This window comes from Teleopsis dalmanni, chromosome 2 (genome assembly GCF_002237135.1).
Source record: "Teleopsis dalmanni isolate 2A chromosome 2, ASM223713v2, whole genome shotgun sequence".
Lineage (NCBI taxonomy): Eukaryota > Metazoa > Arthropoda > Insecta > Diptera > Diopsidae > Teleopsis > Teleopsis dalmanni.
The window spans coordinates 40,929,596-40,990,997 of record NC_051847.1 but is presented as its reverse complement, the minus strand read 5'-3'; the positions used below and the strand labels follow the sequence as shown (position 1 = coordinate 40,990,997).

The following is a 61,402-nucleotide window of genomic DNA, read 5'->3' as shown; positions in this document are numbered from 1 at the left end:
CTTCTCGTCTATGTTTGACGTTTTTCTAATTATTACAATCAATTTATTCTAGACCTGCATTTTTCATATCATATTTTCCTGCTTTCCATTATATTTTCTGTCAAAAATTTTATTGTGTCATCTGGGTTTATCTATGGGCATCCTTTAAGCTTGAGATACTATGTTTATATGTTATAATAATCAATTCCTTCAAGACCTACCTTTTTTCATATCATATACGTTTTTGTTCAAAATTTTATTACGACGTCTGGTCTTATACATGGTATCCTAACAGCTTGAGATAGATTTAGTTATACTATGTTATTGTATGATAATAAGATGATACGTCTAACTCAATGTGATATCTTATTCTATGTATGTCAACAATCTTTTTCACTGAATAAGGTTGCCACTACACTTATTTCAATATGGTATATCGAATATACTGCATTGATGGCAATAACACGAAGTGTGAATTATGGAGTTAATATATACTAGATCTTTTACTCCCTCATCTAAAAGAACTGTGTTTGTAAGTTTCACTGATATACCGCACATATATTTCAGTTTTGTTATTGTGTAAAAGAAAGAAAATCTGCACTCTGTTGGTGAGATTCGCCTTAGTAAGGTTTCATCTAGTACTATCTCCATTATTCCTCTTCCTACAAGTATCCAGATTCCTGATATACTGTTGTGTTTTAAGTAATCTGAATGTTTGTAAATTAAACACTTGGATATATTATGTATAAAGATTCACACAATCATCAGTTTAGTGGGAAATATCAAATTTTTTCATAATGCTAATAACAAATCTATATATCTATATCCATATAGAAGACCTATGTAGTTTATAGGTCTATCCTATGTTGTCACATACATGCACAAAATAGTTGTGGGTCAACTATTTGGAAAGTGAAAGAATGAAAATTTTATATGAAAAGTTGAAGAACATTTTAGGAATAGCTAATAAAGCTATTCGTAAATTCATAAATAACATCGACTGTCTACATGTTACTTTTTACAAATTCGTATATTTACAACACCATAGACGATTTATATATTGCTTGCGGCCAGCTAGTCTAACTATACCTTACGTATTAGCTTAATGAAAGTTTTCTATTAAAGGTTAGGTTAGGTTGGAATGGCAACCTTGTGCCAAAAGCCCACTTGAGCTTAAATAATGGCGCGTTGTAGACCACAGAATTAGCGTTTCTTTATACGTAGACTAGAGGTCAGTATAAGAGCAACGCCCATATCAGATATAACTGCATAAATTTATAACCCTATCATAACTTCCTCCGAAGCCACCAAGGAGGAAATTATGCCCAAACACATAACTTCGACTTATACCGGCGAAATTCTTCGGAGTTCAAATGGGGCGTTCATCGGCGCAATATACCGAAGCATGTGTAAAGAATACCGTAGTGTTAAGCTTTCATGAAAGGTATTCACGTAAACTTCTAGATCTTCATCAGGTAAAGATGAACCAACCTGACCATTCTATGAACTTAACTAATTCTCTAATTTTACAAAATGACAGCTTTATCGGGTGAGTAAGAAAAGAAACCCCGAAGATTTCAGATCTTCTCTTGACGATAAAAATCATTATAGGGCAAACTATGCAGTGACCCGTAACCACTAATACCGTAGTGCTATAAGTTACACCTTTGCTGAAGTAGCTCAGTGTTACTTTTTTTGCCCAGTTTAGACCAAGCAAATATAGAGATCTAACAGCCCAATTTTGCTTGGTTAAAAAAAAAGAAAAAAATTATTTTAAATATATTAATTAGTAAAATTTCAACTCAGTCATCTTCTTCCCACTAATCCTAATCGCCAACATATATTCGTAGCGCATTATATTAGTTGAATATGCAGTAAGCGAAGGTATTTCATTGCAACATATCTGGAGCAATTGTTGCTTGTTGCAAAGTGTATGACTCTGCACCTACAAAAATTAAGTAAACACACAGTGGGGAATCTCGAAATGTTGTTTATTAAAATGTTTGTCTAAAACTGAAAACAGTCGCAAGTAGATACTTTTAGTAGGCAGGCAGAGAGGCGATAGTAGCCATGGCAAATAGAGGGCTGCTGGGCTACTGATTTAGGTGAGATTAACGAAATGATGCATTAGGTTTCTTGCAAGCACACCGTGAGCAACATCTTGATAACATTGAAGTTTTGGGTACACAACAATATTAAAAAATCGCAATATCCCAAATAGAAAGCAACAACAAAATGAAGCTATTTACGTATTTATATAGTCGTTATATGGTACAATGATTACTTGCACTTATGTGGAACTCACTTAAACGGAATGTGAAGGACTTCGTTTAAAAAGCTGCACTTGCATTTGCACATATAAACAAGGCTGTTTTACTGATAAAAATGTTGTTATTGTATTTGTACTGGCAATTGTTGTGCTGGGAGTATTCAAAAGTAAAAACTCATAAAGAAATAAAGGGGAAAAAAGTAAAAATTTGTGAATAAAAAGTGAAATAGAAAATAAATAATAAATACGAGAACGAGTACGAGCACGAGTTTTAAATCCGGTGTTAAAGCATGCTCGGTTGCTGGCACATCCTCACATCCAGATATACTCGCATCCATGTCCAGGCTACAAGTGCATTTTGCTCGCATTTATGATTTAAATGCAAACTAAGTCCTCATGTTGCATCATTACATTGTAAATGTTGCCAATCTCAGCACTTTATCTCGTTTGCACTGCACAATTGTGCGTTATTTTTCATTTGTTTGTGTTTTTGCTACGAGTATTACACGTATTTTTTGCTTTATGATTATTTGCCGTCAATTTGTGTTTTAGTCTAAAACTAGGTGGACGGACTAGTGGACCCGATATGCACTAAGCAGTATGCACTATGCAGTATATACAATATACAATATGCAATATGCGATATGCGATTTATAAATATGCATACTCAGCAATCAGCATTCAACAATTGCAACTACCAACTACTGCGGCAGCTCTAGCCCCGGCACCAGCACCAGCACCAGCTTTAGCTTCAGCTTCAGATTTAGCTTCAGCTTCAGCAGCGGCAGCAGTTTTTGTTTAATAGATTGCAGTGATAAGCATTTAAATGAGACTTACATTTTTTTGTTGGACTCGGAATTTTTATTATTATTATTCAACTGTAATAGTTGTTGCTATTTATTCATATTCAACAGTTGTACTACTTCGCCGTAATATGCATATTTGTGTAACTAGGATAAAAACCATGGTCAATTAAAATATAGGTTGATCGTACAGTGGAAAAAGAAACAAAGAAATATTCAGAAATCAATAATTCATTAAATTTGCGAATGGATTTGTAACCGGATTTGTTCTTTGTAAAGATTTGTATATGATATCACTGCATAGGAAATATGTTAAGCTTTAAAAGTAGACCAATTGAAATTCTTAGACAGACTTTATAACCTTTTTCATTTTTACAGCTTGCTTGTATTTATTTCATTAATTATTGGTCGGTTGGTTGCACTGGTAGGTCAATAGATATTCTTCCACTTTCCATAACTAGGAACAATTCCAAATTTTACAATTCTACATTCTTTCTTACGATGAATGTGTTAGGTTTTTGCAAAATCTTTATTTTACGATATAAAAAATGTATATCTTCTGTCGAATTTATGTAATTTAAGAGATATTTCGAGTCTACCGTTAAATAAACCGATAAACTCTCAAATAACGGACTCCCAAAAATCTGTTTCTTCTGAAATTCAAAGCAAGGCAGCCAAAGTGCTTGTTTGTTTTTATCACTCTTCACATAACATAACTTCTGTAATCAACGTTAAAATGAATGTGCAAAAACCTCGTGGATTCTGTTCATCTCCTCTGTCTTTCTTCACTCTCCACAGCTTCTGAAAAGAGTCTCAAAATGATTACACAAAATCTCATCGATTCTGTGCTTCTCCTTTGTCTTTCTTCACTTTCAACAACTTTTATAATGAGCGCTAAAATTAATATGCAAAAATCTCGTGGATTCTCTCCTCCTCAGCTCTCTTTCCACACTTTCGACAACTTCTAGAATGAGTGTTAAAATTAATATGCAAAAATCTCGTGGATTCTCTCCTCCTCAGCTCTCTTTCCACACTTTCGACAACTTCTAGAATGAGTGTTAAAATGAATGCGCAAAAATCTCATGCATTTCTTTATACTAACGCTAATAGAGAACAGTAGTTAGTTCTGCAGTAATTATGCGATTCCTATTGATAAGTCTCTAGAATATGGTGTTTTCATGCAAAGTCCAAAAAATACATATGAAGTAATTGCCTTCCACTTACTATTTGATAGCTAGTGATGTGAAAATGTTTAGTTGTTTTTATTTCTCATTTTCACAAGTTCGGTAATGAATGGTAAAAGGAGTAAACACTGGCTCTCATGGATTCCAATACACCCCATGGCCAGAAATAATAATAGTAAGCTTTGTAGTATTCATGCAGTTCCTGTTAGCGAGTCTTCGGGATATGATGTTATTATGAAAAGCCAAATCGACTAGGAAATTACACATAATGTGAATGTTTTCTATTTATTATTAGCCAGCTGAAGAAAGTTGAAATTAAAGAAAGAAAAAAGTAAGAGAAAGACAATAAGAGAAATGAGAATGAGAAATATAAAGAATGAGAAGGAAAAAAGTTAAGTGAAAGAAAAATAGAGGACGAGAAAAAATTAGAGGAAAAAAGAGAAAGAGAAGGAGAAAAAAAGGGGAAAAAGAAAGAAAAAAATGAAAAAGAAAGAGAAAGAGATAGAAGGATAGAAGATATAGACCGCTAGCCTCAGGTAACAACAAAAGAAAATTATTACAAGGGATTATTAAATTTCTTTCTATACGAAACCTCTACATTACAAGCTTCTATTAAATCATTTTAAGCGGTCATTTCTGTTTAAATGGCTTATAGATAAATAGAATTATCACTTTTATAGTGCATATAACCCATATTCTAATAATGGAAAAAGTGTTTCTGAACCTAAAATGTACTATGGACTTGAAAAACATCTAATATGTTTTACCAGAATCGGTAACAATACTTTTACAAAACAAAATATCGTTAGAGGCGAAAATATAATCTTTGCAGATCAGTAGTGCACAAATGCCACAGACTGTTTGACACCCACGAATCGGCGTTTGAAAATCTTGGGTTGAGTAGTTGGGTCATATTTTTTTGGAAATACAACAATAGTGCAGTAAACGTCTATAAATTTAATTTTTATGATATGTTTTAATCGGTTGTGATTTGGATGATACATTCATTATACATGGTTAACATGGCATATATCTAACAATGCACTGAATATATTGAGAAGAAAGGTAAAGTCATTTTACCTACAAATTCAAAGTCAACTATAAAGTCATTTTTGATCTACATTTGTAAATAACATGTCTCTTCGACTAATTCCAAGCATTCAGATTAAATTCTTACAGCTGATTTTAAATAAATTAAGGCTATATATGACGGTACCATCAAAGTCATATGAGTATTTGTTCAGTAATATATGCCGATCCTGTTATTTATATCTTAAATTCTTTTAAATTTGCGTTAAATATATATATTTTCTACATCAATTAGAAAGGTATAGTGCTTACATTAAAATACCCACTAAAGCAACGGAAATTTTCTAAAATTTATTTTTATATCCATATATATCATAGGACTTATATTTTCATAATATTACAGTGTATTATAATTACGAGAATTATTTTTTGTATTTTTTTTTCTAGAACTTTATGGTAGATTTCCACTCTCTCATACTATATACTACAACACAAATAATATTTTTATTAGTCAAAATTAAATTAAAAAAGTGTTTTATCTCATGCGACTACTTACAGCCACTGTACCTATTATCTAGTAGAGCGGATGCACTTTCCATCCGTTTGGCATAATAATTTAACATGGATCAAGAGTAGAAGAAAAATGGAAGCACACAACATGCGATATGCGGCTACTTCACTGCAGTACAAGTTAAATTTAGTGCATTTGAATGCACTTTTACTATTAATATTGTTGTTTATTGTTTAATATTTATAATTTATAATGTTTTTGTTTTTGTTTTTGTACGGAGAAACAATAAACGCAGCAGAAATGATAAATCTGTGGCAAGTTCTTTTCAACGCTCTTAAGTAAATGTGTGAGTACACATGGGCGCACATATGTATATAAGTCCACATTGGATTGGTTATGTGCACTTTGAAGGAGCTTTGAAAGTAAAAATGGAAAAACTAAGTCGGAAAAAAAAAACTTTTAAATAGCCCAAGGTGTGCAGATGCATACCAACTGATAAAGATTCGTTTCATATTCTGTTTCCAGAGCAAAATCATACCAACTGAGCCGCGCTCGCAATAACAACAACAACAGTAATAAACACAACAAGAACGACTTGGTAACTGGTCAGTATAGTTAATAATAATATAAGTGAGCCCTAAATGTGGTACAAGTACTACCACAAAACCAACCAGATACAGTGCAGATGGACTGACTGCAATATGGAAGTCGCAAGTTGTAAGCCGTCGTTGACGCCTGTTATTGCGCCCGTTTTGCCTTCGAACATGAAATGTGCGCCTTATCTTAGCGCGACCGCATAAATAATGTGGCTTAAAGAGCAGGTTGACGCCTACAAATATTAAATATTGGTACTGTCAATTTGCAGTTCGCATTCGATGTGGATTTTATTGCATTTTATGTTGGACATCTTGCCCAGAATTCCTTCAGATCGTATTTTGTGCATTTAAAATTGCCTCAAATTAGTTGAGCTTTGATGTTAGCATTGGGCAGAGGAGTAAACAGTGTATTTGGAAAAGTACAGAGTGTTAATCTGCAATTAAAAAAATTTTTTATTTATTGTTGGAAAATAATGAAGACTTAAATTTATATTTTTTTCCATTTAAAAGGGTTGATGTGCACAGAATTCCAATAGCAATTATAGTTAGAACAGAATAATCCATTGTTATATTGCTATATTCTTTTAGATAAAATTATTAACTGACTTTTTTTATTAAAATTCTTTAATTTATGGAATATATTATAAAAATAAAGATTTAGTGTTGTTACTTAAATACATACATTTGATTAAAAATTGAAAGACTATTATTTGATTGGATAGAGAAACGCGAGATAGGTCCATAACCAACTGATCTATTAGAAGTAGTGATAATAAGTGTATGCAATCAGACTTAACAAGGTAGGAGGTAGGAGATAAGAGAGTTTATGCTCTTCTCTCTTAGTCACTTACTATTGATTGGAAGAACTCAACTGTTGCTTTTTTGAATCTCGAATCGCGCTGATTGTGTTATTGGAAAGTTTGTTGCAAATCTGCAGATTTGAGTTCTTATTAGAAAATTCTTTTAAAACTCTCACTTAATTTAGTTGTGATATCATTGTTGAGCAAATTGTGTCATAATTTACGTCCATCCATTATCTATTTGTTAAAAAATATAATGGTTTCCCAGTCCAAAGAAAAAAAAATCTGAATAATTATCTTTCCGTCTGCTTGTTTTATGTTGAGAATTTTCCGAGTTAGTGCAACTGGTGACTTTTACTCCTTCTTAGCTGGGGGGTTTCTGTAATGTCACTCCCTTATCTTTGACTAATTTATGTATTCCTCACAAGCTTTACTGACTATTCGATGCCTGATCTAAGATCTGCGTACCGCCTCTAACGATTTGTGACTTCTCTAAGATTAGATAGTGCTATGTAGAATAGCCTGTCAGTTTTCGCTGGATCCTGTGGTCTTATAGCGTGTCATTCGTGCGGATGTACCATGGCACTTTAAAGAGTCTTCGGATTATCTGAATTTGAACAACTTATAGCTTCTGGATGTAAGAGTTGGCAGCTTTGCTATATGCGACACACTCGTAGAGAAATGCCGGTCCTATGTGCCTTACGCATTCTTTGGATAAAATTAATCATATGGACTGCCAGTGATTATAATTAGTAATTACTACCAATCTGTATACCTAACTATTTTCACACCAAAACCTTCCAGTTACTTTTATATAATTGGATATACAAAGAGCTGCTAAATAAGACCATATATTAGATAAAAGTTCTAACAAACAATTTCTTTTGTACAATTAATCTAGATTAAAAATCTCTCCGAATCTATGAAGTCAAAGTAAGGTATTCTCTTCGTCTATCTTTCTTCGCTCTTACACAATTTCATTTACTTTTATTTCATTCAATTATTTTATATTGTTTCTCAGACGTGTTTTAAGGAACTCATTCCGAGCTATCGTTTAAAATGTAAATTGTTTATGCACAAAAATTTTTATTCGGTGTTGTAAAGATTAAATGCATAAATATTTTGCACAAAATTGGCAATAAAATTATAGCCGCAAGGTTTTCAACATGAATGAGCATCTTCATTATAATTTGGTTTCGAGTTTCGAAACAGCTTTTTTGTTATTTTTGATAGCGACGTACTTTAGTACAGCATCTCACTAACATCCTCACTAACAGTTCAGATCTGATACCCTCCATTAAACAAACTGCTATGGATGTTAAGAGTATAGCCAAACCAAAATAATTTTCGGCAATTAAAAATGAACATATAAGGAAGTTTTGAAAGATGCTTAAACAGGTTGGCCTGACTACTGGTGTTTTTAGTGCTTCGTCTACCAAAAGAAAAAAAAAAATTGCTTGATTCTGATTGTAAAATAAATCAACATTAACTTAGCATGTTTAACTAATCTAATTTAATAATGGAAAAATTTACTTATACTAAAATGAAAACTTTTTTAATGGTAATAATAAACTTCCATAGCTTCACTCTTGTTGAGTCTCTCAAGAACTCATAACACAATCGACCATTATTCCTTGCTAGTCCGCATTCCTTCAGACTCCTTTTCAGTTTCGTCTGTTGGAGTATATTTTTCCTTTTGCTGATGCACTTGCTTTAGCAAACAAAATTGGCATTTGCTGCCTGGGGAAAACCTATAAAAACAATTCACTTGTTGTTTAATAAAAAAATGCTAAGTTGTAAATTGCAATTATAAAAATTGTTATTTTCCAATAATTATCGTGTAAATTATTGTTCCGTGTTTTAAGGCTACTATTAACACTTGAGTAATAACTTAACTTGGCAATTCAAAACTTATTAAACAATGCTTCTTAGTTCCACTTATTGACTACTTAAATGTTTTCCATAATTGAATATGAGATTGTCTTCGATCAAGAAGAAAATGTGGAAATTATTACATATAAAAAAAATTAAAATAATAATAAGCCTAAGATTCTTTTTTTCCTCTATGTTAAGAAATTAATGCAATTAATGTCTAATAAGAAAACTATTAAATAATTCAATTAAAAGTGATTTCAAACGCGCTCTATGGATTAAAGTAATCCATAGATTTTTCAATATAAAATTACTTAATTACTCAATCAGTTGTCTTATAAAATATTTTTCAATATATACACTCAGAAAAATATGCTCTAACTACATACTAATTCAATTGACCTGATCATTTTATTAGAAAAATTTCAGCTCATGTGGTAAAGAAGATATTAAAACTAATATATGATATGGTTGAACCAGCATGATGCATCGAGAAAGAATATTTGCCAGAGATTTAGTTAAAATCTAGGTAAATCAACCAAATTATTTTTCTGCGTGTACATATACGTATAATAATTGGTTTTTAGTCTTAGAAAAGCCCTTTTGCAATTCAAAATTTGGACGCTCAGCGGAGACAGTTTATCATTTAAGTAGAGGTTTTATACTGCTAGCCTATAGTAATTGATTAGAATACACTTAACTCTTCAAATAAAAGTCAGTAGATACTTTTTTAGGATATCTTAATATCAAACAAATATAGCAACTACTGGTTTAATAATCAAATCCAAACAGTCGTAAAAAATATGACTATGGCTTACTGTCGATGGATTTTTTTATAAAGGTTCAAAAGAAAAAAGTTTGATATCGGCATACAATGCAAGAGCTCACTCTATGGCAGACATAATGGTTAAAAGTATCTAAGTGCGTTTTGATTTAATTGCCCATTGACATTATACATCGTATCTGATACTCACTGATTATTTTCTATTTGAATTGATTACGTTAAAGTGCAAGAATTTTAATCAAGTATAAAGATAATGACCTCCAGAAATGAATATTTTAAAGATTTTAAAGGGTTAAAGAAGTTTGAGACGGATTTAAGGTGACATAATGGTTGCAAAACTCTTTCAAGATCCTTTACGTATAACCATACAAATACTTTATTAAGAGATAATTGAATAGTTATTATTGAACTGAGTTCAACTATTCCGAGAGTGTATATTAAAAGAAGAGAGATATAATATATTTTTATCGTTAAGGAAAAATCGTTGTTGTTTAAGTTTATGGCATTTACCGATGAGTAAATACAATATTAACTATCTATCTATTATTATCTACTTATCTATTAATAATATGAGTTTAATAAAATAATAAGTAAGTGGGAGCGAAATAAAAAAAATTGCTTTCTTGCTTTAAAACATAATCTTTTATAAACTAATTGAATAAAAAGCATTCGAGTGATTTATTTAAAGTGAAGAGCAGGGTTCGTAATCAATCAAAAGCTACAAGACATTGATTGATTCGAGATTTTTTGCTTGAAAGTCTTTATACCAAGTTTAAGTTAGGAATATTATCTAAGAGTATTGCAAGAGACCTAGCATATACTAACTAGATTAATATCATTTAATTAATCTGTGTGAATCAGTAATTATTATTAAAGCCCTTGAAGTTCGATATATTTTTATTATATATAAATTAATGTATATCATTATTCTATTTAAGAAAAATACCTTAAGAGGAACAATTTCTATTAAGGTATATCTACACCTTAATAGGAACTTCCTCTTTTAAAAATTATTATTAAAAAAATCAGCTACATAACTTATTACAAACGAAGGGTGCATTTGCATAAAGCAATTTAAGTAAGTAATTGCTAATAAAATATCGATAGGTAAATTAATTGTTAAAAAAAGAGTGATTAAATATGTTTTTAGTAACTTCAAAAGACAGCAGCAAGGAATTACATATGTCATATTTTATATTTTTAAGCCACAGTCACAGAATCGAAAACCGGCATTATTAAGTGAAGTTTAAAAGAGAACAAGTAAGAATCTATTAATTCCTTGATTAAACCACATACTTCCTGTTATTATAATTATGCTTTACTACATGTGTTTAAAACACTTTTCATACTCGAATTGCTGACTTTCAGTGCACAAGGAACCAACGATGAGAACTACTAATGCAGAAGATCAGCTTTGGAATGGGCATTTTGAGGCAAGTTTCAACAGCGCCATTTGCTATCGCCACACATCACTTGCCTCATTATCATTACTGTAATCGTTTGGCGGTAAATCTTGATAGTGATCTTGGCAAAGAGCCACGCCTATTGAAATGTGGTTTCCAACAAATGCAAAACAACAACCAACAACGTCAATATGAACAACAGGCACTGCAACATGTTGCATGCAAAACTCAACGACTTTTAACAACCTCGCCGTATGCGTCTGTATTTGTCTGTTTAACTGATCTTCAAACTGATCCGTCCTGATAAGAACACGCGCGCTTTAATGGCGTCAAGCTATAACGCAGAGTTTATTAATTTAAATATAAATTGCTTAAAAAATAATTATTATATCTTGTAAGAGTGAAAAATTAAAACAAAAAGAACGCTCATAATGTGTGATTATTAACGCTTATTAATACATGGAAAAAATCTCAGCTATTTTCTGAAACACGAAAGTACAACATTTTCTCATTAGGCAACACAAATAATTGAACTATTAACGCACGCTAAAGACGCGGCTTTCTACGAGTTAATTACTACCTTTTAATGATGGATTTATTTGTATAGTACACAGTTCCACATCCAAAACAATGTTGCTTCATATAATAAATAACATTTTTTATTCTCTTACTTAACAAAAGTACACTACGAAAATAGAAAACTTTAAAGGGGTCCTAATATTACCATATAAAGCAAAAAGATATTGAAATTCTTTACTTCTTATATGATGTATAATCCGAAATAGTTGGAACTTCATTAATTAATCATTAATTTGAGTTAAACTAAAACGTCCTAGAGTTTTAGTTCTAGATGATCATATTTGTAATATTCTTATTACAACTCCTGCTTTTATTATAATTTTTTCTATAGTTATACCTATTCTTAAATGTCTGATGTTCTAGATATAGCTTTTTTACAAATAAATATTGTACGATTCTGATTACTATTTCATTCATTTACACTTGTTCTTACAAAAACAATAGTGGAAAATAGAGCTGAAACAGAATGAAGTATATATTTTTTTTATATTCTATTATTTCTTCTACCCTAAGAATCATCACGGGATTATTGGCCACTGGTCACTGTAGGTTGAATAATCACCCAACGAAGCTAGGAATGCAATCCAACTCAGACTGTAGATACTGTAGAGAAGAGAGAGAAACTGCATGTGCTTGGGGAGTATCCGACACTGATGGACAAGCAGAAGAATCAGCTCGGAGGGTATTTCATGGAATATAGGGAATTAAGACTGTTACAGATAGACCGTGTACTATATTTTATTAAAGAAATCGAACTTGGAGTAACACTCTAATCCGAGTAAGGGGCGCTCTATCTTTTAAGTCGCACTACATTTCCCCTTTCCAAGTAATAATAATCATTGCATCTGTTCAGCTTCTGTTCTGAAAGAGGAAGAGGAAGCATGGAAGAAAGAGCTTCTGTTGATTAAGCTTTTTTCTCCATTCAGTTGGATTTCTTCCATTTTACAAGTTATAAGTTCATCATCTATATATGCTATAGAATATACTAGAATATATTATCTAGATGTAAGCGATCGTCTAGAACATACTTTTTACCGAATACCTTTATTTGTTTGATTGGCAGTAATTATTGCATTGTTGCTTTCTTTTATTATTACCAATTCCAGCAGGAGAGTCTACTATATTATTAACTGATCAAAATATAAATACTTCATTTTGGAACTTACCCGCTAATGAACTATCTTCATAAGCTGAATATTCCTACCCAAAGTTATTAAAATTTAATTAATTAAACAAATCAAAACAAAAAATACATATACTGTCAATTAAGATAATTAGCCACAGACGCTATGACTTTCGAGTCACAATGGAATGTTCCAAATGGCTTTAAAAATTGCTAAAAAAAGGGAGCATTCTTGTAGGCCGGAAACCATTTAGGAGCAAGAGAGATAGAAAGTTAAAAAGAATAATAAAATATTAATACTGTGAATCCCTTGCTACCATAGTTACTATATATACTAGTTGATACGAGTATGTCATCATCAATGGTTACACATATGTCAACTTCATCTTTAAATAATCTTTTTTATTCGTTATTGTTTTGATATGATTTATCTAGAGCACAAATACTTATTCCATAAAAGTGTATATAGTCCTTCGATGCAGAGGGACAAAGTCCTTATATCACATCGAATTATTATTTATATTCTATATGAAGCAAATGTACATTATTTATTTAATTTACTGGGATTTGGACTTTATATTTATATTTATTTTATTTTAAAAATCCTTAACAAACAAATAACTTTTAAGATTGTTATTCCGGATGAAGCATGTCTTTACATCGAGTCGCTCCATTGCAATTTTTATTAAAATTCTCTTACTTGTCCAGATAAATATAAATCCAATTAACATTTTTGTTTTAGTTAAATGAGATTTTAACTTCATAGACTTATTATAATGAAATTGTTGTCTTTTAAAATCCTCAACAAGCCAATAAATTTTAAAGTTGTTATTCGTTTCCAGCTACTTTTTGTCTGCTGGTATTAGATTTAGTCCAATGTCAAAACTTGTTGAATTTTCTGACAGTTTTTTTTTGTTTGTTGAATAAGTAAACTGCCTAAAAAATATATTTTCCTTAACACCACAAAATCGGATACCGCAAGAAGATTTAATATCGGCCACAAGTTTTCAGCTTCAACTCCACAGCCCAACTTGCTCAGCTGTCGACAAAAGCTGCAATTGTTAAAGTCGCTGCTGATTTTCACTCATGTAAAATGCTGTACCGCAAATACCGCAAATAGTGCTGCCAGCTTTTCGGTTTTTCTATGATTGCGTACTTTCTAATTTTCACTCCCTTAAGCGTTTAATAATTCGCATTTACTATACGCATTATTCACAAACTGCAGTTGGAGCATGTGCGGCTTGCGCTGGTGGGTGGCAATTGCATTTTATTCGTATTAAATTATTTCCTAAGGTGTTGGCTTGTACTGATTTCAGTACAGAGAATAATGCAAAGAAATAAAATATAAGTCTAAACAACTATTAAATATAAATCTGGAAAACACATTACTGGGTTAACTCTTGCGCTGTTTTATGCTGCCCATATATCTTCCGCAGCAGTTCGCTTCGCGCTTAATGTGTTGCGTATCATCCAGTTTCGCAGTGCTCAGCTAGTCTGACTGAAACCTGCGGTTATATCTGTTGCAGGTCTTTCTACTATTTTAACTGCGTTAACCTCGTTACAATGGATTTTTGGTGTTATACAAATAAAACTACTAAAACTCACCGCAGAGAAATTGCATTCTTCTATTCGTTTTGCTTTCAGTATTAATTTTGTCAAAGATATAAATTAAAACTGCACTCGGAGCAATTTTCCAATTTAATTAGTTGCATGTTCTCTAAGACTAACAATTACTCTTTGCGAAGCCAGAGGCATTTTTATTTATTTATATTAAATCTCTTAAAATATTTATGATTTTTTCCCCAAGATATATGCTAATGGCGGTATTTTCATTCAAGCAAATTGTCATTCAATTTTCTGAAATTTCTAAAACACAAGTACTTCTTGATCAAACAGCACAATAAAAACCACAGAAAAAAAAGAAAAGTAGTTGCAGATTTTAAATACATTTCTCAAAAAAATTTTCTTTTTAAGAAACTTATTTCAATTAAGTATATCTATTGGCTTTAATTATTTATGACCTCTTCTCATTTTTTGGGCGAAAACTAAATCAAGTACTTTTTAATGGCTAATCCATCAGAAGATATTTTACCATACAGCGAATATTTGCAAAAACCGGTCAGATTGTACTCCCCATCGAAAAGGATTAGAATATTCACAAGACAAGACATGCCTACCGTAAGAGATGAAATAAATTCAATAGACACTATCCGTTACTGTTGGGAGTGTAATTTGTAATCACTACACTTGCGGCACCTAACCGGAGGTGTAGATCTGGTACCATGAGGTTCAGAGCACACATCTTTAGTTATCCTGATTGAGGTTGACCTTTAAATGGAGGCATCGAAATGGTTTAGGTTAAAATTGAATCATAGTTGGGTAAAATGACTGAATACATTACTTTTGCTTGTTGTGAAATTGCATTTTCCAACCAGTTGCTACAATATAAAGAATAGCAGACGTGTTAGATAGGCTTCGCTCTATCTAAAGAAAGCACCTATATCCAAATATATTTTCATATTCAAACAAAAAGCTTCAATTGCTGTAGGCGGAATTCTTCGGAACTTCAATAGGGCGTATACTGATATATATATGTATTAAGAGCACAATCACCTTAAAAAATAATGGATTCTGTCGTTAGACAGGCGCGTAAAAACTTTCAAAACAAATTTTAGCAATTTGTTTCGAGTTCTTAAAGATGGATATGACCTGGCATTCTCTTCATAAAATACAACTTCTTTTCAGTAGACCAATTCTGGTCCCCTTTTTCCATTTCTACTATAGTGTAACGACACTTTTTCGTCGCTCTGTTTGCCGGGGTAATACTCAGGGGTTGGTCCTGGGTCGTTACAATAAATTTGTATTCACAAGAACAAGACTTCTCAAATAAAAGATTGTGTGTTAAATTTCAATATTTATTTATTATTAAGTTGTCTTAAAACTAACAATGTTTATTCATTTATATTTGATATGTATAAAAATTATTATACCTGTTGTGGAAGAAAAGTTTATGGGTTATAGATGTTATTATCTATAGACGTGTTCACGCCTATATATATATATATGGCTTAGTAAGTAGGAAAGGATCTAAAACGTGTTCACGCTTTATATTAGGTTTTAATAGCAGGATATGAACGTGTTCACGCTTATATTTGCTACTGGAAAGGATATAAACGTGTTCACGCTTATGTACGGTGGCTATAGGAGGAATAAAACGTGTTCACGCTTTATATTAGGTTTTCATAGCAGGATATGAACGTGTTCACGCTTATATTTGCTACTGGGAAAGGATATAAACGTGTTCACGCTTATATACGGTGGCTGTAGGAGGGATATACAAATCAAAGGAAAATTTGTTATGTAAATCTTTGTTTATACTTAGCTCTGCGACCGACTTTGTATGTTGTGTTTGACTGTCCAAGTCCCTGGTACGTTCTCTTGTCTTCGAAAGTTGATAACGAGCCTCTGTCTGCTTCTGAACACTTTGCGTGTTGATCACTGACTCCCCTTCTCAAGCAAATGTATCCTCTTATATACCCATCAGACCAAACTGTAGTGTAGCGCATTTGTTTGTTTTACGGCTGGTTTGAATTTAGATGTCAATGTATGCGTGTAAATTCTTATTCTATTGTTCAATATTTTGTTTACAGCTGTCTTGAATTCGCCGTGGTGCATTTTACCTGCGCGCGCATTGTCTTCTCTTCTTTTAGCCGCTGCACATATTGTTTACATTTGACGTTTGTTAGAACGCGTGTTTATGTTTGCTAAATTTTAATTCGTAAATTAAAGAGAAAACTATAATAAATAAGCAAAAGTAATATTCATATTCATTAAATGAAAGTAATATACATATTCAAAGTATTTGTTTATTTCTGTAAATTTCCATAATACAATTTCAAATTCATATTGTGTTCGCAGCAGTCGCAGTCGCAGTCGCCGGTTCGGACTCGTGTTAATTTTTATGTGGGGTGGAATTTTTAATGTAAAAATTCCGTCCTTACAATAGTTAACAACAGAGTTGTAAAATGTTGAGAACCGAATTAAGCTTTTCACAAGGCTGGATCAACTTGTATTGAACAATTTCCTTCTTATTCTTATCCAGGCTTTGCATGAAGTAGCTCTGTTAGCTAGTCCGTTCAGTGATTTATACTCGCCAGTTGGTAGTTTCGATTGCCCTCATATCGTTAGTCACCTGGTCCATTCAGGTATATATGTTATATATACATAGGGTCATCAAGCATTTTATACATAAATATATGAAATTCGTTTAAATAATTTCCTATAATCATATGACTGTATATATACATAAGACTGTGTGCTACTTTAGGTGTTTAGATATTTGAGTTTACCTTACAATCCACAAGCATTGATTGCAAGGCTTACTATATATGCAGTGACGATATTTATAAGGTGAAATGAGTTGATTAACAAGATCATGAATGTTTGAAAATAAAGAGAATTCTAAATAATTTTTTCGTATATAGACAATAAATACATTTTAGAGACAATTTTTGAGTTTTTCCTTATTAACAAGATTTTGTTGATTCTAATTAATTTATATATAAAGAGGCAGATAGTAAATGCGGAATGCGGAGAAAAGGCAGGAGATTTGAACGCAGATCGAAAATCAAACGCGCATGACTTGAAATGCGAAGAGACCCTTTTCGAATACGATAGCGGTATAGAGGAGGCGTATGTATGTGTAAAATTTCATTCACCTATTAAAAATTGACCAGCTAATTCGCAATGAAATAAACAATCTTTGATATAAAACTATGTTAGTTATTTATATGAAAGAGTTTTATTTAATATAATTATAGAGGATAGATTCTCTCTTTAATATACATATATGCACATCTAATTTATGTCTAAGCTAATAGTTTTAAAAACTAAAAGACTTATTTTAAACAATAAATTTATTAAAATAAATCACTGTCGTGATGATAATGTATTTATTTTCTTATAGAACAAGATTTCATAATGAAAAAAGTTTTAATTGGTATAACATAACCATATTTGAAACTGCCCCGAAGCTAGCTTTTGAAATTATTTTTTATTTTATTGAGTATATTTCAATAGCTACTAAGAGACATGGCTCTGTTAACCCACAATTTAGTGTTCTTCGATAAGATGGTAGAATGGAAATACAATAATATAACTATTATACTAGATCCGTACTTTCAGAATACCTGTCTTCACATTCGCATTTTATTGCTACATAAAATTTCATATTTAAATTATTACTTACAGAAATATCCATTTTGTGTAATTACATTTTTAATTTCCTAATGGCAATACAAATGACTTCATACATAAAATTCCTTTTCTAAATATTATTTTTAATGCGCTTCCACTAATTTACTTCCTGCATGCGACTTGCAGCGCAAAGCTGCTCTAATGAAACGCCATAGAAGATATTTTTTATTTATAAGTGCACAATTTAGCATTTCCCTTGTAGCGCCACTGGCCAAAAATGTGTTAGAAATGAAAAATATATAGCAAAGCCTTTCAATAGCGCGGTAGTCGTCCGCTCAGCAGTGTCTACCCATTCCAGGCAGTTATGCACATCATTTATGCGCGCCGAACCACTCAACTCGGAACAGAAATGTACGAGAAGAGTCCATAAAATATCATAGAAACGAAATTTAGTGGCTAAGTTGTAAAATTTTCTGTGGCTAAAATAACAGAATAACGAAATATGAAGAATTCAAGTATGTGCAAACTTCATTAATTTGTGCATAAATGCAACAACGGAGCAACGTAGCAACGGAGCTCCCCTCCACCATATATAACTCTTCCAAGTTAAGTATTAATTAAGTCATAAAAAGCAAACAAAAACAAATAATAGAATTGCGTAGAATTGTGCCTCAACTGTGGCGAAGTGCAGTCACAGGCATAGACACAGACACAGCCACAGCCCGGGTCTAAGCAATGTGGCGTGCTACTATCTCCGCAAATGCGTTGTCTTCTATGCGATATGAATAACATCGGCCATTGGAGCATAAATTTCGAAGACACTGTTTATGTCTGTTGTGACTTTAATTGCTCCGCGCAACCGCAACAAACTCGAACACAAAATGTTGTCTGCACTGCGAACGTTGCTGCTCAGGCCTTCCATGCACTGCATTTGAGTTCGGCACTTGTTGCTTCCCTTAACCCAGGTTCCGCATACGATTGGGCAAGGTAATTGAATAATATCGGCGCTGGTACATATTTTGAGCATATGTAAATATTTTGGCATACCTTTAACGTTGAAACACCGAAGACGCCTACGTGGATCGTTTCGAATATTTAAATCCAAGAAGAATTATTACATGTAAACATTGAAGTACCGCTTGGTATGTATTTAATTACGATGAACTTCAGCATAAATAAAAAATTGCTATATATATTTCCTGCAAATAGCATTGCGTACTTGTATAGCAATAAGAATACAGGTTAACTTTTTTTGTACATATCTCTTAAATCGTCTCAAAGATCTGGTAAACAGAAAATATATTATTAATATATTTCTCTCCACTACTTCAGATTTTTGACATTGAAAATTTCTTAGGTGGATTTATATAAAAAATTTCTCTTATTTATTTACTTGTATTTTAAAAAAAAATTAGCATTAACATGATATATTAAAATAATATTTGACTTTACTATAAATAAATAGATTACGCTTCGAGAACTTAAATCTGCGTTCAATCTCAATTTTCCCTAGTTCTGCGGATGCATAGTTTTATAGTTTTACTCTCTTCAAATAAAGAGCATATGCAGACAAAAATTGATGACCTTTCAACTACAGCCGCAAGACGAAATGTGCCTTTGCAAGTCTCCGTAACATCTGAATCTGGAGCAATAGAAGACCCGGGCGGTCTCGTACCACCTGGAGAAGAATAGTCCGGCATGAAAGTAGTAAGTCATACAACGAATTAAGATATTTAGCATTAAACAGAAATACCTGGCAATTCTATGTAAATACTTTATGTTCCTGATGGAATACGGCTTTTTATATATTATATATTAGGTATAAATACCTACATACTACAGATGCGCCTTGGTATGCAACAAATGATAAACTACACAAAGACAGAGTTTGCTTGGATAAAAAAAATGTTAAGTTGCAGGTACATCCACAGATTTGAAGTTCGCTCAAATTTTCTTGCATTGCATAAAGACCTTAGCCTGACCCGTAACCCATTACCATGTAATAAACTATATTTTGTCCAACGTATTGTCTAAATATTTAATGCTATACTTCTAGTTTATTACCATATCTTCCACTCTCACTCTCGGTGAGTTCTACCACCACTTACACGTAATAAACAGAGCCTTAGTTTTTTCATTATTGATTTTTATTTTCCATTTCTAAAAATACTCCAGAATGAGGTTTATATGTTCATGAAGTGTGTTGGTTATGTTGAGAGCACATTTATCCGAGTATAGCATACACGTATCGACAGCATACAATGCCAGTGTCGAGGGACCTAACATGGGTATATCATACTTATAAATGTTGTAAATTGTGTGGAAGAGTGGTAATCCCTAAGGAACCGCTGCTTCTAAAGAAAATTTATTTATTTTTTTAAACTATAAACTCTGGATTATTTTCGCCAAAACAAATTATCTCTAAAAATCTAATAAAGTGGGACATGCAAATACTCTCTTTCAAATTCGCTTTTATTGAATTCGATAATTATTAAACTAAGAACAAATTCCAATAAATATTACATTTCTTTATACAATTAAATTAATACATATATAGGTAAAAGCATGTTTTAATTGCTATTTTTTGGTGCTATTAAAGAGCAATTCACTGTCCCCCTCCGTAGCACCAAAATTAAATCTCTGGTCGAGTGTCGCAAGTGTCGTGTCGTGTCACTAACTACCATGTACACTCCTGAACGGTATCGGCTTATCTCGAAAATATTCTAACTCCTAATTCAGCCGCAGGCGAAGAGGAAGGAGTTATTTTCATTTAGTTATAAAAAGCAGTTTTGATTCCACAATTCCTCGCAATGGTTGGTTGGAGAATGGTCATGTTAGTACCAGCCAGAAACAATGATAAACACATCAATGTTGCCGGCTGGTTGTAACATGACCATTCTCCTACCCACTATTACGAGGAATTGTGGAATCAAAACTGGATAATTCCTTCCTCTTCACCTGCGGGTGATAAGGGGTTAGAATATTTCCGAGGTAAGCATGCCTGTCGTTAGAGGCGACTAAAATCCCGATGCTATATGATTTAAAACTTATTTCAGAAATGTGATTATTTCGAAAATAAAACAATTTAAAAACTTCGAATTCACTGCCTTGTTATAGATGCGGTTTCTATTCTGATAGCTACAATATATAATTAACAAATCTTCTTTAATTAGGAAATATTTTTATATCAGAAGTAATAGTAATAAATCTTTTAAATGAATTTCTTAATGATTTTTCTTGCCATATTTTTTGTATCAAAATCAATGTTTTGAACTAAATTTATATGAAAATTGTTTTCTAAACTCGAAATAATTTCTGAATCAATTTAAAAATTAATTTTTTCTATTTCAATGCTTAAGTGCCATTAGGAAATTCGTAAGAGGAAAATTGGTTTTTATTTGGGGCAATTGAAAAATTACATTGAAATTGAAAATATATTTTTCCATAAAGTATTAATATTTTATCAAAACAATAAATTTGGATTGCAATAAATTTTCGATGAGATAACAAGTTCAACAAATTTATTGTCTAAGTGATTTTATTTAATTTTCACTACACAAAATGTAAAACAATTAGAAAATTCTAATATTTAAAAACAGACAGAAACGATAATAAATTGCACTTTTTGTAGCTCAACTCGGAGCAGCAATTAAATTGTTCAGATTGTGCAACGTATGTCTACGTAATTGCAGCAATGCTATATGCTGCATGCTGCATGCCACTTTGACTTTGGATTCTGACGAAGTGAAACAGAGCCAAAGCCAAAGTGAGTCCAACATAAAAATATTCAAAAATTTTGTATAAAAAAATTGATAACGATTTCCGTTTTGTTACTCTTAAATGACTTCATCTGCTGTATTCAAGAATCTTAGAATACTCTTACTACTATCAAGTCTGTCCGCGTTTGTTGCATTTGCATTTCGATTTTATTTTCTTGTTGGTTAATAATTTAAAAAGATAAGGAATGACACCATTAAAAACAATATTTCTTGCTTTTATGCAGCTCAATTATAATTTTTAACGCTGCATTTTTCATACAGAACTGAAATGAAAAATTTCAAGAAACAAAAAGATTTTGACTAAATCATCGGCATTTCTTCTTTCTTTCGACAAGTGCCATGACACAATCTTGAAATTTATGATTCGAAAGTGTTACAAAGTGTCAACGCTGCAAACACTTCGAGTGTCTACTGCCAACGACACAGCCCGAGACACGGTCAACCGTACGAATGCACTTAAGCCCGCCCATATAAGTCATCATTAAGCAGTGAAACTCTTTTGTGTGTGACTCTTATGACAGTAGGTCGTTTGGTATCAGGTATGGGATAAAGATGGTAATGCATCATAGCATTAAAGCCTCAGTTTGCCGATAAGTCAAAAAGATTTAACTACATTCGAAAATTTACTGGCCACAACCGAATCGAAGTAAATCCCCAATGACACAGAAAGTCTCTCTCAATTTGTGATTCAGCCATTAAATGTCAAAATCTTTTTGTGTTCAACAAATGATAAAAAATTTTTATTTAATAATTTAAATTGTTGAATCAATATTTGCCTAAGCTAATAACTTTTATTTACTTAAATATGTACTTAACATATATAAAAAAAAAGTATATATATATATAAATATTTATATATATATTATCAATGTATAGAACATCTTTGGATCAGTTGGCTAATAAGTACTGACTCTGAGCTTCAAATTTGGCAGGGTATGAGTTCAACCCTTCGTATATTTAGTCTCAAAAAAATATTTACGAATATCTAAATACAAGAATTATTTTCAATACCACTGATGATAGGTATTTGGCAATACTCGAAACAGCCAAAAATTCAATTAATTAAAATAATCTAAAAGAATTTTGTTGTTGTAGTTCATTACTTGTCGAAACCTTTTTACCTTTAATATTTATTATATAGTTTTTTTTTATTATATGTATAATGGAACTCCACGTTTCCAACAGTCTTCTTAATCGAACATATATTTTATATATTTAACACAATACGTACACAAACCAGAAACAAGCGCACAGATAAATTAGCTAAACTTGGCGATATCTCTATGAAACCTTCCGTTTTAATCTCAGCCACAGACAAAAACTGATCTATGGTCATTTTTGGTAACTATCAAATGGAAAGTGGGCTCTTACTTGTTTAACAGCCAGGTTAAGCAATACAATGGCTATATTTACTCCAAATGTAGAACATCTGACTTGGTATACAAAAATAAATCGTAACACTGGATTATAGGATCGCATGAAGCCAAGCTTAATCTGCACTGTCAAATCAGAGCATCTGTTGCGCCTATATCCCGGCTTGTCTAGAACCAAGCTTGATTTATTACTACAAGAGAAAACACTAAAGAACATATTGCGATATTTCTATTGCTTTTGTCATTCTCTTCGGCTGGTTATAGTAACTCAATCTCCTAACCATTATTACGTGAAAGTCAAGTCAACAGGAAATGTTTTTGTTTCGACCTCACCTTCCTACCTACACGCTTTAGTTTCTCAAACCCGAATAACAAAGCAGTGGTACAAAGCAGATATAGTACTTTCATTTTTAATTTGGATACTAACGCAAGCTTAGACCGAAGTAATATCTTTTTTATTTGTGGTGAGGAGGCAGAATATTCTATGCACCGTCGAACCAACCGTCGTCGAGATGGTGTGTCCGACTCCTGTGGTGTGTATTAATACGAACAACAAAAGAGCAAACATCGTTCTTAATCTAAACAAGAAGAGTCTAAAATTATTCTTTGTTGCAATAAACACCTACATAAAATAGGTATATCCGACATAAATATTTGCATCTTCCTCTTCTGAGGAAGAGTCTATGGAACATCTGATCATTAACTGTGATACACTAGGCCACAGAAGACACAAAATTTTAGGTGCATACGAACTAGAGAATGAAGATCTTTTAAAACTCCCTCCGAAGGAGTTGGTTCGATTCCTCGATATACTAAATGTCTAAAAACAAAGGGGTGACAATAGACTAAGCTGGTCGCAATATGTAAAAGCCTTAGCATAACCCATAAATCATTACCATTATCATAGTAATAGTACCCGCTCTCTCCGCTCTTCGGAGAGACTTTTTCCCGCCCAGAAACGCTTTCGCATTAGGGTGTCATTATATCATATACAATAGATATGCTAAAGTAGATATGATAAAGTAGAAAAATAATTAAGCAGAGAATTTCAATTAACTTTAATAAAAGATGAGTTTAAAATTTTAATGTTAATGGCAAAACTTTTTTAAAAGTTTATACGCTTCCTAATATCACAGCAACAAGATATTAACATATGTCATTAATCATCAATATCATTTATGTTACTTTTTTATCTTAGATACGAGTAGTTATGATATATCTTTATTACAAGCACGTACTAAAACTTAAAACTGTACATTAAGTATATCGATATCTGGAGATATAAATAATTTGTATTGCTAAAAACACTACATATAAAAAAAAATTGATCTGACTTCAATTTATGACCCGAACAAAGTGTCCACTATATTTAACTACATTTGTCAACGTAACAACTCCATAGAAGGAAAAAAACTATCTTAAGTTTTAGTGTAATTTGATTCTTGAGTAGTAGAAATAAACGCAATGCCAATTTGCGCCAACAGAAACCATGTCGCGTCTTTATGAGCTTTGCTCATTAATGGCTGCGCTTCCAGTTAAAATGTTTGTGCCACACATGAAATTTAACAATTCTTGGTGTCACTTCAGCAACATCGCTAGCAACAGTGCTAGCAACAGCATCAGCAAGTCTAACTCCATTGCTCCATTGCTACGGTTAGTAGCAGTGAATGGCAACAACAACAACAATAACAATAACAACAACTGTGACAGCAACAGCAACAACAGCTTAAGTAGTTAGTTTGGTTGACTCTTTGAATCGTTGACAACTGCAAATGTTGATGACTTAATCTTTTCATTACTAACGCGAAAGAATTCCTCGCAACAACTGAAGAAGGCTTGTAGGTCTTCCGTTTAGGTTCCTTTATTCGTTTGATTCGTTTCTCAGTAGAGTTTTTTCTTCTTATTTTACTTAATTTTCTTGTTTTACGTCTGTGTGACGATTATTTCGGTGCTGTTGTTTGCCATGATGAAGTTGAAGTTGATGAGCTTGGTGGCGAAGCTGGTGTGGCACTATTCCGTAGCTTTATTATCATTCAAGTAGCTATAAAGACAAATACACACTAAAGTGTGGAGGATGGGATTAGCAATTTTGTATATTGCCCGTTCCTTGTTTTGCCACTGTTAGTTGCTTCATTACTTTAATGTCAACGTCGTTGTTGTTGGCAACAAATATCAGCAACATTCAACGCAACAGCAGTAATTCAAACTTTACGCTGTTCGAATAATTACATTTGTTGCTGATACTCTCATAGTTGTTGTTTTTGCTGCTGCTGCTGCTGTTGTTGTTGTTGTTGAAACTCTTATTGCTGTTGTTATGATTCTTTTTGTTGTTGACAACCAGATTCCTTACATTTAACGAGTCAACAGTTAATCCGCAATTTTATTATAATTTGATTTTTAAAGCTGTCTCTTAACTATTTTTTTTATTTGTGTAATTCTCATTCTATTGCTACTCCATAAGATAGGGGACTCCAATGTACTGACATTAGTAAAAGTAGTAAAAATCTCTTTTGAGTATTGGTAAATCTGTTATCTTTTACGGTACTTGAATTCATCATTAACCAAATTGTCATTGTTTTATTAACTATAAATCTTTTCAGGACAAGCAATTAGATAGAAACTATTTAATTAATTAATATAATAAAATGCTAACTACATTTAGAATAAAAGAATCATCAGTGCGGTTACATTGAAAAGAAATACTAGTTTAAAATAATTAGAAAACGTGACAATAATAAAAACTTTCTTTATATATGAGTATATATCGAGACTTAGTTAAAAATTGTTCAATGGAATTAGCACTTTAGTCCAAATAGTTAGAGAAGTAATAGATATAATTTTCATTCCGTATTAAAGCATTTACCTTAAGACAGCTAAACGATTCTCTGATATTGCAATAATTTACCACAGTCAATATTGTCTCCAAGTACCTATAATATCTTTGTGATATCATTAGTTTTAAAGGCTTCTAGCACATAAAGAGATTATTAAAAAAGATATTCAACTGCTACTAATTATGAAAAGCACTAACAATCAACCATTCAGTATAAAATTTAAATCCGACTCTTTTGTTATGAGAAAATCGAAGGCTTCAACAGAATTGACTATAAAACTTGGCTAGACCCCTAACAATACCGTGATGACTTTATCTAGAGGCTTAAAACTTCGGCTCACAATGATTGCAACTGTTTGTAATAACTACTCATAATAGCTCTAAGCATATTAGAGTTTATCTAGTTGTATCAGTAGTCGCATTGTTTATACTGCTATTATATAACCGTCACACAGTGTGCCAAAACAGAAATTCACCGATTAAAATACTTTCCGAACCAGTAGGCCGGTAGACCGATTGGGCCAATTAGGCGATTAGATTCAAAAGGAAGACCATTTCAAAAAGAAAGTTTTAGGAAAATTTTATTTCTACTGGTTCAGAAAATATTAGTAGGTAAATCAATGCATTTATGAGGTGCATTGCGTGTATGAGGTGACTGATTTCAGTACTGTAGCTCCCCTGTTCGCTTCTCGTTGTTCGTCCGATTATACCTACGGTCGTTGTTTTTTCGTGTCCAAGCATTTGTCTGTTCGTATTTAGTGTTTGACTGGCCGCTATGACCACCATGCCGATTCTGTTAGGAGTATCATTGGTAGTAAGTAAGTTTCACTTACTACCTCCTGACCGGAGGTAAAAATATGATACCACGGAGGTTAGGGTTCGTAGCTTTGGCTATACTGAACATTGAGGTTAGCTTCTTAATAAGAGTGTCGTGATAGTTGTGGTTAAACCCCAAATTTACACCGATAAAATGTTTTTCAAATGATATGAAATGAAAATTGATTTGTCAAAATCGTTCAATAAAATAGCTCTTGTGATAACTCTGATTGTTTATAAAGGTTTTTATTGTTAGTTTTAACAAATATTTAATAAATATCTTTTTGATAAGAAAGATGGAAAATTTGGAGATATTTAAGGCAAAAACGTTTAACTATATATTCGTAAAAAGTTTACTGAGGACACGAAATTAGTATCTATTAAAATAAAAATATTTCATCAATCCTTTAAGACCACAATTTTTGCAAGTTATAGACCCAAATGTTCTGAGTCTCTGGGTCTGGGTCTCAGTGTAATAGAATAGTTTCGAAATCGTGTTTTTTTAATATATATGATATAAAATATATTTTATTTTTGAATACTTATCTCACTTTTAATGAAAAGTTTATTATTTGAATAATGCTAATTACTAAATTTAAATTAGTGAGAAAATGAACTGTAAGTGGATAGTTACTTCCGTCAAGGATCACATCCTGTTATCATAGCAAATTTGTATGAATTTCATTTAGATAAATATTTTACATATTATGTTGAATATTATAACATAGAGTAGATAGATTTCTGTACATTATTCAATAGTAGTTATTTTTGAAATTGAATTCTCTGCTATAGTTACTTTGTTGTGTATCTGAATTTCTTCATGCCATTTATGCAATTTTTGCAACTCCATTTAATATGGAAACACATTGGTTACTAGTTAAGTAAATATTGCTGTTATTGTCCAGGGTATGTGTTGCCTCTGCAGTTATTGCCTCCTGTGTTGCTAGTTGTGATGTATTTTAATATGCAGCAACAAAAAATTCACTTCACCATTCGGTTGCTCCTGTTGCATATATTAGTTTTCCATAAAAATACAATATTTGGTTGGTATATTCAGTTTAACAGTAATATTTAAAAAAATATTTTTTTTTTTTTTAAGTTTGGGAACAAGAAGTCATTCGATGCCAAGTTGGGACTAAAAGACGGATGACCAATCAATAAGATGTTCTAAGTAAACAAAAATTCTTTTGTTTGAGCTGATATGTGGGAGCTCACATTGCCGTGATGGAGAATGGCAATTGGTTTTTTTCAAATCTCCTAAGGCCTCCGATAAACAAGTGGTTGTATATCACTCAGAATTGATCGTTCTACGTGATTCAAGTAGTATAGTCGCAACATGCCCGGTTTTTTCTAAAAAAAACATGCGACTATTTGCTTGGAACTTCGGAAGACACAAACAATAGATTGGTATTATATGTGGAGCTCTTATGCGTAGAGTCATGATTCGATATCACAATGTTGTTTTTTTGCACCAATAAACATGTTATGGACCTATGTGCTCTATCATCAAATAGTTTTGTGGAAGATGTTGTTCAGAATAGCAACCTTTATAAAAATTCGTTCTCAAATGATGGTATCCCATCATGATGGCAATCGTATCATGGATTTAATTTCAGAGAAAAAGTGAAGTAAGTTTAATATTTATCAAATACTCATTTGAAATAACCTAACTTTGTAGCTCATTTGTCTAAGTTGGGTTGACGGCTCTCAATTGGTAACGTATATACATGGCAATATCTTGTTTTACATAAATTTTCTGCCTTCTGACAACAACGAACAATGATGTACTTCATGTAAATTTCTCCATTGAGGTAAATCGCATATACGAAACACTTTTGTGAACACATGCAAACAATAAAAACAACAATCAAAGTTATAGTAAAAAGTAAATAAACTAAAATAAATAAATAAATAAATTCTGATGTTTACATAACTTTATTGATGACAACAATAGCACAAAATATGCAAAATAAAACAAAACTACAAGCAATTTTCAAAAATATGGTCGAGCAAAAAGTTGGCTAAAATAATAAATTTCTGTTAAGGCAATAGCAGGAGCGGCCAATCGAGACGACCAATGCTTCAGCAGATGTTGCGCAACTACGCTGAATTGGTTGGCAAAAATGTATCTAAAAAAACAAAACTATAGTTTTTGTGCTCACAAGCAATTTCATATGCATAAAGGAAGCTTTTTACTGGTATTTAGACTATTGCTTGGCCCCGGTAACTGATGCGGCCTGATGCGGCCTGATGTGGTCTGATGTGGCCTGATGCGGTCAGAGATTGAAAAACGTGGAGCCTGTTAGAATACGACTTTTTGTTGATTGATTGTTGTGGGAAAACTGCGGAATATTTTAATATGCTAAATACACATTTGGATTTTTTACTGATGTTTGCTACTAGAAGTTAAATATTGTTGGAATATGCAACAAATTGTTATGAAAATATTACATACGAGTTATGCTATATTGAATTTGTTAAGAGCAACAAGGCAATAACTTATGAAGAAAATGTCAACATTTTTTTAAAGCAATTTGGATATGAATTTTTAAAACAATGTTTTCAATATGATTTTTCAATTAAACAAATATTTTCAAGCATTTACTTTTCAATGAAAATTTTAAATCTATATTTATAAATCTATATCTATAAATTAAAGTGAATATTATTAATAAAACAATATTTTATAGGGTAAAGGATTTTTAATTAATAACTAAAAATATACATAAAATCGCTTTAAGAATAGAAACCACAGAATATATACCATCGCCTGACTCAAGGTTAAGTTAAGTTTAAAAGACCCCATGTTGATGCAAACATACACACTTAGGTACACTCGTAGAAACTATTGCTACTCGTGGTGCTAATAAAGTTGCAAGGAAGAAGCAACTTAATTTTTTTAAACAATTTATATTTCAAGATCAAATGAATAAAATGGGATGAGTTAACTTTTCTTCCGTCAGTTAAGAAACGATTTCATAGACCCTATAGCTGCTTCGCCTGTAGTCTCAGAAGGATTCATTAAAAGTAATTTTTAAAACACAAATTGTTCAAATATTTTATGTTCTTCCTCTTCCTCTGCTTATTAGAATACACAAACTTCAAAATAATGGTTCCCAACAATATTTAAAAATAATAAACTGTATGATTATTTTAATATGCTTTATGCAATTACAAGCTATATATCCATACCTATTAAATTTTATTTTCGGATCATTTTTAACCAACTCGGATGGCCTACTGATTTACGAAACCACTGCTTTAAAGCGTTAGTACCAATGTATGGTACTTCATTGATTTTTCAGTAAGTAAATAAATTACAGGTTTACGAAATACCAGCAGATTTTTTATTCTGTCCGTACGTAGTTTTGGTCATAACATTCTAATGACCCCACAGTCCCTTTAGTCCATAAGCTATTCGTCATTATAATAATAAATTGAACTATATTCCTAAACAGTTTACATATTCCGATTTTTATAAAGGTGTTGGCTATGCTTAAGTTCGTTTTGGCGCTTCTCCGAATCATTTTATTCCCTAGTTTATTTACAGCAATATCCTTATGAGCAGAAGCCCAAGAAGAAGATGTTTAATATTCATTAGCGAAACACAAAATTTCAATAGGATCCTTTAATAAGCCATTCTGAATTGGATTACTTTCACTGCTGTTTGGCTATGTACAAAAATAATAATCTTCTAAGATGGAATGGTAATAACTTTAAATAACTGATTTTTCAATTTTGTATAACAGAACACATGGATTTGGAAAAGCGTTGAGATTGTCTTAACTGCACTCCCTTGGAATTCCTTAAGCTCTCCGCGTAAATGTTAAAGCTACTTGTCTTAAATTTCGACTATAAGTCTTTTCGGGTTGGGCAAAAAGTACGAATTTTGTTTTCAAAATCCAGAGTTGCTGTCATACAGTCTACAGCTAATCTCAAATGAACCAGATCCAGGTTGTACAGATTACTACTTCTGTTTTGTGTTTCAACTAAAGTTATATTGTGTCTATGTTAGTAGATCTATACTCTAGATCTCTTTTATCTTAAATATGTTTTTGAATAAAAGTTTAGGTAGCACTTTCTCTAGTACTTGTAGTCACTTTTAATTCAAAGAAATTATATATGGACTACAAACTAAATAAAAAAATTCGAATATTTTCTAAGAACACTAATGATAAGTACTTGCCAGTACGCGTAAGAGCTTTGTATGGTCAACCAAACTTACATAAATTAAATAAAAAAAAATTTTTGTTGTTGTCTTTCTATTCAAACCCTTCCAACTTTTAAATAGTTTGCATTCGTCATAAGACACGTCACTTAGGACAAGAAAAAATCAACATTAAAAAATATATTATTAAAAACCAATGAATCTATTCACCATTACCCCATGCCATCAGAGAATACTCAAATGTGTAATTGCTAAGACAACTGATCTGAGTACACTAAGTAACAGATTACCCTCAATCCTAGATTTTTTTTATTTATAAAAGCTGATTGCTTTGACGTTTCTTAACCTACACAAAATTATTCGAAACAACATAAAATAAATTAAAATTTATTTTATAACTATGTAATTTTACATATGGTTTTATATTCCCTAGAACGCATATATCTTATTTTTTCTTCTTCTTCCTCTAACTATTGAAATGCCTCCACCTAAATCCATAAAAATTCATTATAAAATAACTCATAATTTGATGTTTTCGTTTTCGTTTTCGCTTTTAATTCATATTATTCCGATTTAATGTTTCTCTAAAAATTATTACTGCTCCCGGGCACATCTTTGGCTGGTTTGGCAGCCCACATTGAGTTTAGCTACTCCTCAACTAACATTGGCATTTCATGTAATTAATAAACATAATAGTGCAAATAAATTTATATGCATATTAAATTTTTGCATAAATTGAATGTAAGTCTCCAGCATCTTCGCGCCTCTTAAGCAAAATTAATCTTGTAAATGCCGTTCTGTGATTAACGTACGATTGGATTTGTGCCTATGTGTGGCGTTATAGTAGTTACCACTTCCATTTAATTTATGCGATTTACTAGTTTTGCGATTATAAGATAAAAACTAAACTAGATAAGCCACCAAATGGAGTCTGCAAAGTAGCCAACCCCACAATACCACAACACACCACAACACTCTACAACTCCGAAGTCAAACAACTTCTGCTAATGAATATTTATGGACTATTAACGTAAAAAATTTCGCATATATCAAACGATAAATAAAAATTTATAGCTAATTTGATTGATTTCGTATTCAACAAGCCGATGAGGCGTACTTAAACTTAGCATCGAAAAGAGATACGCGCTCAATATTATTTGCCTAAAATATATCCTTATGCATAAGGAGAGTAACATAACCAAAGTATCTCTGAAGTGGGAGTTATAAATGTGAGTTTTAAGTTCTGAAATTTTATGAAGTCTTAAGTTTAAATTAAGTACAAATTCTCTAACATTCATTATCCTTTGACTTAATTAAAAAAAAAATTCATTTTCCTTTGGGTTAACTCAGTAGTAAATGTAAAAAAAACTTTCACACGTTTGATTGCTAAGCAAATACATTTATTGTAAATTTATAAAGAGTATCGAATAACAAAATATAATTTTCATAAAATTCAAAATTGATTAATGATCGTTTCATTTGGAGCTTCAAACATTTTCTTGTGTGATTTTTAACGCTGCGGTATTGTCTAATTCTGCACAATCATTAAGCAGCTGCTGAGTTAGGAAATTAAAAATTGTAACAAAACCCCTATGATCGAATATGATTAGCTCGAAAATTATTCTCTAAAAAAAGGATAAAGGCTACACAACCACAACATTTGTGTTCAAAGTCGAGAAAACAAAAAAAAATATTAATTGACGATCAAAGGAATTGCTGGGCTGGCAGAGGAGATCCAAACAAAACACAATCAAAACACCTACTGTGCGATCATGATCATTAGTCAGAGAAGATTTGAGAAAGGTGTAAAATATATGAGTTCATCATTAGGATGATTGATTCCTGTTGTGATTATTGTCATATAACTTCTTAAGGCTTTCACTTATGTCTTTTGTAACAATTATTTTAGACTTATTGTAATCTAAAATTGTCTAAAAAATTCTTTAGGGAAGTTAAGTATTAATAAAGAAAAGTGCAATTTGATAGGCATTTCATTTATCATACATCAGAATATTATAATTTTATTTTTGAATGATATGTAATTTCACACTTTCAATTTTACACAGAGACTGGTAATAAGATTGAAGAGTAGAAATCAGCTGTTACGCATTATAAATTGAAGTAATATTCAAGTATTCGAATTAAATTATTCTAAAGAAATCTAACATCAAACCTTAATTTGTTATAATTAATTCAACGGATTATTTTAAGTCAAATTTAAGAAATAACTCATTTAAAAAACCTTTACATTAATAAATAACCTCTAGTGATATTTCATTTTTTATTTTTCATTTAAGTTCTTATCCCTATCGATCTATATGCGAAGCTCCCACTAGCCAACAAATGTGATTTGATGTGCAAAGTCACAATTCTAACCTAAACTAACCTCTCTTAGTAGCTGCGTTACTTTGTCTTCGTTAAGTTGATAATGCTGTATTGTCACAGAAAGAAATTATTTGTAAAATTTCAACAAGTACTAAATTGCCCATCGATCCTAATCACTTTTCTTTTATAAAATAGAAGCCAATGGTTTACTGTAGGTTTAAAAATTCCTAACGCATCGTCACTATGCCGTCTCAATAGTGATATGCCCGGTTTGTTTGGAATAAAAACAATTCCCCTTGTGTGACAGACCGTTTCTACCGTGGAAATTTATCGGCAATACTTGAAGGTAGGGTCTCTGAGTTAGTTATCTATTAAAATTTTTTTACTTTGGTCTCGCTTAGGTTTATTTGTTCACCTCTTGTTTGAAATTAGTCATATTAGGTTATATTTCTTCAGTTTGAATATGACCGTACCGAATCCGCGTATAGCTCTCCAGTTTTTTTTTTAGATAGTATCCTCTTCATTCTGATGTCTTCGACATTTATTTTACCGACTATTGTTTCTAGTGATACTCTTTCGGTGTTCCACCTGTTGCATTTGAAGATAGTGTGTTCAGCGTTGTTTTCATCTGCATCTCCGTATATGCATCTCGGATCATTTATTTGCTTTGGGTTAGATGATGATTTACGAAAACAACAATAAATACTAATAATTCGGTTTTATTTTGTAATTAGGAAAACTTTGTCGTTTTTAGTATTAATTGGGTAGTAACACGAAATTAACCAGAACACAGTATTATCACCAAAAAATTTAAGTATATAGAAAATCTGTATAAATGCTATATATTGTAAAATTAACTAGAACGCAGTTTTTCCACTAGAAACTTATATCCACATGTATATCTATATAATTCCTATATATTGTAATATCAAAAAAGGTTTATAATAAAACTGTAAAATATATAAATAGTAGAGCGCCTACAATCTGAAAGTTCTTTTTAGTATTAATTTCGGTAGTATAATACGAAATTATCCTCTACAAAGTATTTCCATCAAACATTTTTAACTACATATATAATATCTATATAATTGCTATATATTGTAAAAACAAATAAGGTTTATAAAAGAGGTCTGAATTATATATGTTAAATAGTAGAGCTCTTGCAATCTGAAACTCCTGTGCTGTAGAATTGTATTAACCCTGAGTGTTTAGGGTGTAACTAATTTTCAGCCAAGCCAAGACCTTTTTGTTACTCGTTACTTTGTGAGTTTTTATACATTAAGTTATATACAAATATTATCTTAAAAAATTGTTGTTTTTAATTGTGTTATTAAAATTAGTATCTCAAAGTGTAATGAATATTATTAAGAAAAATATTTCTTTTAAAAGAAGAACAGGGAAACAATATTGAAGAACACTAAAATGCATTTAACCAAATATCGGATCGATGACTTAAAAGACGTTGAAATCGAGCTAAATATTTGCTTTTATTTTTATTTTTTTTTATAATTATTTTTTCGTCTTTTTAGTAATACTATACAATTTGGCCGATGGAGCAGGGCAAGAAGAAAGAAATAAAAATTTATGACTTAAGTGATAATGGAAGGCGCCGCAAGGTGCAGCCAAACGACTAAATATGTTATAAAACTAAAAAGCTGAAGATGGCTAAAATGTCTTTAAAAATGACTAAAATAAAAGAGCAGAGCAACGAAAACAAGTGTTACCAGCGAAACAACTTCCGATTTATCTTCATTTAGTGAAAATTGAAACTGAATTCCATTTAACACCGATTTACAAAAAAAAAAAAATAAAAGAAAAAAAAAATAATAACACATTAAAGAAAATGACAAATAAAAAAAGAAAAGAAATTAAATTAAAACCAACAAAAAAAAATAAAATAAAAGAAAACAAAATCGAACGGAGACAGTGAAACCAAATCAATTCAATTTGAACAAAAGACTTGACTTACTGCCTTGGATTAGTTGGACTGAGCCATAAAAGCACGGCTAAGCGATCGTCTTTAACCCTACAAAGTGTTGTTGTGTTCACCTTTTAAATAATTTAAATCCTACGATTTTTTCTGTTTCTCTGCTTTGTCTCGAAAATGTGACATTTTGTATCTGAAACCAGCAGATAATTTGCTTTTGTTTGATTTTAATGGCTTTCTTCACAACTGCTGCAGTTTCGACTAATAGATTTATATAGATTTTTTTATTATTTATTTATTAATTTAGCCTTTGTTAAATTCGAGTCATTAGTTTATCAACTGCTTTGCGTGTTAAAATTGTATTATTTTCTTTTATTGAAGTCGCTGGTCAAGCGACAAATCATCTTCGCCTATTTCAAACCTCCTCTGCTCTCGAACTCACTGTCTGGATCTAAATTATTCGTATTTAGATAAAATTTGTTAGTGTCTGTTAAAGATTTCTATATACATTTTATATTTTATATTATAATTAACTCTTCAAAGACATCTTAATTACATCTTACAGTTGTTTTAGCGGTGCCTTTGTGTGAGATAATTTCATATCATATAAACAATTATATATAATTTATTTTTGTATTATTTTAAATTTTAAATTGAATTATAAAAAATTTATTTTCTTATCTTCTAATTAAAACTTTTGTATTTTGTTTTATATATAAAAAAAATTGGGGAAAAGATCCCTTGAGAAATTATTTTATTTATACAAATTTAGTAAAGAATTATTTGTTACATGTGAGTAAAAGATTCCTTAGAAAATGATTTGATTTTATTTTATTTATAAAAATTTATTAAAAATTTATATGCAATTATATTAAATATTATATGAGATGAAAAGTTTCTTTAAGAAATTATTTGAATCCATTTTATTTACCCAAAAATATTAAAAAATTGTATACATAATAGTTATGGTCTTATAAACCATATAAGATGAAATATATTGTATTGTGTAATATTTAACCCATTTCTATTAAGTTAGTTATGATATACGTTTTCTTATATGAAATAAAATGCTACAATAGAGAAATTCATTTACTTAAAACTTCGTTATTACGTTTTTTATGACTAAGATATGCAAATATGTTCCTAAAGTGACAGTAGTCACTTTAGGTCTACCTACTAAGAGAAGAAAGGCTTTAATATAAAAGGTTACCATTCCAACCTAACTTAACCTAAATCGGTTTTTATTTTTGAAGTTATCAGTTTAAATCGAACTTATTTATGAGCATATGTAACGATATCATTACAAGTATAAGCAGGATCTTTTAATTCCCTAGGTGTCAGCCTAGGTATTAAAGCACACTGTTATAGAAATACGTAGCAATCGGTATTTTCCTTCATGTCAAGGCCTATACACTCAGGCGCACTAGTAAGAATACCTAACCATCTCTTAATTCACGTTCCCACATACTTTTTTAAATCCCGGTTTACACACTGTGAGAATACAATACATAACAATATTATTCCATAAATGAAGAGCACTTTTGAATTTGCGTTCTTTTTCACGTTTCAGTATGCATACAAAGGAGCACTATTATGAGAATATGAAATGATCTCTTGCTTCGAATTTTAAAGTTTCGTACTGAAAAACACTATTATGAAAATATATCTTCTTAACTCGCGTATCCAAGTCACGGCCAATGCATGGTAAAGCTCTATTAAGTAATTACAATATGTAATAATATTAATCGATGACTAACCAGAATCTGTTTATTCGCGTTCTTCTTCAGGACACGATTTACTCTTTGAGATGACTAGAAAACCTTCTGAATTCTAATCTATAGCATGTCCACCTTCAGTGCTGCTTACTATTCTTGGTTAGGTTGGAGTGAAAGTATACTTGAACTCAAATAATAGTTTGTTGTAGTAGCACAGGAATAGTATTGGTTTATATATAGACCATAGAATAAAATTTATACCTTATAGATTTGGTTGTAACCCAAATTGATTATTTGCACATAAGTTCTCTTCAGTAATCGAAATTGGTTTAATACATGTAATTGAATATGCTGATCTTCCTCATAATATACTCAACGAATTAAAACAGCCTTCAAAAATAATTAATATAATAATGTAAATACTAATTACTAGCACAGATTTTTACCTATACTTATTTAAATGATGAGCAATATTCTCATATTCTTATAGCAGTTGTCATTGCAATTTTAAATTAGCAGAAATATTAAGGTGTTAATTAATTTACACCTCAAAAGATACTTATAAACAAATACTTTGAAGTGTGAATCTTTTAAATAAATGCTACTAGAGTAATGAGTAATAAAATTTCACAAAATAAAATGGAATAACATCAACCCAAATTCTGGCAGACTCTCAGTAAGTTTATTATAACCTGTCAAATTGTACTACCTAAAAAATATATGACTATACCTAAATCTTAGGTAGACGCTGCACTTTGATCTTTTTGAAATATACACATTTTGACATTATAAAATCAGAATTTTGCCAGCTAAAAATATGAAAAATAAAATGAATTTTGATAATAAATTGCTTCACATCGAGAAGAACTGACAAATCTGCTTTGAAATTATGCGCTCAGCTTAACAAATTAAGCAGAAGTAGAATTCTGAAGAATTTCGAGATTAAACGAATTAAATCAATGGTGGGGAAAGAGTAGCTACGGTTGCAGCACACGTTGAAAACCACTGGATTTAAAAAATATTTAAATAAAATTTTGAAACGCAAATAAAAATATTTGAAGGGATTTATTATAAATTAACTGTTACTGACTCTTCTAACTCTACTTCTTGGAATACATCCCAAACTATTGTTTTTCAAAATCACTTAAGCCCTTTTATGAATTAATACAGAGTCTGTAGTTCTTTTTATCGTCCCTCCCATTAAGGCTTAACACTATGGTGTTCTTATGGCACATATCAGTGTAATACAGTAATGAACGTCCCCTATGAAATTGTCGTAAGTAATTCCGCTAGTCCTAATTGAAGTTATATAATTCGATATAATTTTCTCTTTGGGAGGGATGTGAAGCCCATTCAACACCTCTGCTGTTCTCTGAGTCACAGCAGCAGTTAGGAAAATGGAACTCCACATCGAATAAATCAAATAAAACTAATGAATACAGTCATTATGTCGCTAAACTTTGGATTTTAATCACCATGTTCCAATTATTGTCGTCAAGCTCAATTAGTCAGAGCAGCCGAAGCTGTGTACTTTAACACACTTGGTACTAAATTTACACATTTGTTCGGATATCTTAAGTAAATCTCACTCAGTACATGTACTCTCCAAGCAGTATTGCTCTTATGACAATCATGCCTTACATCGAGAATTTCCAGCCCCTTCCCTAGGGGCTACTTATCAACACAGTATCAATGTTGTTTAGCGTCGGTACGTCGGTACCTATCTTGACAGCTTATGACTACGGTGCTCTACAAACACATGTATCAAGATAATGCGCAAATAAACGCCCCATGAAGTATGATACGAGAACTACCAAAACTTCTGCTGATGTTTGGGTTTCAGCACCTGGTGATGAATACGCAACTCCACGCCTAATGAATAATAAATACATTTAATGATTGGTATATTCTTCTCGCATAAATTTGAGTATTAACCACAGCCACTAAGAGTCCAACCTCAGTTGATCAGCTGCGGGTATGCCTTATCACGGAAATATTCTAACCCCTGCAACGCAGAAATCTACTTTTCAATAGAGATGTGATTCTAATAATTTCAACTACTTTATAAACTTTAAGTTCCAAATAAATTGAGCATTTTAAAAATTTAGTGAACGCAACTATTGGCTTTTAACATCGGTTCTAGAAAAAAATCTAATAAAAGCTTCTAACAAAAGGTCGTGGAAGCCATTTTTTATAAATATACTTAATAAAAATATTATGACAAGCATCGAAATATAATATTTCATAAAATTTATTTAAAAAACATTATCTGCAAAAGTATTAAGATAAATAATTATTATAAATTTCCAAATAACAAGGGTTTGTTCAATTAATGATTATAATGAGTCATTACCATTATTCATATTTAATTACTTGCATGTAATTGAAACACAAATCAAGAGCATTTCATTATTTAAACATATTATTTATTATACAATATTTTTTAACAACCCACTGCTCTTATCTGATGTCCAGACAGCGCGAAAAATAGTGTGCAAAATCGCTTTATCAACAGCCATTAGTAGAAGCACCACTTCCTTTCCTGCAGTTATTGCCGGTTGTTGCATTTATATGCACTCTGGTCTGGTCCGTTCTGTTCTGTTCTGTTCAGTTCTGTTGTGTGCTGTTATGTTCGGTGTTATATTAAATACATTTTTACGTTAAAATATATTTCGAAAGTAATTAAATTTTACAACACATTAATTTTCTTCCCTACCGTTTTTTGACTGCAACGCTCCCAATAACACAACGAAAAAACCATTGAAAGTGAGCCAAGAACAACCAATGTTGCATTCGAAGGCAATAACTGTCAGAAGTCAGTGGTGGTGTTATATTGGCTTCCTCTACTACCAGTTTTTACACATCTACTTAGCTGCAATTATGATTCAGTTTTGTTTAGTTAAAATATACAATTTTAGTACACAAAATAAAAATATTACTCATGTTTTAATTATAAGATATAATGTAATTTGAGTACAAACAAGATTTTTATACTAATTATGCGCTACGATTAAGAGTATTGACGGCACTTTCAAAATAAAAAGGTTTCCGTGATGCTTGCAATTAAATTTATTAAAAAATATAAATAAGTAATTAAATATATTTTATTCAACAATAAGAAATTTTTAAAAATTCAATTAATTAAAATTTTCAATTAAATGGCATTATATGAAGGGCGAGCCGAAGCCATGAAGGTCTGAGGTGAAAAGATGATATTGTCTCCCACGTCTAAATTAATGCAGGACGGTCTAAGAATTAATATAAATAAATATTGTAAATTTTTCTATTAATATATGTAGTATAACAGATGTCCAAAAATTATTTAACTGTGCACGCTCTCTAAAATTATTAATCGTTTTATACGCGAAGGACTGACATATAAGCAATGTAAGTCCGAAAATTTAATTTCGTATTCGGAATGCATGCATAAAGTTTGTGTTACTACATGGCTCTAAAACATGGCTTGTCATAGTCAGAACAAAGAAGAAATCACATATTATTTAATACTAGTATATGTTTTTCTACAGACCGTCCCTTCCATCTACCCTATTCCATTTGCATGTAGCTCATGCTTTCTGGCTTAGATATATCTTGACTTTTAGGTACTAAATCACTTATCTCAGCTATCTTCTCTAATTACTGCAAAGAAGTTTCCACACTGCAATAGAAATTTGCTCCATTCATTCCTAGAAGGTGATTTTAGTGGGTTAAAGTCTCACACTATAGCTGCTGATGCTTTCTACCTACTACAAGAAAAACACCCCAATTTAATAGATATATTTCAAGAAGTAGTAAACTACAACAATTTTTTTATTATTTTAATTAATTAAATTTTTGGCTGACCATACAGCTGTCTCGAGTATTACCAAATGCCCGTCACCAATGGTTTTGGAATTATTTCTTATATATATTTATTCGAAAATAATTGTTTGAGACCACAAGTACCAAGGGTTGATCCCATACCCTGCACAAATTTGAAGCTCACAGTCAGTGCCCTTTAGTCAACTGAACTAAAGATGTTCTATATATTGTATCTGAAGATGCTATGTCTAGCATCGTCTTCGTCTGCGTCTCTGCGTATATACTTCGAATTAATTGCTGTACCAAATTGAAAAAGATATTTTACAAAATAATTATGACCAAAAAGTCATTTAGTTAGATAATTGTTTACTTCCCCAGTTTTTCTATTGGACCGTTTCGCCATATGGGATCAATTTTGCTGACCATCTTCTTTTTAATTCTTGTTTGTTCCATCTTTGTTACTACTGTTTTTGGAACTCTTCACAATTGTCAGCACACTTACTTAGAATCTAAGAATGAGACAAATATAAAACAATCATATGAATAATACACAAAAATATGATTTGGGAATTTTTGGCTAATTTGAATTAGTACAAAACATTTTTGCCCAAAAAAAAATCGAGTAGCCTATAAAAATAATAATTAGACATGTTTAAGTAGAAACTTATTTAAATAAAAAAAAAATTTTAATATTAATTCAAATTTTCTCGGATAAACAATAGTCAAAAAAGTTGGTCCAAAAGGTGGCTTAAGTTGGGAAGGAATAAGGGACTTCTTTCAGCATACAAGGTAAGAGATTGAAAAATATTAAACTTTTTTCACGATAATTATAAAATACGGCTTATATATGTACTATGAGCTCAATAAATAGTGGACCATGTAAAAAAATGAAATGGGTAGTGAGGTATACATGGTTCTCTGCAATTTTATGCTACTTATGGTCATGACGGTCATATATATCAGACTCATATAGAGAGTAATATCTATACATAGTCTTACGTACTTTTAATATCATTTTAAACATTGATGGATGGGACTAAATATAAAAGGTATTATTTTTTGTATGGATTATTGATAATTATTACTGAACGACACTGTTTTGACCAACGTGATGAGTCACAGAAAGTTTTGTCACCTTGTTCAAATATTAAGTTGCTTCAAATTAATAAAAACATTTTCTCTCCAAAAAGAAAAATCAATTGAGTAGCCTACAGAAATAATAATTTGACAAGATATTTAGTTAAAAACTTACTTATATGAAAAAAAAAAAAATAACGTTAATCAAAATTTTCTCGGATAAACAATAGTCAAAAAAGTTGGTCCAGAAGGTGGCTTAAGTTAGGAAGGAATACTAGGCTTCTTTCAGTATACAAGGTAAGAGCTTAAAGAATATTAAGCTTATTTTGGGATTTCTGTTATAGAATTTATTTACAAAGGTGCATATAGGCATCAGGGGATAAGATAAATATTGTTTTTAAATTTATAACGGGAATAAATAATGAGAAAAGTAATATCATATATCTATAGTAAAGAAGAGGCTTGTGTTAGTTTTGTTCAGTGTTGATTAACTTTTTTCACACAATTTGTAAAATATCTATAGCTGTACTGTAGTGCCCACTTCAATCAAATTTAAAGGAATGAATAAGAAACATATTACCACGATGATTTGCATTCCTAGTTCTCCTAAAGCTTACAATTATAGGCATTTTGCACGAAATCCATTAATCCATTAAAAAATTATTCTAAAGTATACAATTTTGACGTTTAAGAAGAATTTTTTTATGTAGAGTTTTAGGTTAATTGTCTGTGCGAAAGCTTAAGCTTAATGTTGATAGCATTTATTCAATAAATACATGATACGAAAATGTTGAGATTAACCAATACTTCTGTTTAATTCACTATTCAGAAATATTCATTTTCATATATGTATAGTATTATATATTGAACAGCAGAATCAAATAATATTCACATATTTAAAGAGTTCTACTCATTAGAGTTGAATCGCCATATTAATGATATGCAGAGAATATTTCACTATGTGAGAAAAATATATTTAAATCCATATACTAAATCGAGGAATTTATTATTATAAATACATAAATTATATATATAATTTTTTATACTGCAGCGCACATAGTCTTAAAAATACAACCATGGATGACTATGACTATCAGCTAATGCAAGATTTTATGTTATTCTTGGATCTTTGCAAAAATCCCGATTGTGTTTTCGAGAGAGGCTCGCCACATATTACCGTCACACGACTTTGGTTAGAAAAACTTTGTCGTTACGAGTGCGAAAACATGGACGATCGTCGAATGCGCAATGTATACATGAGTCATCTTGTAGCATGTCTGAACGGAAAGAAGCTTTTAGGTCCATTCCTGCTTAAGCCACCAGATGGCAAACTTGAAGAGACAGACTTTACTAAGGATCATTGTGCTCCACCTGAAGTTCAAGGCAATGCAGCAGGTGCAGCAGGTAATATATAAAACAATAATAAAGTGATTATATTTTTAAGTGAAACATCTTTTCAGTACCATGTTGCCCAAAACCTAGATGTCCACCGCGCAATCGTAACAATACATGCGGTTTTATGACACAACATATTGTGACACCCAACTCATTATTCGACGACACTGGAAGACTTATAGACACTAAAGGATTTGGAGCTAAAGGAAAAGATGCTTTAAGTGACAAATGCGGTTCTAACATAACTGAATTGTTGTCCGCCATTTCTTCAGAGTTACAAGGATTGACGCAACCGGACTCAAACAAATACCTTGAAGCAGAACTGAAACGTTATGATGAATATATGCGGTCTAATAGTAAGATTCCAGTGAAGGGATATACTGAAGCACAATCAAGAACTTATCTTCTGATGCAATTAAGAAAAGATTTGTCGATGATGGTAAACAAGGATCAGTAAGAAAATCGAAACATTTTGGTTTATTTAGCGCCAAAATTGCTACCATTATTGGTTACAAAAAGGTTTAAACAGACTCTGTCTCTTGTATTTAAAATTTTATATAAGCAATGTATTTAGTTCTACAACGATTTGCTCACAATAAACGCCCGTTGACAACTTTAATTTATTTTTATACAAATACCTCAGTAAAACATATAACATAAAAACCAATTTGATATTAGAAACTGCAAAATATTATATATACGACAGTGTTATATTAACACTATAAGCATTTCGCTAAAATATAGTTTTAATAAATTCCGAATTTGCATCGAACAAAAAAGTAAAGAAGGAAAAGTAGACTTATTGAAAAAACAAACAAAAAAAGGTTAAGATTTCACTGGTTCCTAAATACCCTTCACACAGAGTGTTATAGCACAAATGGATTAATTATATGTTAAGTACAAAACTAATTCTTTACTCAGATTAGATTATATGAGCGATCCAAAGGGAATCCATCTTAGACCTATAGGCCCATTTGCTACCGTATAATGAAAAGGGGTTGGCCTTAAAGTAACAAGTCGCCACCGTGCATAAGCATGGTTACTTAATCAGCAATGACCTGTAGGTAAATCTACCATAAGAATGATATCGCTACGGAGTACCTCAATGAGAGAATTGGATTTCCTTTTTGTGGAATGTGGTCAAATTCCATACAGCGATTTAACGATTGGATGCATATCGTTGAGTCGTGAAGTTTAAACTTTAAAGCAGCTTGATTGTCTAATTAGTAAGTATATATTTCTGTTAAATATATCATCGACTTTCTGTCAAGCTTTAGTTACCCCAACGGACCTCACTCCCTTTTGAAATATACTGCAATAGTCCGAAACCCGTTAGAAGGGAGACTGCCTACACCACTTCTATACTTAGTAATTTTATTTTAAAAGTTGAATAAATACGGGACATTGAATATATGAACTCATTTTCGACAATTATTTCGTACTAACGCCATATAATTTCAAGTCCATCTATAAGTCGAATTAATGTCCCTGAATTCATAAAAAATTCTCTTCAAAGAGACAAAATATTTTTTACGTATTCGATTCGTATATATCACAAAGTCTTATTGAGTATATAACATTTTGGAAAACCTATTATTTATAAATAATGGTGTCCAAATCTTATTAACTATATACAGATCTAAATTGTGTCATATCTACAATATTCATTCAAAGTTTAATAAAAACATTCTACAGTAGTCATTGAAATAAATCATTCCTAGTTGGACCATCACGTTCTAGCCTCTATGGGAATATGAATGTTAATAATTGAAGTTAAATTACATGTTCGAAAGTTAATAATGATCTCAAAAGTATCTCGTCAAATCAAAATTTTACTGATTTTTAAAAATTAATATATATTTATATTTTTGTTCCACAGCAAGCATTGAAAAAAATTGATTGAATATGTACTTTAAATCCAAATCAATTTTTTAGAAATAAATATTTTAACTTTTTACACAGTAGAGCAATTATCTTGGCTAGCAAAATTCTGGTTTGTTTAGCCTTTAACAAACGTAACCATGGAGGACTATGATTATCAGCTAATGCAAGATTTCATGTTATACTTGGATCTTTGCAAAAATCCCGATTGTGTTTTCGATAGAGGCTCCCCATACATCACAGTCACACGACTTTGGTTGGAAAAACTTTGCCGTTACGAGTGCGAAAACATGGACGATCGTCGAATGCGCAATATATACATGAGTCATCTTGTATCATGTCTGAACGGAAAGAAGCTTCTAGGTCCATTCCTGCTTAAACCACCAGATGGCAAGCTTGAGGAGACAGACTTTCTTCGAGATCATTGTGCTCCAGCTGGTTCGCAAGGCGGTGGAATGGGATCAGGTAAGACAAATAACAAGTATGAAATTTATATTGCTACTTAGAAAAATATTTTTTAAGTACCATGTTGCCCACTACCAAAGCCCCCATCGCGCAATTCTAGTAACATATGCGGATTTATGACTCAACATATTGATACACCCAAATCAATATTCGATAATGATGGTAAGCTTAAAGACCCTCATGGTTATGGGTCTAAAGAAAAAGATGGTTTAAGTGATGAATGGAATTCTAACATAAGTGAACTGCTGTCCGCAATTTCTTCAGAGTTACGAGGTGAGATGCAACCGGACTCCAACAAATATCTTGAAGCAGAGTTAAAACGTTATAGTGAATATTTGCGGTCTACTAGTAAGATTCCAATGAAAGGGTACAAAGCAATGTATTCTCGAACATATCTTTTGGTTCAATTACGAAATGATTTATTAAAGCTGATCAATTGAGACCCCTTAGGAAAACAAACAATTTTGGTTCATTGAGCACCAAAATTGCTGCCTTCATTGGCCTGGTTATGGAAAAGGTTTAAACAAACACAAATTCGAATATTCAAAATTTTAAATGATCATTAAATCCCAAAGCGTAGTAAGTAGTATATTTAGTTGTCTGCTAATAAATCTATAATAAAATCCGTGCATACAATTTTATATGTATTTTTTTATAAATAATGTGATATGCATAGAATATAATCACAAAATTCATGTCGGCAACTGTAATATGTACTATGAAGTTATAAGTGTAAACTCCAAAGAAGTGATTAATTGTATACTTTAATTTACTTAATATTAAAATCTATTGTGTTAAACGGAATCTTGTGTACTTTTGGCATCTTAGTCAAGACCATATATGTAACAATCTTCTGTAATACTGATAATGTACTCCATTAAAGTAAATTAAAGCCCTAATTGTAAGGACATAACTTGGACCTGAAGTGAACATTGTGAATTCTAAGTTTATTTAAACTACTAAGTTCATTTTTGAAATTTTATGGTGATGCCAATTATAATAAGACAAATATAAAGTTTGGGTTGTGCACAGGGTTTGGCACCCGTCACGTAACACCGCCGTCAAAGAAGGACGAAAATATTTTAGATATGGTTACTAGTGCTTTTCTGTAGTGGAAAATAGGAACGCTAAAGCAACAGTATTAAGGAAGAAGGTTCATCGTAAAATTTTGTACTTACCGAGTTGTGAACGCTTACCTCATTAAATTGACGTCCATGATTTGTACTAGTTTCATTACGACATTGACATTGACCATAGAAGACGAAGTGATGAAGTATTAGCCGCCCTTAATGTGCGAGACTGAAGACGCTATACTTGAACCGGAAAATGGGTAGTTGTCTACGAAGCTGTAGAGAGGATCATTTTTCCTGTGAAGTAATAGAGTACAAGCAGCGCTTGATGTAAGAGACTGAAAGAGCTATGTCTGAAGAGGAGTGTTACTTCACGCTGAAACCCGAAAACGGGTTGTTTACGAAGATACAGAGAAGATCGTGAATAAGTTGACATCAGATACTACTATTAATTCCAATAAAGTTTTATAAAATAAACGAAACAAAAGTAAAATATATTTTTCAAATCCTCTCTAAAGTTATTATACGAGTATATGAATTTTCTGCTATTTAAAATTTTAACATCATTTAATCAGAAATCTGTTTTCAAGTAGTATAGGCGGTAATAGTGGGAAAGTTTTAAATCCAAAAAGTAATTTTTAATCAAGTAAATTTTTAAGCTCGCTTTTAGTAAATTTTGGATTCATTGAAAGAAACTCTATATGGTAAGTGGGAAAAGAAATTGATACTCACATTTCTTTTCACAAACACATTGAATTCAATGTTCAAGTTCATTTTAGTAATTTATGCAGATTTTTCATGTTACACTAAATTTTTTCCTGTTATTATTATTACTTGAAATACATTTCTTGAGATGAAAAACAACTTTTTTAAATTATGTTTTGTAACACGCACCGACATGAAAAAAAACACTACTCAAAATAATAATTTTCTCAACCGCAAACGCAGCTCCTGTTGCAAATTAATTCTGTAATTCTTTACGAAAAATAAGAAAAATAGTATTTTGCTTACTCGAACTGCCCATGGGCCCCTCATTTTAATGCACTTAATTTAATTTCGTGTTTCTTCTTCGACGCTCGCTGTCGAGCGTCATCAATGCTGTCGGAACCCCATTATTTGGACACGTTTCAATATGAGATATTTTATTATGATCTTAAGTATCTACGTTTACATGTCTTGCACTTCCATGCGCCACATTCACGTATGCTTCCTGAATGAATTATGAGACAACGAAATTCGTATTAATTTTTCATTTTTCTCATTCTTGACAAATACTTGAATTTGCATGAATAATATTTAATATTCAATTATATCATACAAAAACATAAAACGATATCTTGATAAAGCTTGTGTAATTAGTAGGAAGAATAATTCAATTGAACATTTAAAGTCTAGAGAGAAAACATGAGAACTTAGATCAGCAAAATAACATAATAAACTTATAATATATATGCCTAGGTTTCTATTTCTCCTATAGTATATCTTTTAAATTGCATTAAACAATTAAGAATTTAAACTTCTTTTGGTATTCCTACTTCTTGCTAAAGATAACCAAACAATACCACCCTGATGGTGTTGGTAGCACCAATATTAGACCTTAAATCAAAACAACATTTTAGAAATAGGCGCAAACTATTTTAAAGGGAAGAAAGTAAGGTTACGATAGTAACAGTAAGAGATTGCACTATTCACGTGGATAAAAGTACTCATAATGATACTCAATGTAATGCATTGGTAGTATTTAAGAATATTTTTCAATGTTACAGGCTTAAGTTGGACGTAAGGTAAGGTAGATACATTACTGATTAATCTCATAGTATTTGTGCTAAACTCACCATTTTACAAACTTTCTAAGGTTTGGTTTTCTCAAACCCAACAACACCAGGTGCACGGACGAGTACTGAGAAAAGTGAAATAATTAAAAATAAAAATTGTGAAATCAAACTTTAAGAAATGAAAGATCAATTAGCTGCCTTCAAAGATTTAGAGAATTATTTGAAGTCAAATTAATTTCAAACATTGTAGTTGGAACATACCTTACTAAGTTCTCTTTTCTACTTATTTGATAAAGATGTCCAACTTGGTAGAATCTCTAATTATTTAGCTCGAGTGCCTTTATAAAAAATTGTAATTGTATTAGTCCCAATAAATTATTCCAGTATCAAAATTTCAATTTTTTAAAATAAGTATATGGACGGTTTTCCGTCAAGATTTTTAAACCGCTTTTTGAGTCTGCCTCTAAAACTGTTAAGAGTAATTTTTACAAGAAGTTCTATTTAAATTGAGACAACCTATGAAACAATGTATTATTGGCCCTTGTAACAATACTATTATTAAGCTTATTGGATCATTGTGCTGACCTATACTAATTTTCTGAAACTATTTTTTGTCCTACCAATTGACGAATATTTAGTTAAAAGGTAATATAAAACATATCCACAGTTTATTATTATTAGAACATGTTGGTACCCAGTGGCAATACTAAACCGATTTTATAAAAGGAATATGTATTCAAAAGGTAACAATAAAGACATTGACGTAGTCTGATTGGAGAGTTTTCATCTATTTACCATATAGCCCAGATCTTGCACCATCTGACTGCAAAACTACTTATCTTTGTAAACAATTAGACGGCCGAAGAGCCACTAGAAATTACTTAGCTAAGTTTTATGCCGAATAAGTCATAGTAGTTCTAAATGGATGTAATGTCCCCTCTAGTAACACTGATCGGATTATATCCAACGAACAACAAAGACACTGCCGGAATCTGATTGAGGAGTTTTAATCTACCCAACATAAAACCCAGATTTTGCTTCATCTGACTACCATCTGTTCTGATCTCTGCAAAATAACACATCTTAAAGAATCATTGACCGACCGTCACTGAAAATCACTTGGCCAAGTTTTACCTTGGAAAAATCGTAGTAGTTCTAAACCGATGGAATGTGCCTCTGGTAACACTGATCCAATTATATCAAATGAACATGTGTTTAAAAGGTAAAAACAGACACTGATGAAATCTGATTGGGGAGTTTTGATCTATTTGCCATATAGCCCAGATCTTGCACCATCTGACTATCTTCTGTTCTGATCTCTGCAAAACTATCTTAGTAAACAATTGGACGACCGAAGAGGCACCGAAAATCACTTGGCTAGTTCTACACTGATGGCATTCTGTAACTATCAAAAAGGTGGTAAATAATAATAACAAATGCTTATTTAAAATTAATTTTCAATAAAAAAATGTTGGTTCAAATATATACCAAAAAACTGCGTTTACTTTCTCTAGAACCCAATCCCTAGCAGCCTTAAAGTAGTTACAAATTATATATGTCCATATTTTTGCATGCTTAGCTCCACTGTAGTCAAATTATCATCTCTATAGTATTTAGACTCGTTCGCTTGGGTAATTGATGAGCACTCATAATTCTGAAAAGACAAATAAACTGACAAATAGACAAGTAGTCACGCACATATACGCATAGCACCGCAACGTAAAGCACCGCAACGTAGATCACCGCAACGCATTACAGAGCGGAAAACGCAACTTCATGTCAAATTGCTTGCGAACAATGCAGTTTTTGTTCTTCGGCAGCTTTTCCGTCAAATCTGTGCAACCCATTTTCATTGTTTCATTGCATTGTTGATGAATGTTATAATAAGTTTGTTTATTTTTCTATAAAATTTATTTTATCTTTTTTATTTAATTATTATTTAACAACATTTTATTTGTGAAGCATTTGTACCGTGAAATTGCCTAGGAGCTTTGCAAGGCTCATAATTAAAACCGCATTCAATGCAAGTTCGTTACTGCAAGTGTCACTTTATGTTGCGTGCATTTTTACAACATTTTCACAATAATTGGACAGATTTGTAAACAAATATTATATTATATACATACATAAAAACACAAAATGAAGATTAATAATTGAATCATATTTATAAATAATAACAATAACTAATAGAAGTTAAAGAGAAAATTTGTTGAACTTAAAATATGTTATGCTCCAACTTTATATTTTTATTTAATTATATTCAATTAATTAATATTTAATAAAAGGAAAAATTTTATATATAAATATTTTATTTATTTTATTTACACCTTTTGTGACCTTTTGTTAAATTACATTATAAGAAAGTATTCATTCAATATATCAAATAATAAATTAATATGGAATCAAGATTGATCCCATCAAAAAATAGGATAGAGCCCTGAAATTATGTGCGAAAACTGACAGACTTACCAACACCGCGTTATCAAATCTCAGAATGGTTACAGGCTCCTCGGGGAGGTATACAGATCTGAGGTCAATTATTGCTTAGTCTGATGTAGTGATAAACAATAATCCAGTCAAGGCGTAAAGAGGGGTTTTGAAAATACCTCGAGTTAAGAAAGAAAAAACTGCTTAAGTGCACTGGCTCAAATAGCTTCAACATAATATAATAATAATGAACGAAATTGTTAATAAATAAATATATTTCACAATAATCTACGAAATATAACAAATATACCCAACCAAACTATACTCTTGGGTAGAAGTTATTGGTGCTTTCCTAATTTTAATTAAACGAATGAGTTAATTGTCAAGGTTAGGAACGAAGTCAACTTGCTGTCTTTTTTAATGTAAAAGAAATAACTAAAGTATGCAATTTTCTAGACTCTGTATAACTGTTTGCACTTAAAACGAATTTCTAAGAGCTCATCATCATTATCATTATTTGCACTATGAATATAAAGAAAAACTCATGAAAACCCACAATTTCAAAGCACGGCTCCTTGTGCAATTGCAACATTGCAACTCTGCCGCAAATTAAGATGGCAATGCTTTTCTCTGAAAAAAAAGCGGTACACCAATTAACGTTTGACATTTTATGACAAACGGAGCATGAAGAACTTTTTCAAGCTGGAAATTGTTTAATTAAAATTAAAAACCAGAAATTCACACTCGCCTAGATGCGCAGACAAGTGGGTCTTCAAAGGAATTAAGCAGTTTGAGTAACTGTTTCAATAGGTCGCTTCAAGTGACAGTGACATTTCGACTACAGTGCACACTCGTGTTAGACATCCAACAATTTTGTCGATGACATATGCAAATGACTTTGAGAATGTTAGCAAAATGTTAAGTCTGGAACGAGGCAGGAGCAAGCTGACATGCTAATTATACATACATATGTGCCTTAAGCAGAATGATGACCCAAATTTGTGAGAATAATTAATGAATATATGTAACCTGATTTCGTTACAATAATTTTCTAAGTTCTGCTAATGCGCCGTTATTATCATTATTATTTATAATGATTTAAATATATAAATCACTTTGGATGCACTAATAAGAGGTGAGATAAAAATAAGAAATTATAATAGAATTTTATACTTTTACGGATATATTTAAATACTTAAAATAATAGTTATAGCAAAAATTTTATGTGTCCTAATATATTTTATAAATTTAGCAAACTTTTTTAACTATTTTTTAAACAGCAATAAAACACAAAGAAAATAGTTGCATTATTTACTTAACCAACTGCTCCTAAACAAATTTTTATCAGCCAAACCTCTGAAAGCTAAAGTTCCAAAAGCATCTTTACTATTACTATATAATATCTACAAAGGTTGCATTATCAACCAGTGCCATGGAAGCAGGAGTTTTATCAGGATGTTCATTGTCTTTAATTACGTATAACATCTATACAGCTGACTTATCCAAAATGGGACCAACAAAGCTGAAAACTACAAATGATGAAAACCACAATAAGATTTCAAATAACCTAAAAAAGCATTTTGATGAGATACCAGAATAGAAATTTGTGGTAGGATCACCTTAATGTCTTAAAGTAACTCATAACACTCAACTCTCTTGTTTATATATATTTTAATAATGCTCAGTTAAATTGCAAGAAGCAGTCCTACAAAAAAAATCTTATAAAAATAAAATAACAAAATGAGAGGGTGAGAGAGAGAGAGAAAGATAAAGAAAGAATGAGAGAAAGAAAAAGAGAGAGAGAAAGATAGAGAGAGAAAGATGGAGAGAGACAGGTGAAGACAAACAGAAAGAGACACAAACAGAAAGAGAGACAAACAGAAAGAGAGACAAACAGAAAGAGAGACAAACAGAAAGAGAGACAAACAGAAAGAGAGACAAACAGAAAGAGAGAAAAAAATAAAGAGAGACAAATAGAAAGAGAGAGAAAGAGAAAGAGAAAGAAATAGAAAGAGAGAGACAGCAGGCACTTGAGTTCTTATGAGTCAATAATGCGATCATAAAGGTAAGCCTACCCAACTACCAACTCCCGTACATATATAGTACTATACTTTTTTAAATGAGACTCTAACGACAAAGCACAAGATTATAGCCATTCATTATAACAATTGGTTCTATAGAAAATATCAGTTACTAAACACTAATCCAATATCCAGGTGTCTTGCTAAAGCAATCGGTTCCACAATTTATAGATTGAGCACAAGGTTGGCGCTCTGATATCAGAAAAATAATTTTGTCACGAAACTCTAAGGAGTCCAAGGATAATAATACACTATAGTAGCAAATAAAAAAAGAAGAATAGAACATGATAACGATTTTCATCATACATAAAAGCACCTTTATTCAATATAGTTAAAAGTCAACAAAGGTAAAGTAGGGATTGATGAAAACCTAACTCAATCAGTATTTGTTGTTTATTTTTAGTTGAAAAAGATACAACCTTTATATGGGTTGCATATATAGTTGTACTATGAGTCGGTTTTTTAACTTACTATCATAATCCACTGACAATATAGCAGTATATTTTCAATTCAATATTTTGGCAGTTTCCGTCTATCTGCCGGTTGTGATATAGATTGTCTTCAGTTGATGTTCCATTGTGAGTCGATGTGGTTGAAAAGTTTTACTGTCTTGTCGATCATGTTTGTATTCTGCTGAACTCTCGATACGAACTACTCTATATGAGTCTAATGTGCTTCAGTACCAAAGTACTTTGATGAACCCTTTGAGTGATCGGAATTTTAAATACTAAGATCCTACACTAAATAACACTAAGATATCTCAGATTGTGATCCTATTTCACTATACGTATATTAAAAATAAAATATTTTTCTAATGAAATACATTTCTCTCTAGCCTGTCGCAATTAATTAGATACAAACTGAATTTGAAATATGTGGATACAAAAAATATCGATTACTTTCAATTTATAAACTCATCCCACTTAATCTCATCTAATACAGATTGCATAATATTCATATAAGATAATGTATCTCATATGATATAAGAAACGCTTAAAAAAGTGTCAGCAAATCTCAATATGCACAGCAGGTGTGTAATTTAAAATCTAATCGATTTTTATATATTTAATAATATTGTATATAAATAAAGCAAAAAATTTTCCCCTTCATTAAATGCAAATACTTTTTTATTCTTAATAATTCAAAAAAAAAATCTACTTTGCTATATTTTTATCAGATAATTTCGAGTTTTTCTCTTTGCATTTTATAATAATCGTAGATGCAGATACATAAAATATGTGTGTGCAATGAAATTTGATATTTTTATGCACACATCCTTTAAATATGTGTTTATATTTAGTTTCATTAGAGATATTTTTTGCTCTTCGAAGTCTCCTTTTTACCTGTGTTTGATACTTGACATTTCATAGTTGAAAATTTGAGTTGACAAATATTTTTATTCCAGACTCTATGGTAAGAGTCTGAGTCTGCGTGAGCTCTTTTCATCTTTCGCCAAATGTGGGAAACAAACGATTAAATGTCAAATTATTTTGAAGTGTTTAGACAGGTTTCGCTTAAAATTTGATACAAATAAATAAAAAAGAAATAGAAATCAAATGCTTTAGGTTATCGAAATCAAGGCGTTACGCCTCAAAATTGCAAAAATTTGTCGTAAATATTTTTAGATGAAACGGATTTTATTTGACGAATTTTATAGCTCACTTCCGTTTAATGAAGCAAGGCGTGCTCGTATATGGAAGAGGAAAGGCTTCAAGCATATGTGAATCATGTTTCATTGCAATGTAATAAAAATAAAGAATCGATATTTTATTTTAAATTAATGACAATATGAAAAAATTTGATGGAAAACAATGCATCGATTGTCTTCTATTATGCACTTTATTTTAGCCATTTAAAAGTAACAAGAGAGATACAATTTCATAATCGATATTTTAATAGAATAAATAAAAAATTTTTCTGGTCCTATTGTAATCATAACTCTCACTTCCTTTTAAAATTATACAATAAAAATGTTATATCCTTAAATTTGAATAGTAATTAGGAGATAAAAAATACCTTTCTTATCTATCTTTTGAAGGGAAATGCAAACTACTTATTCATTATCGATTTTATAAACAAAAGGAAGAACATAAATAATTATAATGTTAATTTTTTTTGCCGAAAGTTACTCGTCTTATGACTAAAAGAAACTATTTAAAAGTTAAAAGGGTTCGAATAGAAATGAAAAGATAGCAACAACAATTTTAGTTTCTTTTAGGCAAATTTCAATAATTATGTTGATGCTGTTTCGAGCTAGCGCACTTACGCACTTTTATTCTTTCTTAACTTGAGGCATTTTCAAAACACCTCTTTACGCCTTGACTAGATTATTTTTCATCACTTCATCAGACTAAGCAATAATTGACCTCAGATCTGCACACCTCTCCGAGGAACCTGTAACCATTCTGAGATTTGATAACGCGGTGTTGGTAATTCTGTCAGTTTTCGCAAATAATTTCAGGGCTCTATTCAATAAATTAACTAAAATTTTCTTTGTTGTCTTTTCATTTCTATTCGAACCCTTCTAACTATAAATAATTATAATTAATAATAATTAATAATTAACTGGTTAAATTACTGTTAACACTTTTAAAAATTGACTTGAAATCCCAACCACTGAGATTGTTTTATCATTCATACATGTTATTGTAACGCTTTTCTAATATTGATATATGGGACTTTCTGCCAATGTTGAACGGTTGTAAAAACGTCGATTCTAAGAATATTTATTAGTATTTATTTTTCGTTTACGAAATAATCAGTAAATGTTCAGAAAATGTTCATATCAATGTTCAGAAACCCAGTTTACTTGACAATAACTATAGTTTTCATTTCCCTTCCGATCTTAACTACTAATTGTTTCTCCAGAACTTATTCTATGTTTCTTACAAAATTTCAATAATGGTTAAATATTCATATATAAATACCAGCTTATATTCATATTACACGTATCTAACCTTAAAATGTAGTACTTTATATCAACAGACAGATTTGAGAAATTATTGATAGAGAGGTTTTGAAAAGTAGTGAACTACAACAACAAAAATTCCTTTTATATTAATTTCATTAATTGAATTTTTGGCTGTCCGAACAGGGATTTACAATTTTCCTTTATTGAAGAAAAAATGTGAAAAAACATTCTCGACATTATAAACTTAAAAATGAAGCATCGCATTATTTATATCGAAAACATAGACCTAGGTATATATTTTACCCGCTAATTTCTTACAAGAAACATTGGTCATAGCAAATAATTTCCATGAACTATGCCAGATACCAATTGTTGTAGCTAAGGTTCGATTGGCGCTTCCGTATGTTATATAGACCCAAGGCTTTTGTTACCTTTGACTTTACAATCAATAACTTTTTTTAGTGATATCTTCTAGCGGCCTTCGAAGAATACAATTAAGATATTTATAATTCCTAGTTATTATTACCTCATTGAATGGTCACTTGTCTTTTATTCATAATTCGGTTACTCACGAAATGCAGAGAACCTTTTGATTGACAAAGCCTTGCAAAAGTTAGGTAAAGAATAATTTGGAATCTACTGGAATAACATCATATTTGTGTGGAGAGATATGTTTAATGATTAACATTTTTCATTGAGGGTTTTAAAGATTTTAGTATCAGAAAAATTTCTTGTCACAATCATTTCAGTTATAACTACTAAGATAATAAATGTTATGGCCAACGTCAATTTTTGAACTTTTTATTTTAAAATTTGACTAGTTGGAACTAATTAATCAAATCGATTTAATTTCAAAACAAATTGACTCGAATAGTAATTTCACATAAAAATAACAAAATTTTACAAAAGTGCTATTAAACAGCAATAAAATCGGGTGAAATAATTAAAAAAAAATAACCAGAAGAAGAATTACATTCACACCAGACCAAATACAAACAAATATGCTAGCTATGCTCATATCCAAGACATATAGTAAGGGTGAATTAAGCAGGATTGTTTCTAATAAGCATCAGTGAAGAGTATCAGAAATGCTACCTAACAGCACCAAACACAGCTACAACAAGTACGAAGCATGGACGATTTCACAGCACTAAAATTATTCAAAACTAAGACACGAAAGAAAATTTACCCTTGGTCAGAAACATTTCTGTAGAATGTCTGTTTTTCCTTTTAAATGGAAAAAAAGGAATCAAAACAACGAAAGAAGACACGAAACGTCCATTATCATGGCTTTAAAAACGACTAATTACATGAAGAGTAATAAGTTAACAACTGAAATGGAAAGTTTAGCAAATACTTGCTGTTGGTATTCTAAAGTTAATAGTTCAAAAAAACTTTATAGAATAAAATTGTCTAACACTTTAGTAAAACTGTCTTTACAAGATTATTTGTGATTTAAATTAATTAAATAGACGACTCTTATTATTTTAAGTAGAGCATTTTTTCGCAATTTCCTTGAGATATCTTTCATATGTTTGGAAGCTTAACATTGTTCTTCTTGTTTATATTAGAAATAGTTTTGATTGCTTTATATGAGTACTTATCCATTCTAACTTTATGATCAATCAAAAAACTAGTTAAAATTAATTTACTTTCTATAAAATTACGCTAAATATAGAAAATTACAGCATATATTATTTTTTTTTTGTTGCAATATCCATGAAAATATATTCTTAAATTGGAAGAAAAAAGTTAATACTTTCCATAAAACCAAAACAATAATTATTTATAAATAAAAATCAAACTTCTCTAACAATCGACCCACTTATTTTGCAAATTGACAATTTAGCCTTTCACCTGTCTGAGCAAATCTATCTCACATCAAAAATAAATATTAAAACTTGTCCGCTTTTCAACCTCAAACTTGGCCAAGTTCAGTTTGTAGTTAGTAGAGATGCATTTGTGCCAAAATTACCGACTTATTGAGGAATAAACAGACAGACGAACAGACAGCCAATATCGAACAACATTTATTGACATTTCTACAAGTTCTTTCTTTCGACTACACGTTCAATTTGAAAGTCAGTACACAGGCCCAATCAGCGGAATTAATCCAACTCAAACTAAGTGCAATGCAGTACAGCTGCTGCGTTAAATTCCGGCACCTTGTTAAGTACATGAGCGAAATACGAATAACCAAAGCCAATGGGTGCAATTTTTGATGAAATATTTTAGGACTCCACTTAATGTGATATTATGTAGTTCTTTTTTACTTTTAGTAAAATTTATTTAAAATCAATATTTAAAATATGAAACCTCCGATAGAACAATTTTGAAAATATTTTTTCTAATTAAAACTATATATATATATAAAATAATTGCATATAAAAATTTTTAGCTGAACCTTACTAAATATTATAAATAAATATTTCTTTAAATTATAATATATATATATATATATATATAACATATAGCTATAACGAAATTTTAAAAAATCTTGCTACGTTTAGTCTAGAACTTTACTAACAACTAATCTAACGTACGAGAGAAATTAAATAATTTTTTTCTTATAAATGTAAGCGTTGCCACAGCTCTATGATTATGACAGTTGAATTCTTGTTCTTCTTCTTATTCTGTTTTTTTTTTTTTTATTGGAACTGTAGCAACTCTTACTTATACCAAAGCAACTCTTCAATTCGATACGAACTCAACATTATTTCTGCAACTCCAATTAACTCGGTCGTCCCATTGCCTTGTTAGAATGTTTCTTCATTTTTTTTGTTTTGGAAAGAAATCTGCATTAAAATTATAATAAGTTTTCAAGTTTCTTCACGATTTTAATATATTGCAGTTTATTTCTTTAGGTCAATGTTTTGCACAATACATTTTCATTTTGATTATAAACGTTGAAAATGGAGCAAACTAGTTTAGGCAATTTTCAAATTCTGTAGAGTCTTCATCCCAATAGTGGATGAAGAGTTTCATGAAACTCAACTAATATCGAAACTAATCAAAAATAGTTATGAAGCAGTTGTAAGAGATAATCGGTATGTGAAGTGTTAAACTATTATAATTAAGATACATGATTTATTAGAATGAACTGCAGAGTTTTAATATAATTCGATTTTCCAATACATAAATAATCAAAATTAGTCTCAAAAATAAATAATAATCATAACTTATTAAGTAATTTAATTTAGTCAGACATTGAGTTAATTCTCATTACAATATGAATTTAATTACTTTTAGTTCTGTGCTCGAAACAATCTTCCCAAGTAATTGAAAAGTACTATTTGGTACTATTTTACAATAGCATTTTTCTCTTGAAAATTCCGTTCTCGACTCTTGATACACTGCTACGACATGGTACTGCCAGTTGAAGTTTGATAGCGATCTAAATTCCTCTTTTCTCTTTCCGCTCATTGTATTTCCCCTCATCCTTTTAACCCTTTGCGAACAACTAAAAACAGGGGAGGACTTAGCTGGGTGTCTGATCACTGTAAAATTAGAGACAATAATCCATACATAATCTCGAATGTCTACGAGTATGAATAACTACACACATTCTATGACTGGTTTTAAGTTAACTGAGGTCGAGAATACTTGATCGCTAGCCTCTATTCGCATCTGTTATATGAAAATTCTTGAGAAAACATATTTAAGTCTTCATTCGAAAGACCGATTGTCTTCTATTCGCTAAAGGCCATCTAACATCAATAGCAGCCAAAACAGTGGCTTTTATGTCATCAGCATCAGCAAACACCAATCATAGTTTTTAAATGTTCTCAACAAAATACGTCAGCATTGCATCCTATTGCTATGATTTGATGAATACTATGAATACGCAGAGATATACATATTGGTTAATCCATTAATTCATGAAAGAGAGAGATTAACTTTATGTTGAGGAATTGAAGAACCTTTGATTTAAGTAGACAGTATAGAGGAAGTGGTATTAATATACCGAAAAAAAACTAATAAAAATATTGATCAAAATAATAACTAACCACGTATTGAGGCAGTCGCAAAAATCGAAAAACTATTAAATCATCCGCAGGCAAAATACACGTCACTTTATTTTTAAATACCTTATTTGAGAGAATATATAAGAAAAATGCAGTTCTGGCATTCTGTACTACTTTATCTGATATGTGCGAGTTGTACTTTTTGGTATGATTTTTATCAACAAAAACCTGGAGAGTAGTTAAGATACTTTTACAGATTTATATGTATTCAAAACCCTCATATATAATATATATGTATAGAATTGTCTATAATATTTTATACTAGAAGTAATAAAAATTTTAGAAAAAAAAATTTTAGACCTTTACGCTTTCTTCAATTAGCGTAGAAGATACGTTATTGGTACTTCTGCCAAGAATCTAATTTTTGAATTTTATAACCAGCTTAATTTTACCATTAGAATTATCCAAAATATTAATAAAATACTTCATTGATTATTTGAAGATCAGACTATTTCAATACACATAGGGAAAATAAAGCATTGCTGAAGCATTATAGTATCAAGTCAGCATTCTTGAGTTATTTATTATGCTATTAAATGTCAAATTGTAAATTTATTATACTTTTAATGGTAGCTAATTTGTGTGACGTAGCTACGAGTTAATCGCAATTCTAAAGTTAATGAGTTGCACAAGTGCCAACACCAAACTTCCACACACTTGATTTCAACTTCGTACAGGAATTTCATTTTCTGTATTGACTCATGGCACATCATCCAGTTACGTATATGCAAAATTGAAAATACGTTGATGAAAATGATTTATTAGACACTTGAATTGACATTGAATACACAATACATTGACATTCATGATGCTCCTGACGCATTGATGAGCCTTAAGAATTTACAGACATGCTGCAGCCGAGCTACAAACTATGCATGCGAAATTTTACTGTTACGAAGTGCTCGAATACTGTAGAATTATAATCGAAATGGGGGATATGAAGCAGAGGCACCAGGCAGTTACATCTTTTCCTCAATTTGTTTCCTTTTAATAAATAGGAGTGGTAGCTGGCACATATATTTAATGTCAGACAAACTCTTTGACTTAAGCGTGTAATATGCCTGCCACTAAGCACCCACACATATTTGTAGTGCTCCACAGCAAGATGTGCTTGCCTACGACGAGGCTTACGAGCAATATTAGCGAGGTGTGCACATCGATTGGTGTTGGTGTTGTGGGAAGAAGTTGCCACAGAGTGCAGCATATGCAAGCTGCATAATTGAATATTGAAATTATTTTGCATATATCTCCAAGTGTATCCGTATGCATTATCCTCTTAACTATGGAATATACCCGCACAAAAACCATTTAACTACTAATATTTTTTTCATTTTTATTTTTTTTATTTTTGTGCCATGCTATTACCTTTAGTCGAGCAGGCAGTGCGTTGTAAATGTTGCACAATGAAAATTCAATTAAACTTTATTACC

The 61,402-nt window shown here is 31.1% G+C and overlaps 2 protein-coding genes across 3 annotated transcripts; both read left to right on the top strand.

Moving 5' to 3' along the window:
* Window positions 1-41,550: 41,550 nt before the first annotated feature.
* On the top strand, window positions 41,551-43,956 carry LOC119683694. 2 transcript variants are annotated; one of them, XM_038097499.1, is made up of 3 exons: window positions 41,551-41,654; window positions 42,994-43,346; window positions 43,403-43,956. In XM_038097499.1, the coding sequence occupies exons 2-3, from the start codon at window positions 43,019-43,021 to the stop codon at window positions 43,792-43,794; spliced, it is 720 nt and encodes a 239-aa protein (XP_037953427.1). In that variant the 5' UTR covers window positions 41,551-41,654; window positions 42,994-43,018; the 3' UTR covers window positions 43,795-43,956. The 2 variants fall into 2 exon arrangements, with proteins under 2 accessions (XP_037953427.1, XP_037953428.1); XM_038097500.1 differs by lacking the exon at window positions 41,551-41,654 and adding an exon at window positions 42,132-42,239.
* A 1,312-nt stretch (window positions 43,957-45,268) lies between these two features.
* On the top strand, window positions 45,269-46,324 carry LOC119683693. The gene is made up of 2 exons (XM_038097498.1): window positions 45,269-45,683; window positions 45,741-46,324. The coding sequence occupies exons 1-2, from the start codon at window positions 45,359-45,361 to the stop codon at window positions 46,121-46,123; spliced, it is 708 nt and encodes a 235-aa protein (XP_037953426.1). The 5' UTR covers window positions 45,269-45,358; the 3' UTR covers window positions 46,124-46,324.
* The last annotated feature ends 15,078 nt before the right edge of the window (window positions 46,325-61,402 follow it).

Coding starts and splice junctions, on each gene's coding strand:
- LOC119683694 (XM_038097499.1), top strand. CDS start 43,019: ATGGATGACTATGACTATCAGCTAATGCAAGATTTTATGTTATTCTTG. Junction 43,347..43,402: donor CAATGCAGCAGGTGCAGCAG/GTAATATATAAA, acceptor ACATCTTTTCAG/TACCATGTTGCCCAAAACCT.
- LOC119683693 (XM_038097498.1), top strand. CDS start 45,359: ATGGAGGACTATGATTATCAGCTAATGCAAGATTTCATGTTATACTTG. Junction 45,684..45,740: donor AGGCGGTGGAATGGGATCAG/GTAAGACAAATA, acceptor ATATTTTTTAAG/TACCATGTTGCCCACTACCA.